Source organism: Eleutherodactylus coqui, chromosome 5 (assembly GCF_035609145.1).
Source record: "Eleutherodactylus coqui strain aEleCoq1 chromosome 5, aEleCoq1.hap1, whole genome shotgun sequence".
Classification (NCBI taxonomy): Eukaryota; Metazoa; Chordata; class Amphibia; order Anura; family Eleutherodactylidae; genus Eleutherodactylus; species Eleutherodactylus coqui.
Genome location: NC_089841.1, coordinates 200,032,612 through 200,104,700, shown reverse-complemented (window position 1 = coordinate 200,104,700; position 72,089 = coordinate 200,032,612). Strand labels below are relative to the sequence as shown.

General features: G+C 45.0%; 2 protein-coding genes across 3 annotated transcripts; both read left to right on the top strand.

Annotated features, from left to right (window-relative positions):
- Positions 1-23,373: 23,373 nt before the first annotated feature.
- CKS2 (CDC28 protein kinase regulatory subunit 2) lies at positions 23,374-30,755 on the top strand. The gene is made up of 3 exons (XM_066604058.1): positions 23,374-23,543; positions 26,619-26,746; positions 30,463-30,755. Exons 1-3 carry the CDS (start codon positions 23,485-23,487, stop codon positions 30,513-30,515), a joined length of 240 nt encoding a protein of 79 aa, XP_066460155.1. The 5' UTR covers positions 23,374-23,484; the 3' UTR covers positions 30,516-30,755.
- A 7,089-nt stretch (positions 30,756-37,844) lies between these two features.
- On the top strand, positions 37,845-65,491 carry SECISBP2 (SECIS binding protein 2). 2 transcript variants are annotated; one of them, XM_066604057.1, is made up of 13 exons: positions 37,845-38,011; positions 42,106-42,266; positions 43,133-43,282; positions 43,582-43,677; positions 46,579-46,677; positions 48,958-49,096; positions 51,584-51,753; positions 53,913-54,069; positions 58,327-58,468; positions 58,658-58,878; positions 60,147-60,301; positions 62,834-63,032; positions 64,511-65,491. In XM_066604057.1, the coding sequence occupies exons 1-13, from the start codon at positions 37,990-37,992 to the stop codon at positions 64,606-64,608; spliced, it is 1,809 nt and encodes a 602-aa protein (XP_066460154.1). In that variant the 5' UTR covers positions 37,845-37,989; the 3' UTR covers positions 64,609-65,491. The 2 variants fall into 2 exon arrangements, with proteins under 2 accessions (XP_066460154.1, XP_066460153.1); XM_066604056.1 differs by having other exon boundaries at positions 58,324-58,468.
- The last annotated feature ends 6,598 nt before the right edge of the window (positions 65,492-72,089 follow it).

The window sequence follows — 72,089 nt, the reverse complement described above, 5'->3', positions numbered from 1 at the left end:
TACTCAAGGGACATTGTGTGTTACTCTGTTTAACAGTATTTAGAGGAAACTGTGTGGCACTTATTAAACGGGTTGTTCAGAGTTAGAAAAACATGGCTGCTTTTTTCCAAACACAGAGCCACCCTTGTCCATAGGATTCTGTGTCATGTTGCAATTCAGCTCCATTGAAGTGAATGGGAACTCAGCTGCAATACCAGACACAACCCATGGACTAAGTTGTTTTTTTTTTTTTGAAGAAAGTAGCCATGTTTTTCTAACCCTGGACAACCCCTTTAAGAGTTTACCTTAATATAGGGATTAAGTATACGAAAAAGCAAAGATCCAAGGACATTTTTGTGGCAACCTTTAAAAAAGGCTGCATTCATGAGAAGTTGCCAAGTTAGTCTGAGCCGGATGGAGAAGAAAAGGGTACCATCTCCAATTAGAGATGACATCACATGAATGTCACAATATCATTGCTTATTCCCACTCCTCAACTATCTCCTCCTGACAGTCCTGACACTTGCCACTGACCTGCATCAGGACATTGCAAGTGGAATTTTGTAATTCAATTAATTTGATTGATCCGCGTATTACCGCAGATCAAATGCTTGCGGAATCCGCGATTCCTATCTGGTCGTGTGAGACCAGCCTTACTGCTACCTATTCTTTACTTGATATGTTTTATGTTGAACATTAATGCAGAGCAAACACCCCCAAAAAACTGAATATTGCATAATCATACCGTAATAATAGGACAACTCATTACCAGCAAAGAGTTTTTTACCTTAAAGTGGTTTTTGTCAGGACAGTGTCCGGGATATGGGGGTCCCTGAGATATCCCGCAACCCCTGTCCCTGCCTACTTGCCCCCCTGGGCTAACCCCCAGGGCGACAACTGGGCGGCGGTCCCTACCCTCACTAGGGAAGCGGGACACGGGAAGACAAACAGACACTGAAGACAAACAACGGTAGAATGGTCAGACAATCCGGGTCGGCAACAGGAGGGTACGCAGTACAGGGGGGTCAGGCAAAACGTAGTCAAGGTCCAAAAGCAGAGGTCAGGAAAGCCGGGGTCACAAACAGGAGTCAAAAGAATACGCGGGTGCAGCTGGAAGACCAAACTAACACTGGCAAGGCCTGAGAGGAAAACACACCTATTTAAATGCTGTCAGCGCTCCCGCCCCAGAAGCTGATTGGGGCGGAGAGCCTGACAGCAGCAGGGCTAATCAGGGCGGTGCTGGGGGCACGCCCCCAGTCTAGCTGCACAGACAGTTACTAGGGAAGCCAGCCTGGTAGTCGAGCGACTAGAAGCACCAGCTGCCTCCCTAGCAACCCGGCGGCGACCAGTCTTACAGCGGCCCGGGGAGATCACCAGAACCGGGGTACCTCTGCGCCGCGCTCCCGTACCCCGGGTGGCCGGACCGGTGGTGCGGGCACGGCGGCCCCGAGAGTTGCCGGTTCTGACAGTACCCCCCCTTCTACGGGGGGACACCGGACCCCCATGGCCAGGTGCGGGCTTAAGCGGGAAAGCCCTGTGGAATGCCTGGACTAGGCGTGGCGCATGAACGTCCCTGGCAGGGACCCACGTCCTATCCTCAGGGCCAAATCCTCTCCAGTGGACCAGGTACTGCAGCACACCTCTAACCCGTCGGGCATCCACCAGCCTTTCTACTTCATACTCCAGTTCCCCCTGTACCAGAGAAGGAGGAGGCGGGTTCTGGGTGGGTAGAACTGGAGTCACATACTTCTTAAGTAAGCTTTTGTGAAAAACCTTGTGGACCTTCCAGGGGTCAGGAAGTGCCAACTTATATGACACCGGGTTGATAACCTGAGAAACAGTAAATGGGCCAATGAACCGAGGAGCAAGTTTCAGGGAGGGAACCTTGAGTCTCAGATTCTTGGATGACAACAAAACTTGCTCCCCGACTACAAAAGGTGCAGAGATGGTACATCTTTTATTTGCGTATTTACGCAGTTTCTCTTGGGAACCCTGAAGGTTCTTACGAACCTGGGCCCAAACTGTGCACAGTTCCTCAGAGGATATGTCGGCGGCCGGATTGTTCGAGACCACAGGAGTGGAAAGCGAGAACCGGGGATGCAACCCATAGTTACAAAAAAAAGGTGACAATTGGGTCGACGAGTTAACATGGTTGTTGATAGCAAATTCGGCGAGAGGTAAGTAGTTGGCCCACTGATACTGGTTATCAGAGACAAACAGTCGCAGATACTGGATAAGTTCTTGGTTCATTCGTTCTGTTTGTCCGTTACTCTCGGGATGGAAAGCGGAGGAGAAGGACAAATTTACGTTTAGATTTTTACAGAAGGCTCGCCAGAAGCGAGCGACGAACTGAACCCCTCTATCTGACACAATGTCCTCGGGGATCCCATGTAACCGAACAATCTCCTTGATGAACATTTCAGACAGAAGTTTGGCGTTAGGCAACTTGCAAAGCGGAACAAAATGTGACATTTTAGAGAAACGGTCTACTATTACCCAGATGACCGTATTCCCCAGCGAGGATGGCAGATCCGTAATAAAATCCATGGACAAATGGGACCATGGCCTGGACGGAATGGGCAAGGGAAGAAGAGGACCCTCAGGACGTCTCCTGAGATTCTTCCCCCTTGCGCAAACCGGGCACGCGGACACAAATACCCGTACCTCCTTGGCCATGTGCGGCCACCAATAGAGTCTGGACACTAACTCCAGCGTACCCCTGATGCCGGGGTGTCCAGCTAGGACTGAAGCATGTGTCTCCTCTAACACTTTCAATCTCAGTGATAACGGGACAAATAATTTGCCTTCCGGAAGGGCTTCAGGAGCAGATTGTTGAGCGGCGTGAATGAGAGGTGAAAGGTCGGAGGAGACAGCAGCGAGGACCACCCCAGGGGAGAGAATGCTCTCAGGCTCCGGCTCGGCAGGTTCCGGAGAACCAAAGCTCCTAGACAGGGCATCAGCCTTGACATTCTTAGAACCGGGTCTATAGGTAACAACAAAATTGAACCGAGAGAAGAACAAGGCCCAGCGGGCTTGCCGAGCATTTAACCTCTTAGCGGAATCTAGATAGGTGAGGTTTTTATGGTCTGTGAGTACCGTGATCTGGTGATGGGCTCCTTCCAAAAAATGCCTCCACTCTTCGAAAGCCCACTTAATCGCCAGCAATTCCCGGTTGCCTATATCATAGTTCCGTTCGGTGGAAGAAAACTTCCTAGAAAAATAGGCACACGGTCTAAGGTTGGTGAGAGTGGAGGGACCTTGGGACAGTACCGCTCCCACACCAAACTCAGAGGCATCTACCTCCACCACAAAAGGGCTGGACAGATCCGGTTGTACTAGGACAGGTGCAGAAGAGAACGCCGCCTTTAGGGTATCGAAGGCCCTCAGAGCCTCAGAAGACCAGGTCCTCACATCTGCCCCCTTTCTGGTGAGGTCCGTTAGAGGTTTAGCCACCACGGAGAAGTCTTTGATGAATTTGCGATAGTAGTTGGCGAAGCCGAGGAAGCGTTGAAGGGCTTTCAACGACCCTGGCTGGGCCCACTCCGTGATGGCTTTCACCTTTTCAGGATCCATCTGGAAGTCGCATGGCGTGATGATATACCCCAAAAATGATATCTTTTGTACCCCGAAAACACATTTCTCGAGTTTAGCAAACAGCTTGTTATGTCTGAGTCGAGCTAGTACAGTCTGAACGTGAGTATGGTGACTCGGCAAGTCGGAGGAAAAAATCAAAATGTCGTCTAGATACACAACCACGAACACCCCCATGATATCCTGAAACACTGAGTTCATGTACCCCTGAAAAATGGCGGGGGCGTTACACAATCCAAAAGGCATAACTAGGTATTCAAAATGCCCGAGGGGCGTATTGAAGGCGGTTTTCCACTCATCCCCCTCCCGAATGCGGATGAGGTTGTATGCTCCCCTGAGATCAAGTTTAGAAAACCATCGGGTACCAGCGACCTGGTTGAGGAGGTCAGGAATGAGTGGAAGAGCATACTGGTTTCGGACTGTGATTTTGTTTAGCTCTCTATAGTCAATACAGGGCCGGAGACCCCCATCCTTCTTCTCAACGAAGAAAAACCCGGCACCCACCGGGGATTCTGAGGGCCGGATGTGCCCCTTGGCCAGGCTGTCCTGGATATAGTCCCTCATGGATTCTCTCTCAGGAACCGTAACGTTATAAATGCGGCCCTTGGGAAGTTTGGCCCCAGGAATCAAGTCTATTTTACAGTCCCATTCCCTATGAGGGGGCAGAGCTTCGGATAATTGTTTGGAGAACACGTCAGAAAACTCGGAGAGGTATTCTGGTAGGGGGGTCCCCTCGCAGGTGGAGATTCCCACCTTCACCGCACAAAGGTGGTTGGCACAGCGGGGACCCCACTTTACCAGTTCCAACGTGTCCCAATTTACTACCGGGTTGTGCTCCCGGAGCCAGGGGAGGCCTAGGACGACGTCCACAGACAAATCTCTCATCACTAGAAAGGTGCAGGTTTCCACGTGTAAGGCTCCTATGGTAAACCTTACTTCAGGGGTAACCAGATTAACCACCCCTGCTTGCAATGGGGTGGAGTCCACTCCTGAAACCAGAATCGGGGTCTCTAACCGTAAAAAAACCCCGGACAGTTGAGCAACGAAATTAAAGTTAACGAAATTCGCCGCAGCCCCAGAATCAACAAAGGCTTGCCCAGTACGGTGGAAAGCATGAAATTCTAGGGTGCAAGGCAATAACATTTTGGACAACACAGGGAGTACCTTGGCTCCTAGACAGTCCTCCGGACAACTGCCTAGGAGCGGACGTTTTCCCTGCCATGGCTTCTTGGCGCAGGTTGCAATGCGGTGACCCGGCTCCCCACAGTAGAAGCAGAGGTTCTTCTTCAGGCGATTTTCCCGTCGTTGCTTGGGGTTCATGGCTCCCAGCTCCATGGCCTCGGTGGTGGGAGGTGGAAAAGTCGGGTCAGTAGAAGAAGTGGGCGTGGGGAGTGGAGTGGTCCGAGCGGCGTGTCTGGCCCTCAAACGTCGGTCAGCCCGAACAGCCAGCGACATGGCTTGCTCCAGGGTTCTTGGCTCCGGGTGGGCCACGAGTAGGTCCTTAAGACCCTCAGACAGACCGGTCAAAAATAGGTCTTTTAGGGCGGCATCATTCCACCCGGATTCTGTACAGTGCTGGCGGAATTGGGAACAGTAGTCCTCCGCCATCTTGCAACCCTGGCGCAGGGCCAGAAGCTTGGAGACTGCGTAGCCGGCACGGTCGGGTTCGTCATAAATTTGACCCAAGGCGGAAAAAAAGGCGTCAAGGGATAGTCGGGCGGGAGAGCCAGCAGGTAATGAGAAAGCCCAATTTTGGGGCTCTCCCCTCAGGCGGGTAATTACAATTCCCACCTTCTGGTATTCAGTACCAGAGGAGTGGGGGCGGAGATCAAAGTAGAGCTTGCAGCTCTCTCTAAATGCGAAAAACTGACTTCTCTCTCCGGAGAAACAATCCGGAAGCGTGGCTCGAGGTTCTGTCATTGTTCCTGGAGCGGAAGGGGGCTGCATGGGACCTGCAGCTGCCGCTTGTTCCTGTCGCTGCAAGCGGGCTGTTAGGTCCTGGGCAAGGTTCGTAAGGAACTGGACCTGGTTCGCTAAAGCTGCCATGGCCTCCATCGAGGGGTTCAGAGTTGCCGGGCGGATGCAAGGGTCTGACCTTCGTTCGGCCAGTGTTACTGTCAGGACAGTGTCCGGGATATGGGGGTCCCTGAGATATCCCGCAACCCCTGTCCCTGCCTACTTGCCCCCCTGGGCTAACCCCCAGGGCGACAACTGGGCGGCGGTCCCTACCCTCACTAGGGAAGCGGGACACGGGAAGACAAACAGACACTGAAGACAAACAACGGTAGAATGGTCAGACAATCCGGGTCGGCAACAGGAGGGTACGCAGTACAGGGGGGTCAGGCAAAACGTAGTCAAGGTCCAAAAGCAGAGGTCAGGAAAGCCGGGGTCACAAACAGGAGTCAAAAGAATACGCGGGTGCAGCTGGAAGACCAAACTAACACTGGCAAGGCCTGAGAGGAAAACACACCTATTTAAATGCTGTCAGCGCTCCCGCCCCAGAAGCTGATTGGGGCGGAGAGCCTGACAGCAGCAGGGCTAATCAGGGCGGTGCTGGGGGCACGCCCCCAGTCTAGCTGCACAGACAGTTACTAGGGAAGCCAGCCTGGTAGTCGAGCGACTAGAAGCACCAGCTGCCTCCCTAGCAACCCGGCGGCGACCAGTCTTACAGCGGCCCGGGGAGATCACCAGAACCGGGGTACCTCTGCGCCGCGCTCCCGTACCCCGGGTGGCCGGACCGGTGGTGCGGGCACGGCGGCCCCGAGAGTTGCCGGTTCTGACAGTTTTGTCATTTAAAAAAAATCTATATTTACCTATTTCTTCCCTGTTAGTCTACTTACTAGATCTTCACCTCACCTTTTGTCTCCTGCAGTTCATAGGGGTCACCCCACCTCCATTTGGCTGATTCCTTTGCTTCATGTGAAGGTTATGTACTTTCACAGGCAGTATTTGCCCGGCAATGTATACTACGTCACAATTCACAGCCCAGCACAGAAAGTGCCAAGCTATTGCAGAGACTGCTCATGCGTGCAGTCTCTGCAATAGATTAGCATTCCATCCTAGCCAGTGAATGCTGCTATGTCACAGGGATGTGACTTTTTACTGAAGAATGTCAGGAATGTCGGCTTTATAACAAGCCGGCCAGCAGGAGAAAACCTGACCTGGGGGACTGCAGAAGCTCAGGGAGGGGAAGATGTGGTCAGGAGTCAGCCTGTAGAGGAATAGGTAAGTATAGAATTTTATTTTTTTTATGACAAAAACCCTTTAATTAACCCCATTTTGATGTTAATATGGCTATGATACTCTCTATGTAGTGGGGCATCATCCTAGCCTAATGCATCCCTTTTAAGACAACAGATACAAAAAGTGGTTGAAAATGATGGAAGTTAGAGGAATCATTGATTGCTGAAAGAAAGCATAAGCATATGATATTTCCAAAGCACAATTGCATTTGAATGCAACCCAGCTGTGTTGGGAGAAGTAGGGAAAGCAATGGCAAACTACTCCACTACCACTGCCAAAATACTTTATGGATCAAAACCAAATGAGTCCAAATATGGTGCTGGAAGGCTGGTCAGGGCCCCCTGGGCTGGAAGGCACCGATCAAGCCACCAGGGAAGCACAGGGACGAAACTCGAATAACTTAGGAATTAATGATGCGGGCAGGACAAAGCCATTTGGACGCCGGTCTGCTGACACAGCTCAAAGCAAAAGGTTTTGTTTGTGTTTCTCAAAGATTCACAACATCGGCACATGGAACGTCCGTGGCATGAACACTGGCAAATTGGAAATCCTAAAAAATGGAATGGCTCAAAGTTAACCTGCTGGGTATCATCGAGCTTCACTGGACAGGCAACGTTTTTTCAATAGCGATGATGCTACTCAGGCAATGACACCAACAGACACAATGGAGTGGCATTCATAGCAAACAAGGCAGTCGCCAAAGCTGTCCATTGTTTCAATGTCATAAACGATAGGATCATATCCATTCACATCAATGGGAATCCTCGCTCGATCACAATTCTGTAAGTTTATGCGCCCACAACCGATGCAACAGATGAGGACATTGAAAAATTCTATGCTGATCTCCAGCAAGCAATCAATTAAATCAGACCCCTGTCAAGAGGATTTCAATGCAAAAATCGGCTCTTGAGAAGAACTACCAGTCGCTGGCAAATTCAGATTGGGTAAGCGGAATAATACAGGCGATCGTATGGTCTAATGTTGCACGGAAAACTGCCAATCGATCATGAACACATGGTTTGAGCAGCCAAAAAGCCATTTGTACACATTGACGGCCCCTAATGGCGTTCACCAAAACCAAATCTACTAGTTACTATGTGAATTGCGTTGGAAAAGCTCAACTCTGGCCGTGAGAACACTACCGGGTGCAGACTGCTCCTGCGCATGTGTTCGGTGTTTTGCCGGCGGTCGCTTGTGCAGAATCCAAGAAGGTTCATGGAGGAGGATCACGTCGGGGTTCAAGTACAAAGGCCTCCGGTAAAAAGTTTCATCTCCTCTCACCGATCGCATCCGTGAGGGGAGATGAAACTTCAATTTTTTAAAAAACTTTTACGTGACTGCCATTATCCATTGGATAATGCCGAACACGTGACCAGGAACCGCTCACAGCGGCCCCCCGTGAAATCTCCAGGCTCTTGGCTACGTTTTGTAGCCAGGAGCAGGGAGAATTTAAATTACCCTGGCAATCCACGGCTTTTGCGCATGCGCCTGCCATTTTGGCGACGGGCGCGTGCACAGAAGCTAGGGTAAGGTTCGTGGATAAATCCAGGGGCCTTAGGTACAACTTTCATCCTCCCTCACGGATATGATCCGTGAGGGGAGTTGAAAAGTAAGCTTTTTAAACTTTTTTAAACTTTTTAAACATTGCGATAATTGTTGAGCAGGAACTGCCAGACGTTCAAGCTGGCTTCCACAAAGGACGTGCCACCAGAGGCCAAATCGTGAACCTGCGCTGGATCAGGGAGAAGACCCGGACGTATCAAAAGGACTTGCACATGTGTTTCATCGACTACTGCAAGGCATTTGATTGTGTCGAACATGACGAGCTTTGGAAGTGTCTGAAGCAAATGGGCGTCCCAGAAAATATTGAACAGCTTACAACATCCAAGAAACAACAGTCAGGACAGCTTATGGAAACACGGATTGGTTTGAAATCGAGAAAGGTGTACAGCAAGGCTGCATTCTATCACCAGTCTTTTTCAATCTGTACGCAGAAACGATCATGAGGCGATGCATTTTGGACAAATTAAAAATCGGAGTCAAAATCGGTGGCAGAAATGTCAACAACCTTCAATACACAGATGACACCACCCTGCTTGCGGACAGTGAGAGAGACCTGGAATACCTTATCCAACGAGTGCAAAAGGAAAGTGAACCTATGGGACTGTACCTCAACAGCAAGAAAATGAAAGTCATGACCATGGTAAGCAACGGTACAGTGAACATAAAAATTACCAACGAAGAAGTAGAGATTTCATCCTTAGATCCTTGCATCCAAAATTGATTGCAACGGGCAATCTGAACTTAAGATCGATAGACGGATTACACTTGGCAGGATTGCAATGCAAGAAATGGAAAAGATCTGGAAAAGCAAGGATATTGGCATTGAAACAAAAACCAGGCTGGTCAATGAAATCGTCTTTCCCATAACGATATATTGTTGTGAACGTTGGACGCTCAGGAAAACAGACAGAAGGAAAATTGATGCGTTTGTACTATGGTGCTGGAGGTGAATGCTACGGACTGCCATGACAATGATAAAGGTAGTGTTAGATCGCGTCAAACCGAAAATATCACTAGAGGGCAAAATCATCAAACAGCGACTCTCTTTTTTTAGCCACGTGACGCTTGCTAACTCACTGGAAACAGTACTAATGCTTGGCAAGGTCAGTGGAAAGAGAAGATCAGGATGACAAAGAACAAGATGGCTAGATACACTCAAGGCCACCACGAACATGTCAATCGCGGAACTGAAAGAAGCCGTGAAAGACAGAAATGCGTGGAGAACATTGATCCATAGAGTGACCGAACGTTGGATACGACTGAACAGATAATTATCATCACATGATGACAACGTAAAGAAATAAAGAAAAATAGACTACTTTCCCAACCTTGATCAGCCATCCTTGAAAAACGACTGTGTTTTAAAGTACAGTGACCTAGCCAGCATGAGAAAAACATGAAAAGTATCATTATATGAGAACATATATACACTACAGCTCCTTGATGTCAGTACACCACAAATAAACATGTTTTGTATTCATACACATTGTTTACTAATGTATTGAGCCTTGATTTTCTTAACTTTTTCTACCATCAAAGTAGCCGCCTATACCAGTGATCGCAATATTAATTTACTTGCCCAGATAAATCCATACCCATGTTTCCCCGAAAATAAGACAGTGTCTTATATTAATTTTTGTTCAAAAAGGTTTAACTTTTTTACATGTATAGCTGCCTGGACACTATTTAAATTGACTGACTTTTTTAATTAATTGTTAGCAGGGCTTAATTTTGGAGTAGGGCTTATATTTCAAGCATCCTCAAAAAGCCTGAAAAATTCTTTTGCATCCTCAAAAATTCTGGAAAATCATGCTATGTCTTATTTTCAGGGTATGTCTTATTTTCAGGGAAACAGGGTATTCATCAGAAACTGGCTTGTTTGTTCATTTCCAAAAAAAACCAAACGATAATTTGGGTGCTGCGCTGAAATTAATAAACTGTAGTATATGTATATAGGGCAGATTAATATTGAAACATGTAAACAGTTAAAGATTATGTTTCAGCTCACCAACTATCTATTAGCGGATCTCCATATTCAAACCAATGGTGCAAGGGGGAAGCCTGGCAAGACCATATGGAATGCTATAAGTGAATCCAGTTCAATTCAAATTCCAGCATGCATCTTCATAAAAAACACTTCTTTATTGAAAACCCATTTGTATAAAATGCATATGTGATGCAAAAAGATGCTTATATATTTTTCGAACCTTTAAGGCTTTTAATTATAGCTTAAATCCTTGTATATTAACATTTCTTATATAGATATTCCCATTCAGTTGACTAACTCCATACATGCCAAACCTTAAGGCTTATTATTAGAGATGAGCGAGCACCAAAATGCTCGGGTGCTCGTTACTAGGGACGAAACTTTCGCAATGCTCGAGGGTTCGTTTCGAGTAACGAACCCCATTGAAGTCAATGGGCGACCCGAGCATTTTTATATATCGCCGATGCTCGCTAAGGTTTTCGTTTGTGAAAATCTGGGCAATTCTACAAAGTGATGGGAACGACACAGCAATGGATAGGGCAGGCGAGGGGCTACATGTTGGGCTGCATCTCAAGTTCACAGGTCCCACTATTAAGCCACAATAGCGGCAAGAGTGCCCCCCCCCGCACTGTCAGCGTAAAGATCGTTCTCCTCTGCCATAGCTGTAACAGCTGTGGCAGAGAAGAACGATGTTTGCCCATTGAATTCAATGGAGCCGGCAATACAGCAGGTTCCACTGAAAGCAATGGGCTGCCGGCGATCGCAGGATGAATTGTCGGGAAGGGGTTAAATATATAACCCCTTCCCTGCAATTCATCCAGAAATGTGTTACAATAAAAATATATACCGGCGTATAAGGCAACGGGGCGTATAAGACGACCCCCCCAACTGTCACCTTATACGCTGGCAATACAGTGGAGCAAAGAATAAAAATCATTACTTACTTCTTCTGACGTTCTGCGGCGCTCCTGCAGGCTGTTGCTCCCTCCTGGTCCACGGCAGAGTATTGCTTTCTGGACGAAGGGCTTGAAATCCCCGCCTCCAGAAACACAGCCAATCACAGCCATTCAATGACATCATTGTCATTGGCTGTGATTGGCTGAAGGCACGTGTGTTTCTGGAGGCGGGGATTTAAAGCCCTCCGTAGAGAAATCAATGCTCTGCCGGGAACAAGGAGGGAGCAACAGCCTGCAGGAGCATCGCAGAACACCAGGAGGGAGTGACAGCCTGCAGGAGCGCCGCAGAACGTCAGAAGAAGTAAGTAATGATTTTTATTCTTTGCTCCACTGTATTGCCGGCGTATAAGGTGACAGTTGGGGGGTCGTCTTATACGCCCCGTCGCCTTATACGCCGGTATATATTTTTATTGTAACACATTTCTGGATGAATTGCAGGGAAGGGGTTATATATTTAACCCCTTCCCGACAATTCATCCTGCGATCGCCGGCAGCCCATTGCTTTCAGTGGAACCTGCTGTATTGCTGGCTCCTCTGAATTCAATGGGCAAACATCGTTCTTCTCTGCCACAGCTGTTACAGCTGTGGCAGAGAAGAAGGATTTGTCTTCTATATGTTCTCAATGGGGTCGGCGCTGCTGCCGCCGGCCGCATTGAGCGCATATAGAGAAGATTTATGGCCTTAAGAAGGACCGTTGGGGTTCTTGAAACCTAAAATACTCCTAACACTCTCCCTATAGCAGCTCCAACACGAGAGCACTTTCCCTGAACTAATGTCAGAATGCATCTGTGGGGAGCCGCGGGAGGGGCCAATTTTTATACTCGGGTGACACCTGATCTCGCCAGCCACTCACTGCAGGGGGGTGGTATAGGGCTTGAACGTTGCAGGGGGAAGTTGTAATGCCTTCCCTGTCTTTCTATTGGCCAGAAAAGCGCGCAAATTTCTCAGGGAAGAAAGTGAAAGTAACTCGAACATCACGTGGTACTCGTTACGAGTAACGAGCATCTCGAACACCCTAATACTCGGACGAGTATGCTCGCTCATCTCTACTTATTATATAATAACTCAATACAAATAAGTTGGATCTATATAATTGAAGCCTCTTGGCGAGCGGCTGTCTAGGTTTAAAATCCAAAAAACCTCACGTTTTATCAACGTGTAATCAAAATCACCAGCACTTATTGGATAACCAAATTCCGCCACTACAATAACCTCAAACGAGTCCCAATGTCCCTGCTGGTGAGCCACAGAATGACGGGAAGCACCAGATAGCATCTGGGTTTCTGAATTACGTATATCAAAAAGGTGTTCCCCCATACGTTTACGTATTGTGCGTGAAGTAAACTCTAGATATTGTCATCTACATTTAATACAACTTATGATACAGATCATGTGCGGATTCACAATTGCTGTATGTTCTAATAGTTTACAATCTACTATAGTGCATAGACTGAAATGTTTTAGTTTTGGGTACAAATTTGCGTAAAGCGCACTTAAAACAAAACAAGTTGTTCTGAGCCAATCATCACTTTGTACATTCCTACCAGGAATCAACAAACTGAGTGAAACAACTCCATTTTCGGATGTTTTCCTGACCGTTGATAGACATACTGGAAATGTAGTGAATAGTGTTTACAGAAAACTCATTACCAGCAATTCCACTCTACAAGCATTGAGTTGTCATCCTCATTATGTCATTAATAGTTTGCTATATGGTGACTTCTTACAGGCTAGAAGAATATGTAGTAATTTTGGAACCTATGAACAGGAGGCAAAACCTATAACGGGTCGCTTAAAATCTAGAGGTTATTCTACCCCCTTACTTAAAGCCTCATGTTCACGGAGAAAATCAGGCCCGCCGCGGATTCTTCATGCAGAATCGCGCAGCGGGTCCCCCCTTTCCCGCGGACATGAGGCCTAAAAAGAAGATTTACTTACCTGTTCGGACGCTGCAAATCTTCCCTCCGTTGCGGCCAGATCTTCTTTCTTCGGCCCGGCTGCGGGTGTGCTGCGGATCCGGACGGCTTCCATAGAAGCCTGTGGGAGCCGTCCCCGCGGGAGCCCCGCACTACAATGAAGCATGCTGCAGGTGTTTTCCCGCACACGCAATCCAAGCCTCAGGGGAAAATGACATGCGCAGGTATTTAATTACCTGCGGATCTGTCCCCGTGGACATGAGGCCTAATACTGCTAAATAAAAAGCAAGTGTAAAACAGCAACACAATTTGATACACAACACTAGTAAGTCCAAACATGTTTCACAATTGTTGATGTTTTCCACACAATATAGTACAGAATATTATCAAATTGTTAAAGTTATTCAGAAATCTCTGCCTTTACTGCTTAGAGATAGAATATTCAAAAATATTTTGCATATGAGCCGCAAGTTTGTTGCTAAAAAGTCCCTTTCATTGTTTCTTCCAGTTCATTCATTTCTGGAGGGGATGTACAAAATGACTGTTGGCTCACAACAATTGGGTCTTGTGCGGTAATGCTGGGTGCACTTTATGCAAATTTGTACACAAAGCTAAAACACCATAGTGGAGTGTATGATATTAGAACATTTAGCAATTGTGAATCCACAAATGTGATTTATATCATAAGTTGGAGTAAATGCAGATGAAAATTTGTAGGGTGTACTTCACACATCTTATGTAAATGTATAGAGGAGCACCTTTTTGATATATATAATCCAGAAACCCCAGAGTTTATCTGGTGCTTCCCATCATTTTGTGGATCACTAGCAGGGGCTTTTGCACTAATTTGAGGTTAGTGCAGTGGAGAAACATAGATGTCCAATAAGGGCTGGTGATTTAGATTACAGGTTGTTAAAATGTGAAGCTGTTTGGATTTTAACCCTAGGCACCTGCTCAACCAAGAGGTTTAAATTCTAGATCTAACTTATTTGTATCGAGGCACTTGAAGGGAGTGTTGGGCTGCCTCTAGTTTGGATACAAGATGTGCTAAGGGCAGGCATGGAGGCTCTAGTACCCTGTTGGGCTGCCTCTAGCTTGGATGCAAGATGTGCCATGGGTAGGCATGGAGGCTCTAGTACTCTGTTGGGCCGCCTCTAACTTGGATACAAGATGTGATATGGGTCAGCATGGAGGCATACAGGTTCTGTATGGTATCCTGCAGCATATCGGTCCACTTTTGCTGTAACTGAGCCTCTAGATCGTGCAAACTCGTAGGCTGTCAAAGCTGGCATCCCAGATGGTGTCACATAGGTTCCATTCACAGTAAATCTGGCGACTGGGCAGGCCACGGATGTAAGTGTGGTAATGTTGTGGAGGCATTCCTGTGACAGCCTTGCATTGTGTGGTCAAGCATTATCCTTCTATAAAATGCTTTATGAAAGCCCGGCCATGAGAGGAACACATGCGGCTGCAGGACGACCTGAACATATTGCTGAGCTGTCATTGTCCCTCATACTACTACTAGGGGTAACCATCATATGCGATGGCTCCCCAGTCTATAACACCAGCAAATGAAGAATTGAGGCATCACCCCAGGTCTCCAGACACAAACCTGGCCATCATCAGTGCCCTAAATTAAACCTGGATTCATCACTGAAGACGACCTGGTTTCACTAAATAGCAGTTGAGTTTCGTCGTTCACGGCACCACTTATAACAGATGGTAGATGTCACAGGCGGCACATATAATGAGTGTCGTGAGACCAAATGTCTTGCAGCCAAGCACCTGGAAATGGTTCAGACGAATGGCGGACAACAAGACAGCTGGAGCTACTTATGCTTGTCGGATGATCAGGTAATCCTCTCTACTGGTGGTCTGTCGAGGGTGTCCTGAGCTTGGTCGCCTTGTGTGCGTGCCCTCACGCATTCACTGGTCCCAAGACCTCCTACTAGTCTGGTTAGAGCTGCCAAGGTGGCAGGCAATTCCTTGATACAACCATCCAGCTACCAAATTCCAATTATGCACCCTCTCTCAAGCTCTGTTAAAGAGGCAAAGTCTCTTCAATTGTGTCATAGAGGTGTCTATTGGCTCAGCCGATCAGAGCCAGCTCTTGATTAACCACTCACAGCCATTCATTGAATCACTGAATGGCTGTGATTGGTTCAATCGGAAGCAGAGCTTCCTTGAGGCGGGGACTTTCAAAGTCTTTACCAGGAAGCTCTGCCGGAGAACTTCAAGCAAGTGCCCGGGAGGGAGTTTCAGTGAGACGCACAGGGAGCTGACAGCGCCTGAGAGGTGATGTATTCATTTTTTTTATGCAGCTAAGGCTTATTTTTGGGGTAGGGCTTATATTTTAAGCCCTCCCGACCTTCCCAAAAAACCTGGTAAAAGAGCGCTACAAAGTCATAGTTGTAGTGACAAAAAATGGCAATGACACAGAACACAGATGTGATATCACTGCATTTTTTATCGCGCCGCCTATGTGGAAGCGGCCTAAAGCTGTGATTGATACGTTACACAAACAACAACAGTGCTCAGTAGACTTTGCTAACTTATAATGGGATCCATTGGGTTCTGGCATGGTGTATGTCATTTATCGAAGAAATAGTACTGCATGCTGTGCTAAGTTTCTTTTTCATCAGATGTGATGAAATATGTGATGCATCCTCTGACTTAAAGGGGGAATGTCGCCTGCCTAAAGCACCGTGAACTAACTTATGGTGCTGTTAGGCAAGGTGACAGGAAGCCGGGTGCTGTTTTTTTTAATACTCACCGGCTTCCGGGTGCCAGTTGCTAAAGTCTGCGTGCTGGATGCATATCTGACTCTCTTCAGAGTTCTGTGCATGCACTCTCTTACACAAGTCTATGAGAGAGCACGCATACAGGACTCAGAAAACAGTCAGATTTTTGTCTGGCACACGAACTTCAGTGGCAGGCAAGACGGGAACCAGGAAACACCTGACTATAAAAAATACAGCACCCGTCTCCCTGTCACCTCACCTAACAGCACCATAAGTTAGTTGATGCTGCTTTAGGCAGGTGACAGGTTCCTTTTAAATGTGCACATAGCCTTCTGTGGAGGTGGAATTTGACTTTGGATTACATAAAACCATTTTGTGCTACTGAACTGCGAAAAGAGATCAGATACTAATTTTACAATTATGCATTAATGCAGCAGCAGCGAACATAATTATCACAGAACAAACACACCCCTGGGGCTCTTAAGAGAAACAAAAAGTAGTGAAACGCCCTAAACCTCCAGGGAGGTAATTATCTACTGATGGATAATCACTGAAATTACCTGATTTTAAGACGCACTTAGAGGAAAAGAAAATTCTACATTCTACCCTTTTATATCTAGGAATTGGTCGATTCAAATTGTGCCTCTCTTATATAACACGAGGGTAAAAAGCCTGCTACTATCTTCTGGTATATTCACACCACAAACTTGTTAGAATTCTATGCAATGATCGGGCTCACAGGAATCCAAGAACTGTTCATGCGCTAAATTCAAATGTATGGAACAAATTTTCATTTGCAGAGATTTCGGCAAGAAATCAGCCATTCTGTATGTAACCTAAAAGTGACCCCCCGGTTTCAGGACAACATTCTGTCCTGGGAGAGAAGTGGGAGGAGGGTATAATGCCTGCAGTAGTTCTCTGCCGTCCGTCCAATTCCAAGCCCCATTTTCAACTGTCCAAGTTGGCTGCAGCATTTGTCTAATTACCTAATCCATACTGTGCGCTGCACTCTAGTTGGCCAGACCAGATCACATGAGTAACTCTAGCCAATCAGAGAGCAGGTATAGTGCATTGGTAATCTAACACTACCAGCACATTGTGGGAGGTTAGGTAGTCTGAAGATTGTGTTAGCCATCTTGAACGGCCAAAAACAGAACCCAGAAGCGGTGGATTAAAGGGAAGGCAGAGATGAACAACTGCGGGCACTATACAACCTCTGGCCATGGGGCAGAATTTTATCCTGAAACTAAAGTATTGCTTTAACCCTTTCATGCCTAGAAGTATTTTATGCCAGAGCAAAATTTGCATTTTTAGTATGTGCCACATTACAATGTTATGGGGCTCAAAAGTCAAGAAACAAAGTGTCTGAGAAGCGGTGTTTTATACTCACCGGGTACCCCGTTCTTGTGCTGTGTCCCCCGAAGTCCGTGCGTGCAGCAGTGTGCCCCTTTTTAGTCTGCTCTCTGTGCTTGCCATGCCAGAGATGAATAGGAGAGCGCACACACTGAGTGGACTGAAAAAGAGTCCCGCTACTGGCCCACACAGACACAGCACAGGAAAGGGGCACCCTTTGAGTATAAACACTGCTTCGTGGGCTACCCGTTCTCTGACCTTTGAGCCCCATAATGTAGTTTATGGGGTTTAAGGTCATAACAGGTTCCTGTTGAATGAAATACAATTCAATCATGTTTGTGATACTAGGAAATAGTGTGAGAAGGATGGTGAATATATCAGATTTCAAGGTTTCAAACTTTGTTATGCATTTTTTGACAACATCTGAATGTGTCTAACTTACTGATCTTTTAAAAATCCCTAGGAAAGCCATACCACCTAAACAAATAGATATCAAGGCTATTATGTATTGTTTCAGAAAATGTACAAAAGCATAAAATAAAAAATGTTAGAAGCTAAAAACACCTTTTCTTCATGAAAAATCGAAACAAAAAAGAATCTACTTGGTATCACTCTGTTTATAAACGAACTATAAAAATATTGTACTATTTATTGTGCACAGTGAACACCATAAAAAGGCACAGAATTAAAGAAACAACAGGTCTTGCAAAAGATGAGGCCTCATGCAGATACATTGATGGAAAAATGAAAAAGTCTTTGGCTCTTGGAAAGCAGGAACAAAAAAACCCTGAAAATTATAAAATGAAACATCTCTGGTCTGGAAGGGGTTAAGCTACCCACACACATAAAATGTGGATCAGATACAATGCAGAGAATCAATTATCCATTGGATTTGCTCTCAAAATTGGCCAACGAGGAACAAAGTTAAAAAACAAATCTGAGTGGGTTTGCTGTACACCTTATTGTCAGCAGACCACAGATGAAAAAAAGCCAACCTTACACGTCATATTTTTGAAGCAGAGAAAACCAGATAAATCATGGCGTACTGGACAGAACCAAGAATCGTCAATGATATGGAGAAGCTTTTATTAGCGACATCGTGTTTCTGTGCTGAATAAGCACCTTCATCTGGCCTTATTACTGATTAATGGAATACTGAAGAGTATTTAGAAGCTGCAGGCAAGGGTGGCGGGTGACATCACAAACACATGATTACTGTCACATGATGTAATGCAGCAAAGACTGACAAAGTGAATATAAGGAAATGTACAAAGTGAGTACCGCTGGGGGGATGCGGGGTGTGTCCTCCTTGTCTCCTTTCTTCAGGGACTGTGTATTGCAACATGATAGTTCAATTACAGTAGAGGGAAGAGCAGTAGACCTGTCCCTTTGGATAGAGAGGCATGACTCAAGCGCTTTCCAAGGGCAATGGGGGATGACCATATGGTCCCTACTAACAGCTGAGCAAGAAGCTGCTTTTTGGAATGCACACCAAGGGGCAAGTGGTGGAGTTTCTCCTGAGTAAGTGTTTTAGGGCAACTGACATCTTTGACATGATTCACTACTACTCCATCTATAACTATAGCTTCTGTGTTCCTGTTAGCTCTCTGCTTCACAACTAACAACCATTGTCCACCTTCAGTGCATTCCACCCACATCAGCCTCTCTCTCCCCCCCTCGCCCATGCACAGTCCACGCACACTCTTCACTTTCTTAAACAGCTTCAACCCATCTGACTCTGCTGTGGAACAGAAAAACTGCTCATGTAAATCTCTGAATCATCTCCTCACTCTCTATCCTCCTCCTACTAGCTGTGGGGCACATCTCTCCTAACCCTGGACCACCTTTTATTTCCACTAGTTATATCTTATCTGCCCCACAAAGAATCCCTCAAATCTGTTACCATTTGCTATACACCATCTTCTGTATTTTTTAGGTGTGTGTTCTGAAATTGTCAGTCAGCTTCAAACAAGCTCACCACCATTCATGATGGCTTCATTACAAAATCTCTAAACCTGCTGGCTCTCACAGAGACATGGATTAAACAGTCTGACACTGCTTCCCTCGCTGCTCTATCTTATGATGGCCTACACTTCTCTCTTACCCCAAGACCTGAGAATAGGCGTGGAGGAGTAGGTGTTCTCTCTCCACAATGCACCTTCCAGGTCATCTCCCAGTACCCTCGCTCTCTGATCGCAACTTATTTTCCTTTACTGTCAAGTATCCTTGTCTTTCTAAGAACACTCCTACCTACTGCACATGCAGAAATCTACAGGCCGATTACACCCACAATTTTCAGACACCTTAGTCATCAATGTCCCCAATCTCTTCCTTCTCTTCTACAATCTGGTTGCTGATCACTACAAGAAAACTGCACTTAAAATTCCACTAGATGAAGTGCCGCCCCCCTATGCTCCTACCCTTCCAAAGCAGACCGCAGCATCCCTGGCTAATCCCTCAAACAAGCCTACTACACCTCTCTCATCTCATCAGTATCCGAAAAACCCAAAAGACTATTAACACTTTTCAAAAAGTGTTTAGCTTTGATCCTCTTCTCTCCTGCAACTCCTCTAGTTCACTCTCAGCATTTGACCCAACAAACAGAAGGGTCCTCTCTTCTTCCCACCCTACTACTTCCATTAGTGACCCTATTCCGTCTTACTAGCTATCATCGGTCACCTCATAACAATATTCAACCTGTCTCTTCTGGTATCTTTCCCTCCTCCTATAGATATACTGTCATATCCCTATTACTAAAGAAACAGTCACTTGACTTGTCTTGCGCTATCATCTACAGACCCATTTATAATCTCCCGTTGGTCTCCAGACTCCTGGAATGTCTGGTCTCTAAATTCTACAGAAATTTTTCCTACTAAAGTGTCAAACGATCTTCTGATGGCTAAATCGAATGGCTACCGCTCTACTGATTCTGGATCTCTTTTCGGCTTTCGACACTGTAGATCACCAATTTCTCTTCAATATGCTCTACTCTATTGGCCTTAAGGATACTGTGCTCTCCTGCTTTTTCTCCTACATCTCTGACTGCTTGTTTAGTGTATCATTTGCTGGTTCTACCTCTTCTCCTTGTTGTTGGAATTCCTCAGGGTTTGGTCCTTGGTCTTCTCCTCTTTTTTAGCTACACGGTCCCTATTGGTCAAACTAACAGTAGATTTGATGAAATCAAGATTGAACTTTTTACCTTAATTCTAAGCATTGTGTCTGGAGGAAACCAGGCACTGCTCATCACCTGCCCAATACCATCCCTACAGTGAAGTGGTATTTTTTAGCGGCTGGGACAGAGAAACTAGTCAGGGTTGATGGAAAGCTGAATGGAGTAAAGTACAGAGACATTCTTAATGAAAATCCGATCCAGAGCGCAAGGGACCTCAACTTTGGCAGAAGGTTCACTTGCAACAAGACAATTACCCTAAGCACACAGGCTTAGGGACAACTATGTGAATGTCCTGGAGTGGCCCAACCAGAGTATTGACTTAAACTCAAATCAAACATCTCTGGAGAGACATGAAAATAGCTGTCCACAGACGGCCCCCATCCAACCTGAAAGAGATTGAGAGGATCTGCAGAGAAGAAAGACAGAAAATCCCCAAATCCAGGTGTGCAAACCTTGTGGCATCATATCCGAGAAAATTGGAGGCTGTAATTGCTGCCAAAGGTATGCCAGCTAAGTACTGAGTGTGAATACTTATGTCAATGCAAAATGGTATATTTCATTAAAAAAATATATGTAAAGATTCCTAACATTCTGTTTTCACTTTGTCATTATGGGGTATTGAGTTAAAACTTGACATTTTTTTTACCCCACCCCTCTAGGCCGTACAGAACAAGCTCTTGTGTCACCCCTACTTCCTTATAGTCTATAGGCACTTGCAAGTACAGCCAGCATCGTATTGTTCAAGCTTTGTATCGGTCTTAGGCCGGGCTCACACAAACGGGTCGGATTCCACATGTGGGAGGCCTGCAATGGATTCTGGCTGTGATCCCAGCCGCTGACCCCGCGTACCTCATTAAACTGTATTGCGGATGATTGCAGAGGCACACAGATGGTCATGCGCAATTTTTTTTGTATTTCCCACGCCGTCACTTAGCAATGACGTGGGTACCTGCAGCCCATACACAATATTAATTGCATATGGGCTGCAGATCGGACACCTCCACTAACTTTAATGGAGGCCGTCTGCGTGGATTCTGCTGTGATTTTTCTTCCGCTTGTGGAATATGCAGTTCGTATCCGTGATTGTGACATTAAAAAAATGAAAATACATGTCTTTCAATGCCCGCGATTTACCGCAGATCGTCTGCACGGAATCCGCGATTCAAATCCGGTCGTGTGAGGCCGGCCTAATACTGCAAATTTTGACTTATTTTGTGTTGGCTTCCCTTGATTTGCAGAGCACTGTGGAATATGTTGGCGTTATATAAAGATTATCTACATCTTCCTACAATATCTCTATCATTAACTCATGGACAGGACTCCAAATTCTAAGCATGTTCTTGGTTCAGGTAGCCGGCCCAAGGTTGACTCAGCCTAACATCCTTCCTAGGTCGGTAAGATGAGTACCCAGCTTGGTGGGGGGGTAAAATATGGTTGGGGAAGGCAATGGCAAACCACCCCGCAAAAACAGTCTGCCTAGAAAACATCACGTTGTGATGTCACCTGAGGAGTTGGTCATGACTCAGTGCTTACACCAGGGGCCTTTACCACAGCCATGACTCGGAGCTTGCACCAGGGGCCTTTACCTCAGCTATGACACGGTGCTTACAATAGAGGCCTTTATCTCAGCCATGACTTGGTGCTTTCACCAGGAGACTTTACCACAGCCATGACTCGGTGCTTGCACCAGGGGCCTTTACCTCAGCCATGACTCGGTGCTTGCACCAGAGGCCTTTATCTCAGCCATGACTTGGTGCTTTCACCAGGAGACTTTACCACAGCCATGACTCGGTGCTTACACCAGAGGCCTTTACCTCAGCCATGACTCGGTGCTTACACCAGAGGTCTTTAGCTCAGCCATGACTTGGTGCTTACACCGGAGGTCTTTAGCTCAGCCATGACTCGGTGCTTGCACCAGGAGCCTTTACCTCAGCCATGACTCGGTGCTTACACTAGAGGCCTTTAGCTCAGCCATGACTTGGTGCTTACACCAGAGGCCTTTAGCTCGGCCATGACTTGGTGCTTACACCAGAGGCCTTTAGCTCGGCCATGACTCGGTGCTTACACCAGAGGCCTTTAGCTCGGCCATGACTCGGTGCTTACACCAGAGGCCTTTAGCTCGGCCATGACTTGGTGCTTACACCAGAGGCCTTTAGCTCATGCTTGTCTACTACTGTTGTGACTCTACACATTATTTTTTTATGACAGTTTTATAATCTCCTCTGTATGATTTTTCATAATTTTGGAACACCTTATCCTTGTAACAAATGCAATTTTTTCAACTTGCAGTTTGTATAGAATAAAATGAATTATTAATTGTAATAAGGCCGGTCGGAGGGACTATTTTCCTATTTTGGGGATATTCCTCAGATATCCAGCGCTGGGTAATATTACCAGCCCCAGTTTCAGGAGGGGGAGCAGATACAGCCGGCCATTATCTAGTCATTCTGTTTCTATCATACATTTTAGTGAGAGAGAGTTTTTCATTGAAGTAATGTCTGCCTGACTGACAAGCAGGAGTTCCGCTTGTGGTTTAGGACCACTAAAAGCCTTCAGCCTCTCCTTCAGTCTACCTTATTCTGCTCGGCTATTCCAGAGTGACTTCACGCCGGGGACACGCCGCCATACACGGCAGCGCCTCCACACATGCGTCACACGGCGGAATGATCTAGAACGAGCTCACTCCAGCCATAGCCGTCGTGTTACGTCACGACTTCCCTCATGACTCCGCCCACCTGCGTCGGCTCTCACTGGCAGAGAAGTCTTAGCAACAGGCTTCTGATTGGTCAACTGGTATTTCCCGGCAGCAACGAGAAGCTCCTACGTAAGCTGTGATTGGCTTTGCGCAACTCCCTAATCGACCAATGGCAGAAGAGCGCAGCGTAATTCAAATCGCGAACTCGGAGAGGGAGTTACGTAGTAAACCGTCTCACTCGGCGGCCGCCATTCTCTGCTTGCTTGTGTGGCATTTGCTGCCGGGACTATGTCATTCAAAAACATCTATTACTCCGACAAGTACACGGATGAGAAGTACGAGTACAGGTAAGACGGTGAGGGGACGGACCGTGCGGCGCCCTGTTGTCCGGCACGCTGAGGTGTCGCCACCATTGTGGTGTGAGCTCGCTGCGGTCACGTGGGCGGGTCGGCCGGCGCTGTGTACACGCCGCCCGCATGGTGGCGGCTGCAATGTGCCGAGGAGTCCCCTATGGCGGCTTGTGGCCGCGGCCCACAGAACCTATTAGGAATGCTGTAGAGTTAATCTATCGTCCGGTGGCAGCGGTGCCCGCTCCTCTGCCAGCTGGTGGTGATGTCACGTGCCCGTTTCTGGTGTCGATCTTACATAGCAGTGTTGGGCTGGGTGCTATATCACCACCTTTTTTTTTCTTTTCTCTAAAAGTGTCGACAAGCGGCGCTCTAACCGAAGGTGGCGACCGGCGGCGCCAAATTGTACGGCAATGTGTTTTATTTTTTTACATCAAAAACATTGATTAATCTGTATTTCTGGAAAAATTTGTAGTTGAACCTTTTGGGTTTTCTTGTTGGGGCCGGGCTCACGCGGCGGTAAGCTTGGAACACTAGGGGGCCCCACAGCCGCTGACAGCGTTTTTACAGCTGTGGAAGCAGTCCTGATCTTGCGTATGGCGGCGAAATAGTAACACATATGCTGTCATGTGCGGTACACTTGTTGTCCCCTGCCGGCGCGAGCATGGTGGCATATGGGTGCGGGCATACATACACTAATAGAGAACAACTGATTCTATTCTGCGTGAATACGCGGCAAAATAGGACATTTTGTGATCACGTGTTGCACAACTCCGGCACACGAATGAGTGGAATAGATGTAATTGATTGCCTGCGAGTTATCATGTATCACACGTGTGTTCGGAGTCCTTGTAATGTGCGGTCAACACACGCCCCTGTGAGTCATCCCCATTGTAAATCAGTGGAAGTAATCCACTGCAGTAACGATCATGCTGTGTATTATATAATCCACTGCATGTTGTTGTTTTTTTTTTTTTTCTCTTCCTCCCATGGGAAACCCTTGCCGATTCTCCGCCACTGTTAGCTGCACTGGGGATCGCTACTTGCCTGAAGTGATGTGAGGCGTTTCACAGTCCGATATCGCACTCGCCCGTGTGAAATCGGCCTAAGAAAAATGCATAAAAGGTTTCCAGATGTGTATAATGCTACAGTTATCACCTTCTATATTCTCATAAGTATACAGTCAGGAGGATGAGCTGTGATCTCCTCTATCATAACTGTGTGACAGGAGCTGTGTGATGATTAGTAACTATGACAAGCAATTCTGTGTCCCCGCTCCCAGGTCCTGTGGTAGGGCATGTAATAGCATCACACAAACTGATACATTTTGACTAATTTGAGAACGCATAAACCTAAGTAAATGTGAGCTGGTCAGGACTGAGATCACATGAGACCGAAAAAGTCAGGTGGGAAGAAAGTCTTTTCTTTCAGAGGTGACACAAGCCCACTTCTCTATACTGGGGGGATAGCTGCACATCTTCTGGTTAGGTCATCAGTGGTTGGACAGGCGTCTGCTCTGTGGGACCCCCATCCATTAGTTGATTGTTCAGCAGGCCAGAGGTTGTCATTAGCGGACTGTGGAGGACACTCCCACTTCCGGTGCTGACCACTAATGACGGCGTACGCCCACTATACTGATAGCTGGCTAGGGGATCAGCTGATGGACGAGGGTCCTGAGCAGCAAACAGACCAGCTACTGACAAGGACAAAAGGGCAGAAAACCCCCTTTTAATCTTCCCATAAATATTAGACTAAAGTTGAGAAAAACAATCATGCCAAGTGAAATGTAATCCTTGTTTTAACCAACCGCTGACAGGCCGTCATGTGACGTGTTCAGCCGATAGTCTAACGAAAGATCTTTCTGTGAAACAATGATGCCAGACAGATGGTCCATGTTGTCCCTGAACACGTCCGGCCACTTTGTATCATGCTATCTGTGACCCAGTCATTTACCAGCTGATCGTTCAGCTACCAACCTACGTCTAGGCGATGTGTACGGCCAGCCATACTGCCTGATGTCACTTCAACCCGCAGTTCACTGCAGAATGTCATTTGGCTCACAAGTCAAAACCAGAGGCACATCTGCATTCACACTGCTGTTATTCAGTGCTGGCATAGGAAAAGGAAAATCACAGCACTGCCAGAAAGTGCCAGACACCAACAGCGCTCGATGGACCCCATTGATTGTTTCCATCGCCTTACTACTGTGGGGTCCCCCCAATTATTTTTTTTCCCCTCTTTGATGCCCTGCTCTGTTATAGAAAGCCGCTTTGTTGAGCTGAATTGAACCGATTGCAATTATGTTGACACTTTGTGGCCATCTGCATGTCTTCTCTGTAGGGCCTTAGCACACAGATTGACTGCCATGTGCGGAAGTGCCCGCAGTCGTCCCTGTGATTATTGCTCCTGTGCGTTCATGCAAGAGCGATGATTGCTCAGTGAAGAGAGACAGAGCATGCCAGAGATCCCTTCCGCCCGCCCGCCTCCATTCACAGCAAACAGTCGTTCCTGGATGAATGACTGCCTTCCTGGGCCGATTGTGGTTCAGTTTTTATGCCTGCTTAAGTAAACAAATCATATCGTTCAGATGTTGGCAGCATTTAGACTAATCGACTATCGTTGTGATTCTTGCGATCCAGCGAGAATCTGAAAAATGATTGTTCCGTAAAGAGGAGCCCTTAGGCCGATCTCACACAGGACGCTTTTTACCGCAACTGGAATCGTGTCCCAAGCCCCGCGCTAAATACGATACAACGCTACTATTGATTTCAATGGGGCCTTACAGACCAGATTGAAACACAGTGTTTCTAATACCGGGATTGAGTGCAGCCTGCTCTATTTCTGTGTGTTTTGCATTTTTTTTATTTTTTTTTAACACTCATCACCCATCACTGTAAAATGCGTTTGAAAACGCTGCACAAAAACACTGTAAAACTCCATGGTTTCGTGCAGCGTTTTTTGGACGCCTACGTGGGCAGCGGCCTAAACTAAGGCCATGGGGTTTCTATGTACTCTCACTAGAGCTACAAATGATTTTCCAGTTCATAAGATGACTTTTACTTTCATGTTTGTTAGGCATGTCATGCTGCCAAAGGAGTTGGCAAAACAAGTGCCAAAAACACACTTGATGTCTGAAGAAGAGTGGAGAAGACTTGGTGTTCAGCAAAGCCTTGGCTGGGTTCACTATATGATCCATGAACCAGGTAAGCAGTAGATGACACTTGCCATGTAAATAATACAACTGCAGTGTTTCCCTGAAAATAAGCCCTATCCTGATCTATCGTGATTTTCAGGGAGGCTTGAAAAACAAGCCCTAGCTAGACTACATAAAAAAAATTATATATAGATATATAATTTAGCGCTTGCTAAACTAATCAATGCAGTGCTCGCTGAACCAGCACGACAGATTGGTTCTTTGACCGCTGCATTGATTGGCTGAGCACAAGTTGAAGAACAAATCACACCTGTCGTATTGTGGGGCAGCATTTATGAATTGGTCAATCAATGCCGTTGCTCAGCCAATTCAGAATTGCCACCACCACAATGCTATGGAGAGCAGTGGGAGGGACCTGGAGTCATATGACAGGTTCTTATTTTTGGGTGAACACTGTAGTATAGCCTTTAACACTCTCTAATCTGGGCAGCGCAGGTGTTGAAGCCATGGGGGGTCATCATAGTATGTGTAAGGGCTCATTCCCACAGCTGTGTGTATAAAACGCTGCGTGGATCACGCAGTATTTTACTGCTGTGGGAAGCGGCTATCGCATCGTATCGCTGTGACTGCATGAAGGCTGTCTCACACACACACACAGGTCATGCTCAGTGCGACTTGTGTTTTTGTCTTTTTTTGTTTTTATTCCTCACTCTACCTCATAGTGGCGTTGTGTATTGCATATGGACAGCGTTTAAAACGCAACCCATAGATAATGCTTGTACAGGTAATATGCGGTAAAAGAGAAGATGCTGCGTTCTTTCACACGTGTATTACACACAATGTATATACGCCATTGGCTTGAAAAATGTATCCAACGCAGTGGCTTAAAGGGGTGGTCTCGCGAAAGCAAGTGGGTCTATACACTTCTGTATGGCCATATTAATGCACTTTGTAATATACATCGTGCATTAAATATGAGCCATACAGAAGTTATTCACTTACCTGCTCCGTTGCTAGCGTCCCCGTTGCCATGGTTCCGTCTAACTTCGGTGTCTTCTTGCTTTTTTAGACGCGCTTGCGCAGATGCATCTTCTCCCTTCGGCTGGTCTTGGAAGCATCGGAGTTTTGGCTCCGCCCCCTTTTCGCGTCATCGCATAGCTCCGCCCCCGTCATGTGCCGATTCCAGCCAATCAGGAGGCTGGAACCGGCACACGTCATGGGGCGGAGCTACGCGATGATGCGTACAAGGGGGCGGAGCCAAAATGCCGATGCTGCCGAGCGGAGCCGAAGGGAGAAGAAGGGAGAAGACGGATCTGCGCAAGCGCGTCTAAAAAGGCAAGAAGACACCGAAATTAGACGGAACCATGGCGACGGGGACGCTAGCAACGGAGCAGGTAAGTGAATAACTTCTGTATGGCTCATATTTAATGCACGATGTATATTACAAAGTGCATTAATATGGCCATACAGAAGTGTATAGACCCACTTGCTTTCGCGAGACCACCCCTTTAATATATAAATAAGGGAAAAAACCACTTCCTTAGGCCTTGTTCACACGAGCGCACAACGCATGCCGAAGTTAGCCGCACACAGAAAGCCCGGCTATTGGGACCAATGCTTTCCTATAGAAGCGTTAAGACGAAAGAATTTTAAGCACGTAAAAGAAACGCAGCTAAAAAGATAGGACATGCGCAATTGAAATTTCCAGCTGCGTAAAAAGTAAGGACCCGACCTATCTCTGGTGCACTAAGCACAGGCGTTTCCATAGGCTCTTATGGGAGCTGGATAATGGGGCAGGTTGATTAGGTAAACTTTTCCGATTGTTTAGTGTAAACGTCTAAACAATGGGAGATGGAGGGAGTGCTGCAATACTGCTAAAGAGAGGCACATTTTCAGTGTCCCACTGTAAAGTCCCATTTACAAACTATTGTCAGTCAAGGTTCCTTCAAACAATGGCATATGAGCGATTATCATTGCGTGTAAACGCTGCCATAGTTTACTCTTCAGCTGAACAATGATTTTAAGGTGAGTTTATAATCCATTGTTCCGTTGGAGAGAAGATAATGGTGACCACTGGATGTGTTCTCCACAGGAGTCTGAGATTATATTGTATTTTTCCAACAGCCCATGTGAGGGCAAAGGAGCTGTGTGCAGAGCTCAGACCACATGCTGTGCTCTGCAAACGGCTCTCAGAGGCCCTTTTACATGCAAATGAAGTGTTAATGGACATTAGTGCCATTAACACTTCATGCAAAATGATTGCTAAGACTGTCAATCTTTCAATCCTTGGAAAGATTCTTTGCATATAAATGGGCCTTAAGCTCCTGTTACCCCCCCCCCCCCTCTCATCCCTGTGGGGACTTACAAGAGTTTAGAGCTAGACATTTAAAGTGTGCTGTTCAGCTGTCCCGGACAGAAGGAGTTCCTTTGTAGGGGAACCTCTCTCTGTAGCGGTAGAGGTATGAAGGAAATCCCTGGGGAACCCCCTTCCCTGCAGAGCTTTTCTTCATCTCTCTCTTCCCCCGTCTCGGAGCAGTGCCCATTTTCTGTGTTGTGCGTTGCTATTGCTTTTAGCCGTGCTAATTCCTTTGTGTGACTAGATACATTTTACGCGAAGCAAATTGGCAGAAAGATGTCCGATCACGCTAGATTTGCGCAGTTACTAGTGTTTGTGGTTTGTTTTTTTTTTTTCTTTTGTGCACTTGTGTGAACAAGGCTTAGGTTGAATTTAGCATCAGTATCTGCTCAATTCCTGGTTTTGGCTAACTGCTGATGCAAAATACTGTCCAGGATGCTGCTGTGTGACCTCTTAAAGGGTCTTTACCATGACTTGGCTGCTCCGCCCCTCTGTCCTTCCTGTCTCCTGCTGACCAGGACATGTGACTGCTGCAGCCAATCACTGGCAGTAGAAGGTCACTTTTGTTGATATAATCTCTACATTGAGTAACATGTAACGTAATTTGCTCTAATCTTGAATTGAAGACTATACAATAGTCCAGAGCTGCCAGCTGTATAGAAAAAGGTCAGTTGTTTTGTACCCGAGCATCCTGTGCAGACTGTACAGTGTGGTATTCATGGTTTATATATTCCCGTCGACCACCTCCTAGTTGCCTATAGGTGATCTATGCCCATATAAAGGTATATATGTTGGGAAGTCCCCTAGTTTATAGCACAATGGGAGAAATAACTTAACTCTGACAGTTCCCAGACTGTAAGTCACTAGAGAGATAAAGCCTTGCACTTTAACATATTTTTATCATTTTTTTTTTTTTTTATATGAAACTGTAAAATGATGTGCTTATATGCATTAAAGGGGTATTCTGGTTTTAAGCAATTATCAGCTAACTGCTAAATCGGTGAGGCTGAGCGTGTGAGCTGCCAGTCTATGCAAAGTGGTTGGGGCTGACCAATAATTTGATTTGCCGTATGTTTATTGGCACCTTCAGTAATGGTTAGGATCGGTCAGTCTGACCTCTACTTTGGGTTTTCTATACCGTTCTTCACTAGAAAATGAAACTAATGGTTCACTAACCGCCAACTGGTAGTGGCTTATTCTGAAATGCTTGGGGGTCCTAATGGCCAGACCCCCACCAAGCTAATCTCCTGTGTTCTCATTAAAGTGACTTTTTTTTTAATCTTTCAGCAACTACTTAAATCATTGTTAAACTAAAGAGGGTAAATTGCTATGAATGTTGTAACACATAATAGTAGATAATGTCTCAGCAATGACATCGGTGTGATGAACTATTTTTTTCTCTTTGACAGAGCCCCACATACTGCTTTTCAGAAGACCCCTTCCAAAAGACCAACAGAAATGAATTTTTCTTCACTTCTACCTTTTGGGACAATCTGTATATATTGTAGTATTCAATGAATACAAGGACTATGGCCATCGCAACCACAGCTGTGCAAGAGCTGTATTCTTAACAGCGCAAGAGCTCAGTTCGTACGTCTACATGATGGAGCTGCTATTACTTTCCTCTCCTCTGTCTGCTGTCACGTCCCGTCAACCTTGTTCCTTTCACACGACTGTTTAATAAAGTTTCAATGTTCCTCTGTGCGAGTGTGATCTTAGACTGTGGCTTAAGGTTTTGTGGGAGAAAAACATTTTACACTTGGAATGGCATTTTATGTAGAGATTAAAGGACCCTGCCACTAACTATGAGCCCCCATTCCTACAGTGTTGCCTGGCGACATCTGCACAGGCACAACCTTCTGAAAAGGGCCCCCAGCTAAACTATTAGCACCGTAACTTAGTTTATGGTGCTTCATAGTTGATGGGCTCCCTGTTGAGCGCGGTAGTTTCTAAGACTTGCTGTGCAATGTCACAAGACGCACATTTGTGTATTAAGGAGCCTGTGCTGCCATGTGTGTTCAGGTCTAAACAAGAGCTGTTCTTTCAGATGGGGATTACCTGTGAGATCTGTAAGTCGGGATGTTTTATTGCTGCCTTCATAATACAAGTGTTTGCTGAATTCTAAGTGGAGCTGACCTGGCTTCAAAAGCTAAAGACTACTGAACCTGCTAAGAAGGCTTTTTACACCAACTACTTTGAATGTATGACTTTTTAGTGTTGCATTTCAATAAAACTGCAAGCCCTGTTTTTGTGTCTATAAAGGGGAAAACGATAGTCATGATTAATTTACTACATATGTGCAGAGACTGTGTAGTTAAAGCTCGCGCACGGTGGATTTGCAGTGCAACTCGAGTGGATGGGGTTTGCAAAACCTCATCCTTGCGTAGTGGGGAAAAAGCTGCACAAAGCTAATTTGTGGCATGCTCATTCTTGTGTGGGAAAAGCTGCATGTTTCATGATTGGCAATTAATCCACTGCAAAATCTACACGTAGCCTGCAGGCGGATTCATGGCTAAATATATGGTGGAAACTATTTGCCACTTGGGCCTCATGTCCAGGGGCACGGATTCTGAGTGGAATCCTGTAGCGGATTCCGGCCGTGCCCGCAGACATGAGGCAAAAAATACATTTTACTCACCTGTCTGGATGCGGGTCTCTGTTGCAGCCGGATCTTCTTTCTTCTGCACAGCAGATGTGCTCACGAACCGCCGGCCGGTGGGCCGTGGCTCTTCTTTTTTTTTTTTTTTTAATTTCCTGCTCTCCCGCGGCACGTCCGGTGTCAGTTGCAGGTGGACCAGAGGGCTTCATTTACTCCGATGGAAGCCGTCCCTATGGGATCTCCAGAAAAATTGAGCATTTTCCCCCTTTTCAAATACTTGTGATTGCCCAATGATGGACTATGGGCATATTGAACTGTGGATAATCCGTGCCAGTGACCCACATGGATTCCGCAATTCAATTATGCCCGTGGACATGAGGCCTTAGGAAATTGCCCGTAGGCCAGTATCACAAGAGAGTACGTGCATATGAACGTTTTACAGATGAAACTGTGTACGTATTTCACCAATATTTGATTCTGTAGGTTTTATTTTCTACTGGGCAGAAACTGATGTCTTGAGCAAAAAACAAATGCAGGTGACACTGATGCGATAACAATTGGGGTGCAGGTGTATCACTTTCCATAGACTAACTGGTGTAGTGTTCATCACAAAAACTGACCAAGTAGTGCATGTTGTATATTTTAAATGCAGCCAAGATAAACTATGTGAATTGACCCATAGACTTTCATTACTTCAGTATTTAGGACCATAAAACGCAGATCACAAGATTTGAAATGCGCTTGTCTAAAATCAACCTTGGGTTACTTTCACATGGTCAGTTGGTAAGCCAAAAGCTGGAATAGAACACAAAATATGATTTGGGGAACTATTCTGTGTTAAGCCGCATGCGGGATTCCCGCAGCAGAGTTCGACTCGGTGCCCCGAGCTTACCTGTCCGGCGGCTGCTCCTCTGCTGTGATTGGGCTGGCACAGTACAGAGGATGTTAACGATGACGCGGCCTTCTCTGCTGCAAATGTGCCAGCCAGCACATACGCAGTTGAGAGGATGCCGCACTGTCCCTATGCCGATGAAGCGGCTCTTGCTGCCTTTCTGCAATGACTGCAGAATGGCCGTGGGATGAACGGCTTCCATTGACTTCGCTGGAAGCCGGACGTGTGTAGCCCGCACAAAATCGCAGCATGCTGCGATTTTCTCCCGCAAGCAGAAAATTGCAATCTATTTCCGCTCGTGGGCAGGAAGTCGGGTTTTCTCATAGAATGCCATAGGCTGGATTTGCTGCAGAATCTGGAGGCGAAATTCTGCTCCGGATTTCGCAATGCAAATCTGCCGGAGGCCTTAGGCCTAACCTTGGTTTTGGCTTACAAATATTATTGCAAACTACTGCCAGGTGCCCTTGGGGTGACTTCACTCATGGTAGGTTTGTTGCAGAAACTTCAACAGCTGCCCTAGTCATCCAAACGTCTGCAACAAATCTCCTGCATGTGGACTCTCCATTGGATTCCTATAGGGTTAGACTGCTATTACATGCGTGCTAGCATATTGCCCAACAATTGTAATGATACTTGCACAGGCATTACCTGGCAATTACCACTATTACAACTTGTTTATTTTGCAAACTGCGTGGGTGACACCTGGGCTTACAGGTGTCGTCCTGAAATTGTTGGGAAAACTTGAGCAGTAGTAGCTAGTGCTTCATTTGCCTGACAATTGCCGGGTAGCACTTGTAAGCACAGATGCTGCCTGGCAATTGGCAGTATTACAGCTTTTTAATAGTGTTAATTGCCAGGCGGCAATTGGCAGTACGACATGAGCAGTAGCGAATAGCGCTTGTGTAAGAGGACTTTTCCCCGGCGTCATCCTGACGGCAGACATGGAGGTTGCACCTTGACCTTGTAGGGACAGAAAGCAAGAGACTTCAAAAGGCTCCTCCCGCCTCCCATTCATCAGTGCTTCCTGTCCCTACAGGGACATGCAAGAGGAGCTCCCTCCAGGGAGCCACAAGATGACAGCCGGGATTGACGATCCACGGGGCCGCTTCCCCTCTCACCTTCCTTCCACTAGGAATCTGGCTGACAGCGGGGCTGACGGTCCGGTCCACAGGGCTGCTTCCCCTCTCACCTCCCCTCTGGAGAGTCAGCGCGGTCCGGGGGCACGGCGGGCCACAGGTCTGACCGCCCGGGAGATCACCACCGCAAGTGCATCGGAGCGGCGGACCAGAGGCCCTGAGTCCCCTCCTGCTTCTTCCACGGGTCCCTGAATCAAGAGGAGTTTCGTCTTATTACAGAAACCTGGGGCAGTCCACAGGTGGACCTGTTCGCGAGCAGCAAAAATGCCCCGCCTACTTTTCCCTAGATCCAAGGGATAGGGCCGAGGGGTTAGACGCCTTTTCCCAGAGTTGGGACTTCAGTCTGGCATACGCCTTTCCCCCCATACCCCTGATCCCGAGAGTTCTTCAGAAGGTCCAGCAGAGCAACATCACGCTGATCCTAATCGCTCCACACTGGGAAAAAAGGGCATGGTTTCTGGTACTCCTAAAACTCGCCATCACGGAGCCAATCCGCCTTCCATCCAGGAAGGATCTTCTAGCGCAGGGCCCAGTTCTGTGCCCCAACTTAGAGAGGCTGAACCTCGCGGTCTGGATATTGAGGAACAGACGCTACTAAGACAAGGTCTGTCCTTCAGAGTTATCGCGACGCTACGCCAGTCCCGAAAACCCGTGACCTCAGCTATTTATAATAAAATCTGGAAAAGATTCTCCTGGAGGGGGCTGGAAGTCTCCAATCTCGACACTTCGGTGGCGGAGATTTTGGATTTCCTCCAGGAGGGTCTAGACAAAAACCTGAGACCGGGAACCCTGAAAGTGCAGGTATCAGTACTCTCGGCCATTCTAGACCAACCCTTAGCGGATCATAGACTGATCCGCAGGTTTATGAAAGCGGCAGAAAGAATGAGGCCAGTTAGCCGTAGTATGGTCCCCCCATGGGACCTAAACTTAGTCCTCCAAAATCTGTGCAAAGATCCCTTTGAGCCTATCGATCAGATACCAATTAGGTTCCTCATGTTTAAAACTGTGTTCCTGGTAGCTATCACAACAGCGAGGCGTGTAAGCGAGCTCCAGGCCCTATCTTGTAAGACACCTTACCTATTAGTCCAGGATGATAAGGTCATACTAAAAACAGACCCCTTCTTTCTCCCAAAGGTAGCCTCAAAATTCCATAGACAGCAAGAAATTATTCTCCCATCCTTCTGTCAAAATCCCCAAAACGATAGGGAAAGAGACTACCATAGCCTGGATGTAAGGAGGGCCATTCTATGCTACTTAGAACAAACATCATCCTTCAGGAAGGCTGACTGTCTTTTTGTCCAATTCCAGGGGCCGGACAGAGGAAGAGCGGCTTCTAGGAGATCCATTAGCCGCTGGATAAAATCCACCATCCAGCAGGCCTACTCTTCCTGCAACAGCGCTATCCCGGAAGGACTCAAGGCCCATTCAACCAGGGCAGTATCCTGCTCCTGGGCAGAGAGGGCTATGGCGACGCCGGACCAAATTTGTAAGGCAGCCACATGGTCCAACCTGCACACTTTCGCAAAACACTACAGGCTGAATACGGACCTCTCCTCCGATCTCTCATTCGGGAGAAAGGTCCTGCAGGCAGTGGTCCCTCCCTAAAGAGTTAATCTGGTATACTCCATGTCTGCCGTCAGGATGACGCCGGGGAAAAGGAGTGAATTTCTTACCGAAAATTCCTTTTTTCCGAGTCATCCTGACGGCACGTATTTACCTCCCAAAATTCACACGATTATATCTACGTCTATGCGGGCACGAACCAGTAGCCCAGAGGCTCCTATGTTGGACATTCCTGTTTATGCGGTAAATTTGTGCATATTTCCTTTGTTTAATCCGGGTAAGCTACCCTCTTATTGTTTATGCTCAAATAGAACTAACCATGTTAATTTTGTCTCGGAGCAATAAATATCTTCCTTGGTTAACCACGACATGTCCATGTAAGTAATTTAGAAGTCACTGGTGAATGGGAGGCAGGAGGAGCCTTTTGAAGTCTCTTGCTTCCTGTCCCTACGAGGTCAAGGTGCAACCTCCTTGTCTGCCGTCAGGATGACTCGGAAAAAAGGAATTTTCGGTAAGAAATTCACTCCTTTTAGGCTACTCTTGTCCCGAGCGCTGCACTAACTGCAGACCGCCACCATTGATTTCAATGGGACCTTGCATACCAGCGCTCGAATGTGGCATTTCTAAGGCCTCTTTTACACGATGCGTCTGGGGCCATTGAAGTTATCACTACTACTGGGGCCACTAAGGAGGTTACAATCGCTTCTGGAGCCGCTATCCTTAATGGCACCATTAGTTATAGTGGCTCCAGTAGTAGTAGCCACCTCCTTAATGGCCCCAGTAGTTTGGTTACTATTGGGGCCACTAAGGAGGTTACTACTACTACTGGGCCTATTAACGAGGTTGCTACTACTGCGGCCTCTAGAACTGCTGGGGCCATTAAGGAGGTTACTACTACTGGCCCCATTAAGGGAGTTACTGCTACTACTGCAGCCATTTTAACATTTGGGACAATTAAGGTTACTACTACTATTGGGGCCATTAAGGAGGTTACTACCAACACAATAACTATTGGAGCTGCTATTCTTAATGGGCCCATTAGTTATAGTGTCTCCAGTAGTAGTAACGTCCTTAATGGCCCCAGTAGTTAGAGTGGCCTCAATAGTAGTAATCATCTCCTTAACGGCTCCAGTAAATATAATGGCCCAGCAGTTCTAATGGCCCCAACAGGAGTAGTAACTTCAATGGCCCTAGTAGTTATAGTGGCCTTAACAGTAGTTGAGTAACTACTACTAGGGCCATTGAGGTTACTACCACCACCACCATTGGGGACATTAACGAGGTTACTACTACTATTGAGGCCACTATAACTACTGGGGCCATTGAAGTTATTACTACTATTGGGGCCACTACGGAGGTTACTACTACTCATAATAATAATTATTGAGGTTACTACTACTGTGGCCACTAAGGAGGTTACTACCACTACTATTATTATTGAGGTTACTACTACTGTAGCCACTAAGGAGGTTACCACCACCACCACTATTGAGGTTACTACTACTAGTAATAATAATAATGGGGCCACTGAGGAGGTTATTACTACTACCACCACCACCACCATTATTGAGGTTAGTACTATTATTATTGAGACGACTACTACTACCACCACTACTACTATTGAGGTTAGTATTATTATTGAGGTTACTACTATTATTATTGAGATTACTACTACTACTGTGGCCACTAAGGAGGTTGTTTCTACTACCACCACTACTATTATTGAGGTTACTGCTGCTGCTGCTACTACTACTATTATTATTATTGAGTTTACTACTGGGGCCACTAAGGTTACTACTACTACTACTGAGGTTACTACTACTACTACCACCACTATTATTGAGGTTACTACTATTATTGAAGTCACTACTACTGTGACCACTAAGGAGGTTACTACTACCACCACCAGCACTATTATTATTGTGGTTACTACTATTATTGGTGCCATCATAACTTATGGGGTCGTCGAGGTTACTACTCCTGGGGCAATTAAGGCGGTTACTACTACTATTGAGGGCCACTATAATTACTGGGGCCACTAAGGTGGTTACTACTACTACTACTGTGGGCCACTAAGGCGGTTACTACTACTATTGGGGGCCACTATAATTACTGGGGCCAGTACGGAGGTTACTACTACTAATGGGGCCACTAAGGTGGTTACTACTACTATTGGGGGCCACTATAATTACTGGGGCCACTAAGGTGGTTACTACTACTATTGGGGGCCATCAAGGTGGTCACTACTACTATTGCGGTCACTATAACTCTTTCACTTCAGACTAGTTCCAATTCTTTAATATGCTCTGGGTGTGTCTTGGCCTCGGGCAGCACAGAGGCTTGGGGCCCCTCTCCCATGACGAGTGGACGGTTCTCCATCAGTCTTTGGGCTCTTCCGTATTAGGTTCGGTCTGTCAGCAGTCGCAGCACTATGACACGATAAGGAGAAACCGCAGAGCCTGATAACACCGCAGCTCCCACGGAGCAGCCATATTTCCTGAGCTACAATCCCACAGAGTAAGCCAGGGGCTCCGCCAAAATGTCCGCCGGTGTGGAGACAGCGCGGCCTCCTGCGTCAGCGCCTCCAGCCGGTGACGTCACGGCAGTCCCTGGAAGGGGAGGCACCATGCCTGCTCGTCCGCTCCTCACAGTCCTCCAGCCTGGACTTCTCAGATGACGTCAGAAGAGAGCCGCCGCTTGTCTCCCAGCACAACTACTAGTAGCTCTAGCGGCTCCTGTGTTAGACATGTCTGCCGTGCAGCCCGGGGGTAGGTACAGGGGCTCTGCAGGAGCTGGGTGCTTCCTCTGCTCCGGGACATGCTGGAAGCTTGACTCTCTCTGGGGGTGATCAAAGCTCCTAACACCAGGGGGCGCTGTCACGCGGAAGAAATAGCTCCTGCGCGCTATCACTTCAGTAGTGAAAGTTCAGGGGGTCTTGGCGCCACCCAGATGTCACAATCCTGCTGCTAGGGACTTTGTGGTTTGTGTGCTTTCGGGTATTTGCGAATTGGGACCATATAAATTGGACCAATTTCGCAACCTCCATTCCTGTGATTTCCACGCGTACTTGCGATTTCACGCGATGTTTTTCTTTGGTATGTGTATTTTTTCACACGTGTAGAAAAGCAAATCGCCTTTTAGGTTTTTGTTTTCTCCCTATTTTAATATAATTTTTTTCTACTATGGTTTCCATGGTTACCTGTGTTAAAGTCGGATTGAACTTGCAACATGCAAGTGCAATCCGATTTAAAATTATTCTTTTTAAATGCAGCCACAGACTTGCATGAGCGATCCTTGCCCGCAATTTGCACTAAAATAGGACATGCAGCGAATTTTCTACTCTGACTTTTTCGTCCAAGTAAGAATAAGCCGGTGTGTATAAACCCATTCAAAGAAATGGGATCTGCTTACATCCGGCTTCAGATGGAAACATTGCTTGTGTTAACCCTCTGCAATCCAATTTTGGATTCCGGGTTTCCTAGGGGGGCTTTCTTTTTATGCCATTATACAATGGCGCCATCTGCTGGCTAGAGCCAGTACTGCGGTATGGGACATGCTGGAGAGGCCCCCGACAACAGAGCGGCCAGTAATATACTGTAAGAATACCCTGCCGGACGTCCTCCGACATTGGAGTTGTACAGCCTTCAATCAGAATGTCTTTAGACGTCACAGTGGATTGGAAAGGGTTAATAGACCCTTAAAAAAAAAAATCCAAAACGCGTGAAAAATGACCTGCATTTTATATCAGTGAGAACAATTAAAATGAATTAATGACAAAATAAAAAAAAGCGCTGCTGTGTGATCGCGCCCTGAAATTGCATTAACCCCTTTTTTATGACACTACCATGCGATTCAGAGTCCCATACCATGTACCATTTTGGGGTACATATGTCTTTTTTGATCATTTTTATTGCATTATTTTGGGAGTCGAAATGAACAAAAGAAAAAAGCATTTTGACTCCTCAGGTTTACTGATTTTTCTCTTTTTATAGCATTCGTCATTCAGAACCCCTCCATGGGGGGTGCGTGCGCAGAAAGAGCCAAACGGCTGGTGAGGGCTGACTTTGCTGGGGGACAAGGGACCAGGCTCTCTGGACTCCGCGTCACCTAAACTATAGGCACCAGAACTTAGTTACTTAGTTTACAGTGCCTATAGTTTGACAGGTTCCCCTTAATTCTTTACCGTTTTGAAGATCTGCTTTTGTTGTCAGTGAATAGATACATTCTTGTTTACATCCGGGACTGAAATGTTTCTGCAGAAGTGATACATTGTATCGTTTTCTCTAATTGTATCCAGTCTAGGCAGTTCTCTGGGAGTGAAATAAATCAGGAGGCCAGACCTTTATCTGTAGCAATGTATTCATTGCTGAACGTAAGGCCGCCTGCAGACGAGCGGAAATCCCGCCGCGGGATTTCCCGCGGGATTTCCGCCGCTGAAAGTCTGCATAGGAGTGCATTACAATACGCACTCCTATGCAGACGGCCGCGGTTTGGCCGCGCGAAATCTCGCGCGGCAAACAAACCGCGGCATGTTCTAATTTTGTGCGGCGCACGCACTCACCTGGCCGCCGGCTCCGGTCTGCGCATGCGCCGGCTGCGCGGCAGCCGGCACATCAAAGAGCCGGGGCCGCCAGGCGCGGGTGAGTACGCGCTCGCCCCTGCAGGCTCTGGGGTCGGATCGCGCGGCGAGATTTCTCGCTGCCGGATCCGACCCGCTCGTCTGCAGGCGGCCTATAGAAGGAAGCCTTTTACTAAAAGAGTAGTAGATACTTGGAATCAATGTCCAGCAGTTATGGTGGCAAAAATCAATAATATTGAATTTTTACATGTCTGATATAAACATATATCTATCCTAAGAAAGAAATAGAAAATATATAAGGACAGGAGGTCTAAAAGGCGGGCCATGTGGGCCTTTTCTATCCTCGGTCTTCTATGTTTCTAAGCCATGTGCCACTGTGTGAAATCTGTTCAGTGTTAGGCTTTAGTAATACTGGCGTTTTTTTCGCGCGATTTGCAGATGCGTTTGCGATCCACATCTATATAGACCCAATGCTTTGCAATGGGAGCGGTCACATGTCCGTTTTTTAATCAGATGGGTGGAAAATTATAGGACACAACGATTCGCAGAACGCATGTAACTGCGTTCTGCGCAAATCATTGTTGTATATGTGCTCAATGGGGCCGGCAGCAGCAGCACCCACCCCATTGAGAACATATACTAAAGATCGTTCTCCTCTGCCACAGCTGTCACAACTGTGGCAGAGGAGAACGATGTTCTCCCATTGAATTCAATGGACTGCCGGCAAGCGCTGTAGTGGAAGGGTTTCAAATAAAAGCCCTTCCCTGAAAACCATACTAAAAAAAACAAAAAACAATACTCACTTCTCTGCAGCCGCTGGGGCTCAGCCACTTCCAGCCGGCTCTTCTCCTGAACTGCTTTCAGTAGTATTCAGCAGGCGGGGATTTAAAATCACCGACTGCTGAATAGGCTGCCTCTGCTTGGTCACAGCGCTCAGCCAATCAGAGGCAGCACTCACTCACCCATTCATGAATTCATTACACAGCTGTGGCAGAGGAAAGTGGGCAGCGCTCTTTTTGAGCGTACAAACGCCCGTGTGATTGAGCCCTTTGGGCTGATAAACACTGCTAATGCCGGCCTCAGTCACGTGATTTTTTGGGGGCGCACCCGTTATGCACACAGCAAATCGCCCGTGTGACTAAGCCCTAATTGTGAGGCCTCTTGGTTAGTTCACTATAGTCACTGGCTGCCTCTTTTAGTGATCAACAGGGGTTTTATAAGTTGGGCCCCAACCTACTGGACATTGATAGTATATCCAAGGTGCATACAACCAATGCTTATGCTGAGGCAACCTTTATAAATTTGATATAGTTTCAATCTTTTAAAAAATTGATCCGTCGGAAACTGAAGTCTTTACACAAATGTGAACAGAGTGTAACAAAAAGTAAATATTTTCTGAGGAAGACCCCAGTCACACACACTAGTCCAAATGTGGATGAAAAATGGTGCTGAATACAATGCTCAGTACAATTATGTTCTGGTTATATTTGCTCCTGTATTCATAGTTATTATGCAAATGTGAAGATGGAACAATACCTCTGCAGCGCCACCTATTGGAAGGCAGCAATCCTGCAAGTCAGTGTCAGACTTTTTTTTTAAACAAGGCTTGTAACAAAGACTGGGAATTATGAGCCAAAGCTAGAATCTTCTTCAGAAGGAAAGGATAAGCAATAACCATACACAGACAGCTGTTTCAGGGTGCATCAGTGTGCAGCAGGTTTCTGGCTTGGCTAGGTGAGAGGTCTATAGATATGAGTCAGGAAGGGTATCATTCTCCTTAGGGAGAACACCTAAAAGTGTGAGGAGACTTAAAAGGCTGTGCATGCTCAACTGGGAAATATGCAAATGGTAAGATGGAACAGCTGTCTGTGCATGGTTATCTTTTCCTTCTGGAGAAGATTCTGGCTTTGTCTCTCATTGTTACAAGGCTTGTTAAAAAGTCTGATATAGAAGGGAGCATTCCTACAAGTCAAATAGGTGGCTCTGCAGAGGTATTGTTCCATTTTCACTTTTGCATATTTTCTAGAAAAGCATGGATGGCCTTATAAGACTCCTTATAGGTGCTCTCCTTAAGGAAAAACGATACCCTTTCTGACCCATAGTTATCATGTCACAAACAGCCATGTATTGCTACATTGACTTATAGACCCCATGTTCAGGACCTCATAGAGCAGAGCATATGCTCATGGGAATGTCATCTTTTACTGCTTCTTTTAGCAGATAAGAAAGAAAATAACGTGACTGGTTGTCCAATTTATTTTTATTCGTTTTTGCCTTCTTTAGCTGTAGCTCACATTTCTTCTGAACGACCACTTCAGACCGCATTATGGGCTAGGAAAGTAAAGCAACCACCAAAAAATGTGACCACTTCACCTACCTCAGTAAAGGCTACCTTCTCCGGACCTTACAACACCAAGGATCCAAAATTACAGGGTTACAATAAGGTAAGGCTCGGTATGTGCTACATGAACATGTGGTTACGTCTTAATCATTGTGGAAAAATGGCAGTTCTTCCTTATTAGATAATTAAGAACAGCCAATATTAACACGGTTTGAAGACGCAGGCCCCTTCTTCAGAAATCGCTATGAAAAGTGAGGGCTTTAAACGAAGATTTCTTACTTGCCGCATTTTAAGTCAGTAGATCATTTCTTACTTGTTGCACTATAATCTAGGAGAACAGGCTGTCCTCCTGATTTAGGCCCAGTGTCCACGGGCAAAATGGAATTATTAAATCCACGCGGGTGTCCTGCACGTGTGATCCGCACCCACAGGGAATCACTGGACACAGGCAGGTAATTAAATACCTGCGGGTGTCATTTTTCCCTGGCGCGTGGATTGCACGTGCGGGAAAACACCCGCAGCACGCTCCATTTTGCGCGGGTCTCCCGTGGCTTCCATTGAAGCCTATGGGAGCCATCCAATCCAGGAGTTCAAAAAAAGAAGAAAAATGATCCAGCCGCTACGGAGGGGGAATCCACAGCGTCCGGAGAGGTAAGTATAATAGATTTTCTGGCCTCATGTCTGCGCGGCAGGAGGAATCTGCTGCCGGATTTTGCATAGAGAATCCATGCGGGCCTAAATTTTCCCGTGGACATGAGGCCTTATAGTGCGGCCAGTAAGAAATTTTCTTTTAAAGCCCTCACTTTTCTCAGCTGTTTCTGAAGAAGGGTCTGCGTCCCTGAAATGCGTCGACAATGGTGAGCACGCATCTTGAGTAAATTTGGCTACAGGAAAGGAGATTATTAGAAAAAGGCTACCTTCTCTTATTTACCTTTTATAGTTGATTCACTATTGGTGTACCTCTTGCAGATACCACTAACACCTAACAGAATTACAGAAGCAGAAACCGGAAAAGTGGTAACAAGGAAAAAGAAAAAAAAGAAAAATAGCAATGAAGTGCCAGAAGCTGCGAGGTCCACAAATGAGAACATCGTCTATCAAAAGCCCCCAAAATTTGAGGTATGACTGCTGACTATGTGCAAATAGAGAAATCACTTGGAAAGACCGCCACAGATCTACGCCAAATTTTTCTGTGACTGATTTTTGAGAGGACAAGTCTGTTTATACACCTGATTGTGGAGTTTAAATAGCGAGACTTCTCCATATTTAACTCTTGATATATTCAACTAAGTTCTGTGGAACTCCCATAGAAGTGCAAGGGAGAGATATATTATATGGTAGGCAGAGAAATAATTGCTATATATCTCCATAAAAGAAATAACATTGTATTATTGACGAACAATACTTCTTCCATGCAGGATGATGAAGAATTCCCTCACTTGATCTCTTCTACAGCTGTTAAGCCTGAAAATAAAACCAGCTCTGGCAGCAGCTGGGGGCCTAGAGGGTCTGCGGTAAGGAGTCATTGACTAGGATTTTATTAGCTTATTGTCCAAATGTAATAAAAAAAAAGTTAATTAAAGGAGATGTCCCGCGCCGAAACGGGTTTTTTTTTTTTTAACCCCCCCCCCCGTTCGGCGCGAGACAACCCCGATGCAGGGGTTAAAAAAACCACCCGCACAGCGCTTACCTGAATCCCGGCGGTCCGGTGACTTCAATACTTACCGCTGAAGATGGCCGCCGGGATCTTCTACCTTCGTGGACCGCAGCTCTTCTGTGCGGTCCACTGCCGATTCCAGCCTCCTGATTGGCTGGAATCGGCACGTGACGGGGCGGAGCTACACGGAGCCCCTCTCTGGCACGAGCGGCTCCATAGAAGAAAGCTGAAGACCCGGACTGCGCAAGCGCGGCTAATTTGGCCATCGGAGGCCAAAAATTAGTCGGCTCCATGGAGACGAGGACGCCAGCAACGGAGCAGGTAAGTATAAAACTTTTTATAACTTCTGTATGGCTCATAATTAATGCACAATGTACATTACAAAGTGCATTATTATGGCCATACAGAAGTGTATAGACCCACTTGCTGCCTCGGGACATCTCCTTTAAGGATTTCACTGTGCTTCATGTGAGTTCCTATACATGCAATGGGCCTATGTTGTTTGTTAGCTTTAGGTATCATACACATAGCATGCTAAAGGCAGTGAGTATTTACAGCAGCGCAGCTCCATGGTTCAGTATTATTGAGCCATCGTAGGTATATCTAGGAAAGAAAACCGCTGCTATTCAACATTCGATGGGAAATGCCACTTTTTCTTTCTCCTAGCTTCTGCATGAAATTTATGGCGCACAGAAGTACCGGATTTCCCTTCACATATCTGCTACAATTTACCTTACAATACACTTGGATAGGGTTTTTAAACCGCCCCACCATCCATAGTAGCTAAAAGAATTGGCATGAAATTAAGAACCTGCTATGGATTTTAAAATCCATAGAATACGCCTTATGTTGCATAAATGCTGCTTATTTTCCTCACAATGATGGAATGTGCAGTAAATCCATAGCAGAATCTGCTGGTAAAACCTGAGAATTTTGCCATTATTTTACTGCGGATGTGCCACAGTGGAAAGTATCTTCCATCTTTGACTGTGACTGTAGTGCATTGAGTATGCCAGTATAGCATATTGGCTGTAATTGTAGTGGTAGTATTAATGTCATTTGCCAATTAGCATAATGTGTATCGCTTCACAAATGTGTAAGAATGCCAGTTGGACACAAGACCCAACTGGACTTCGCCTGTAGCAGTCACCTTTCCTGTGTACTAACGGTTTTTCCCATTACTTAGATGCTCCCAGAACTTACAGTAGGACTGATGTATGTAACTAATAGATAGTCAAATGAGCAATAATATGAAGTACGTATCAAAACTAGTAGGTACTAACAATTCGAGAATGGGATCTTGCTAGTAGAAGACAGGAGCAGAATAATAATCAGATGAAGGCACAAAAGGATGATAGTGATGGTAATTAGACAGTAGAGCATATGAGTGATGAAGAGATAATAAACTGACTATCTGACCCTAAATCTAACTTTCCTTAAGTCTTCCCTGATCTATCTCTGAAGTTGACCCTAATACCAGGCACCACTGTCCCTGAGACAGCAACTTTAAATATTGTGAACCAGCTCACCCTGCTAATCCACTATTCACTGAGTGCGCAGAGATACATAACTCTGCATCTGGTCACAGTACTCAACAATAGATAAAAGGTAGATCCTGGCACCTCAAATATAAAGTGAAAGAAAAAAAGTTATTAAAAACTGCAAGAGCACAAGCTAAACTCCTTCTGGCCAAGCAGCCGTTAATCATAGCATGGCCCACAGAGAGACAAGCAATCCGTTATAGAGGAGAGTGCAATATGCAAATAAGTATATTTGTATATAACAAATCTAAGTACTAAGTGCTGCTTTTATAATACAAAGTAACTTAAGATTCCTCTTATAGCTTTAAACAGGTGGCTTTACATGGGACGAATGTTGGGTGCACAAACGTCCTACAGTCGTCCCAAGACTTATCGCTCTTGTGCTTTTACTCAGGACCGATTTGTCATTCAGTGAATGGAGCCAGAGCGTGCTGGAGGACTCATCTGGCCGTTTGCCTCCATTCTCTGTGAACAGGCAGTTCATAGATGAATGACAGCCTGTTTACACTAAGTGAGAACTCGCTAAATAGTCGCTTCATAAAAGTAAGCTGAAACAAAGCTACTAGCGACTACTGAGCAATTTCTCACTCCGAATGCTATCAGGTCCAGCGTTTAACGCAGCGATAGTTGTCCCATGTAAAGGACCCTATTAGAGATGAGTGAGCGTACTTGCTTAGGGCAAATACTCGGGCCAGTATTGCCTTTTGCGAGCACCTGCCCGCTCCTCTCAAAAGATTTGGGTGCCGGTGGAGCTGAGCGATGAGTTGCGGGAGTGAGCAGGGGGGAGCGGGGACGGGGGGAAGAAAAATTTGCCCCGCCGGCACCCGAATCTTTTGAGACGAGTGGGCAGGTACTCGCAAAAGGCACTACTCGCTCGAGTATTTGCCCTTAGTGAGTACGCTCACTCATCTCTAGACCCTATGTCTCGGGTCTGTTATGTATAAATGCTGAGTTTTAATCCTACTACAGCCTCATGAAGGCGCATTAAACACCCTTGAAAGCTTTCATATATCATTTTTCTGGTTAGCCAATCGGGGTATCAGCTCTGTAATACTTTTTTTTATCCTTAATAAAGTATTTCCTTTATTCTTTTGCATGCATTTATTTGTTGCTTTAATGCAGCACCTGCATAGAATGTATATGGTAGACAGATAAATAATTACTATATATCTCCATGAAAGAAATAACATAGTATTAACAATACTTCTTCCATGCAGGATGATGAAGAATTCACTGACCTGATCTCCTCTTCTACAGGTGTTAAGCCTGAAAATAAGCCCAGCCCTGGCAGCAGCTGGGGGCCTAGAGGGTCTGCGGTAAGGAGTCATTGACAAGGAATTTATTAGGCTATGTCCAAAGTGTACTGAAGATTGTACCGCAGATATTTGCAGTGATTTCAGGGCAAAGTTCACGTGTTGCATGTGAATTTCATGCCCATACTTTTAAGGCCTGATCTCCACGGGCAGGTCGAATTCTGCATGAGGGAGCCTGCAGCGGAATCCGAACCTGCCTGCGGCCGGCGACCTCACGTACCTGTCCAGGCCTTCGTTTTTCTGTACTGCGGATGTGTACGGAAGCGCCGGCTTGTGCGCATGCGCAATATGTTTTGTTGTTTAAACACTAGCTTTCCTGCGGAATCGGTAGCCCATCCTCAATTCAATTGCGGACGGCCCACGGATCAGGTGGCTTTCATTGACTTCAATCGAAGCCATCCATGCAGGAACCGCACTGAAATGGAGCGTGCTACGATTTGTCTTCCGCACCCAAAGGTCTGCCAAACACATCTGCATGCTTTAATTCAGGTGCGGATGCCCATGATTCCCTATGGGCGGGTTGAATTGCGGATCCCGCAAACCAAATCCGCCCGTGGACATTGGGCCTAAAGGATGAAAGCGGTTTTGAAAATCTGCTGCGTTTTTGTAATATAACTATGGTGTTTGCCTTATAGAAATTTTAAACTACATTGGGATTAGTTTTTTTAAAACCGTCTTTATGTATTGTTCTGTAATTTATTGCAGATTTCCAATTGAACTCGCATTTAGTCTTTTTTGGTAATCTGTTCTTACACATTTGTAATTGGGCCTGTGTTACCTCTAAGCCTCATGCACAAGCCATGTACAGTGAGCCTCTACAGCAGCGTAGCCCCATCATTCCATAGTACTGAGCCATCGTATGTACTTATATATATTTGTGCTCACTGTTTCTGCATGCAATTTATGGCACACAGAGCTGCCAATCTGCTACAAATTACTGTAAAATATATGCAGACAACTCCCCCACCATCTGTAAGTAGCTAAAAGAATCCGCACAAAATGAAGAATATGCTACTGATTTGCAAATCCACAGTAGGCTCATTATATTTTGTACTGTTTATTTTCTGTATGGATTTACCTTTTGCAATGCAAAAGATAAAATTTGTGGTAAATTTACACCAAAACCTGCAGGTAAAACATAAGAATTTTGCCGCTGAAGGCGGATTGTTCACAATGTAAAGTATCTACTATTAACCATGCCTGTAGTGCAGTTAGTATGCCAGTGTATTATCTTGGCTATATTTGTAACGTCGCTTGACAATCGGCATTGTGTATATGGCTTCACAATGTGTATGTACAACGGCCCAACTGGGCATCATCTTTCTTGGGTACTAAGACACCCCCAGAACTTACAGTAGGGCCGAATTATGTAACAGCCAGATAGTCGAATGAGCAATAATATGAAACTCTTATCAACTCCATTAGGTAACAGAAATGCAAAAATAGAAACTCGCCAATAAATGACATGCACAGAATAGTGATGGTAATCAGATGATTGCACAAATGCATGGGGATGATTGTAGTTAGAAAATGGAATAGATGAGTGATGGTAAACAAATAATAAACTGACAATAACTGACTCACATCTGGTTCTTCATAAGTCTTCCTTAATCTCTTTCACGCTGACCCTAATACCAGACACCACTGTCCCCGAGTATCCCTAATGGAAACCCTATCTGAAACACTGACCCTGACTAACAATGAAAGGATACTATAACCCAGAGACAAGAAAACCAAACTTACCAGAGCTGAACTGAGAAGCAAGACAATACAGATACACGCAGGAAAAAGGCAAAATACAAGGCTAACTCTAGCAAGGACTGGACTAGAAATAACCATAAGAACAAAACTACACTGGCAAGAAACAAAGCTTAGTCCAGCAATAACATACTAGAAATATTATATTTTAAGGCACATAGTTTGTAACAGAAATGAATTGCTGAAGACAGGAATATTTCAAGAGAGGTTAGACTCCAAAGCAAACCCCGTTAATCAATGTGGTAGTAGACAGGAAACGATGAAACCGTTGGACCACTCCTGCTAATTGTAACAGCATGAAGACAACCAAGTCAGATTTAGAAGGCATTTTAGCATTGAATGTCTATTAATTACCATGAATTAATGTTGCATACTCATTGAGTTTTAGAGGGGGCCAGCAAGTGCCATTACAGCAATTGAAATTATATATCTATAGATTACCTTGAAATAAACACCTTTTACGACAGACCTTCAAAAAAAGAATGAATGAAAAATAAGTTATTACTGTACGGTTTCACTTTTTAGGCGTCGACAAACAAAACAAGTAAAGGCAAAAAGAGCAAAGAACGAGTGCAGCTGGATTTAGGAGGCATGCTGGCTGCATTGGAACAGAGGCAAACTACAGAGAAAAACAAGCAGATTACCAAACCATTAGTCTTATCGGGTAAGTGGAGCCACCCACAGTTACTACCTTCTACTCATCACGCCCAACTATATTTATATTCAGTATGACATGTACAGTTGCTATACTTATAGCAGAAGTTGTTCATTAACTATTCCCCCAACTGTTCATTGGCATTCAAGTACATACGAGTAGAGTGGTCTCTAGCCTATCATAGGAGTACTAACGGTCCTCAATGAACGTTTTCCATCTAAAGTTCAAGTAATTTTCTGGAACTATCCTCAGGATAGTCGGAACTTCGCACGGAACTTCCGCTGATCAGCTGATTGAAGAAGCCATGGTGCTTAGGTGGGCACCATAGCCTCTTCAGAGGCACTTGACGTCATGTTCATTAATCACGTGTCCTGAAAGGGCTTGGCCCCATTCAAGCGATTGGGATTATGCAGCTATACCTGGCAAAGCGATTGGTGCTGTGCCAGTTAGACTGAAGCAGCCACAGTACTCATCCAAGTGTTGCTGTCACTTCAATTGGCGGAGATCCTGAGCAGCGAACCCCTGCCGATCAACTGTTGCTGACCTATCCTGAGTATAGGTCATCAATGGCATAGTCCTGCAAAACCTTTGGTATGAAAGATCTGATGACAGATGCCAACTGAGTTAGCGTGTAACATGACCTAAATGTTGTCAAGCTCTTACTCCGGAAGGGCCAATCTCACTAAATCTGTCCATACATCAGAGATTTAAAATGAGGTGTTGGTCTGTGAAGGTTGCCTATCTAGATGACAGTCCCGTAAGTTGAAACTATGAATTGCCAATAATTGGCGGATAGACCTCTTGTTTGGCACTTATGATTTTTTTTTTACAAATGACTGCACCCAACAACAATATAGATTGACTTCTCCACTGCTGTCTGCCTTTGTTCGGTGAAAGTAAAGTTTCTGTAAGCGGACAATCCCCTAACCGGCCTGTTAGAACATGTAAAATCTCCAGTATATCGCCAGCTTCAGTCACAGCTTACAACAACTAAGTCCATTATTCTCTTCCACTTGCGCTTGGATCACTGTGTATGACCTCCACAGGTTTGTATACCTGTGCAGCTTCTTCTGTCCCTCTGCACTTTGTAATAGACACCCTTATTTAACTCCATTGGTGCCATGGAGTGAGCACGCTCCCTCTTAGTACAGAGAAAGTAGAGCAGGAAATTTGAAGGCCTACATCTGGAACACGTGGGAAATGTGACAGAAGAGGGCATCTGACTGAGTATATTTCAGAAGAGGGGAAGAAATCAGAAATACTTCGGTAAAGTAAAATGCAGGGTACATAGAAAACTATTCATTTCATTCATCAGTCTTCAAGAAATTCCTACTTTTGTTGTAATAGTCCTCTTTTCAGAAGGGTCCTTAGTTTTGGTAAAGTTAAACACCCTGTGAATAATAAGCTGCTAGGTCTTGTGCTGTATTGACACAAGACCGTTATTTGTTGGAAGAAGCCATAAATCTCCCCAACACACTTACTACAGTTTGACAGAGGCATCCTGGGGGAAAAGCTGCACACACACAAACAGCTTAACCCTTTCCAATCCAATTTGTATTGTGGTTTTCCTAGGGGGCTTACTCTTTTTCTGCCGTTATACAACGGCGCTGCATGCTGGCTAAAGCCAGTACTGCATGAGGTGACATGTTGGATAGGCTCCGACAGCAGAGAGGCTTGCAATATACAGTAAGAGAACCCTGACGGATGCCTTAAATCATAATGTCTTCAGAGGTCAGACAGTGGATTCGAAAGGGTTAATCCTCTCCAAGATGCATCTAATGCCATAGGAAGGAATGTGGGGCAGTTTTATAACTTCTCATACATGCAGTAGAACCGTGAATACAGCTATGAGCTTCCATACAGGCAGTAACACGTGACCTGTATATTAAAAGTAATGTAATGTATCTACTTAGTTACTCTAACTTATATGTAGACTAGTAATTATTAGAAAATTTCTAGTACCAGTGTTTGTAGTAGCACAATGTGCCGCTTCCTAATATAATATAGTGAAAAGGATTGGAGTTCTAAGCACACGGCTGCTGTTTTAGGACCTGTGATTACGTCACTGTCCTTGCGTCTCTAGGGTGTTTGATAGATAATAGAGAGCTCTTCTGCATGCACGCACACACAGCTCTGCTGCATGCACACCACGTGCGCGCACACAGAGCTGTACTGCATGCACGTCGACCAGGGGTGGAGGTCAGAGCCCAGGTGACTGATCACATGATGATAACATCATCACAGGTCCCGGCTGCTCTCCGGCTCTGCATGTTTTAGATCCTGTGGTGACGTCACAGTCACGTGATCGGGGGCGGGGCATGTAACTCACTCACGGACCAATGGTTCTTAGTTTATATAAACAATTAATCAAAATACTGTGTCCAGAGATTAACTTACACTAGAAATACAAGTATACCCTGAAATGTTCTACTACATGGATGGACCGTGTTAGAATAAACTTTACATCCTGATTTTTTTTTTTTTTTTTCATTTCAGTTGGAAGTGGTGTTCCTGTAAAACCCAGACAGCCAGCAGCTGTAGGAAAGAGCTTACAATCAAAACAGAGTTTGGCGCCTCACAACCCCCTTGACTCCAGCTCGCCACTCGTCAAGAAAGGAAAGCAAAGAGAGGTGCCCAAAGCAAAAAAACCAACTTCACTTAAAAAGGTATTTTGTTGTTTATGACTCTAAAAATGTCATTGACTCGTGTGATTTTACTTGTAGCTGCTATTGTAAGTGATGTAAACTGGAAGTGCAGCCATATTGGTTGCCATTATTGAATTAGCAACTGATGGTAACATATCATTGTTATTATTACGAGGTGCCTTCAAGTTCTGAAGTCTGTTAATTTTTAAGAAACAATTACTTACACCAGAAAGCTGAAATCACCTATAGTGTCACTTCTCAACATAATCTCCTTCTTAACATTATGATCACATGGCCGGGGAGAACATTTCTTTAGGGGTCTGCTTTACCCAATGGAAAATCACTGATGGAAGAGTGGCACAACTGGAAAACATGCGACCGTGGAAAGCATCCTTCATCGTTGGAAAAAGCCTAAGATTGCTAGGTGCGAGGTCAGGTGAGGAGGGAGCATAAGGAACCACTTCAAAGTTTTTGTAATGAAGAAATCCCTGCATAAGGGCTGCCCGATGAGCAGGAGCGTTGTCTCAATGGAAGACCACTTGCAGTTTTTTTTCTAGCAGTTTTTTTTTTTCAATGTGCGAAGGAACTTCTTTTTCAGAACAACTTCATAGCATTTAGCCATCACCATAGTGTCCTTCGGAACGAAATGAGTGTGGATTATGTTTTTGCTGTCCCAAAACATGGCCACCATCATATTCTCAGCACTGGCAGTAACCTGCAATCTCATTGGTGGCGGTGAGTCGGTGTGCTTCCATTGCCATTATGGTTTAAGGATTAAAAAACTGCATCCACATCTTATCTATTGAAAACACCATTCATGCCATCATCACATGTCTGGATCGCCTGACACATAGCCACATGTGCAGTCTTGGTCAACATTCGTGGCACCCAGCTAGAGGAAACTTTCTGCATCTCCAGGTCTTCATGCAGGATGGTGTGCACAGATCCTACGGAACTGGTAACTTTGCGGGCATTTCCAGTCAATTGGCGGTCCTCCATAACTACTTGCTTCAGTTGTACAATCATGTTGTCAGACCGGCCAGTGCATGGTGCAGATGTCTTTGGTTTGTTCTTGCACGACGTTTGGCCTTCTTGCACCCAAATGCACATTTTTTAGATTTTTTTTTTTTTAATTTCACTTCCACCTTTCACCGCACGTCTGTCTGAACCGACAGTAAATCTCGATGGTATCCTTCCACGCAACAGGAAAGTGGCTGTTCTTGGAACGTGAACGTCGTCCTCCAGCCGCTGTCACGTGGCTCCTGTGCTCTGGAGGATGCTTCCATCTATCACACTCATCCTTGAAGAATGCCATCGTCTTTTACAATGTGTCCCATGTTTCAATATGCTCCTATTCCCGAGAATTAGAAGACCTTAGAACTTGAATGCACCTCGTATATTTGTGTGGCAACATTACATCTGGTCATATTTCTGAAAAATGAAATCAAAAGTGCCAATCGCTGTGTGTTCACACATGGTTCAGACCTGCACCAAAATCAGCAGCACTTTATTCACTGTGGATTTTGATGCAGATCCACAGCATAATAGACTTTTTCGGGTGAAGGTGAGAAGTTTGTTGTAGATCTCTATGAAAATCCACACTATGGTACAGATTTTAAGGCGGAATTCGGTGCGGATTTTCTGCTACAGCAAATCTGCAGCAATCCGTTACGTGTGAAGACACCCTAACTCTCTAACTCGTATGGGGTAACTTAAACTTTTTTCTATTTATTTTTCTTAAATCCTGTGTTACTGATAGTTATGGGAAGATGAAAGACAGAAGTGTCCGGATCGGTGCAGGGTTAAGTTAAAGCTGTCTGTTTATGTGTAGTCAGAAGAGTCTCCATATAAGAGGGCTTTCATAATGTGCAAGAAACTGTTTAAAAGGTATTGTCATGTTTCATTCCCATAGACTAAGAATGGTACAGCAGGAGGTTCTGTTAAGAGTTGCAGGTTTTATGCACTTAGCAAATTGGTTGAAAAACAGTAAAAATAGTGGGGGAATTTATCAAAACGGCTGCAAAAATGACAGCTGAACTATTCTGGATGTCTGCTGCTGACGGATTAAGTCCATGAATGTAATTGTCTGCACTTTGTTGCATGTTCACCGGAGGCTGACTTCCTTTTTATGGTCTAATCTCGCATGGCTAAACAGTATACATGTATACGTTGTATCACAGATTATTTTGAAAGAACGAGAACAACGCAAACAGCTCCATTTGTTGCACTCCCAAGATGCACCTCAGCAAGAGATGTGTCCTCCTAGTACAGACTCACCAGAAGAAAGCCAAGCTCTAACTGAAATGTCTCCACCTTCTCCAGATCAGCAGGATATTGGTAATTATGATCAAGTCCAAGGGCCACCCAAGTAGAAATAATGGGTTGAGCATTTCCAGTTGGATCAGTTAGAATTGGACTGGCTACTGCCAGTCCAATTTATATTGGCCTGTTGTATAGCAGAACACATTTGCCTCCTTTCCTGCAGTTACTTTTTCAAAATATACTACCATGTTTCCCCAAAAATAAGACCCTGTTTCATAATTTTTGGCCCAAAAGAGGTACAAGGTCTTATTTTCGTGGGATGTCTTATCATACTTACCTAGTTGTGGCCGTGTGAATGGTTCATTGAGCATCGCAGTGATCAGCTGAGCCACGGCGCTCGAGAACCAGTCAGAGCAATCGCTTGCCGTAGGTGGGGTTTACAAACCCCCATTACCAGCAAGCGATCTTCTGTTGGCAGCTGAGAACTGCAAGGAAGTTCCATCCTCCAATCCCCCTCCATACAAACCACAAACTCCCGTGATGTAAATGTATGTTCTAAGGAGTTAAGATAGAAAATAAAATCTAAACTTGCTATGAGCTGTCATAGCTTTGCACTAGATTCTGGCTTAGAGCTTGATAAGTAGGTGAGAACAATGCCAGCCATGCCACCTCTGGTTAACACACATACACCATAATTTACAACTTTTCTACTCCAGAATAGTGGCACCGACATAAGTATTCACTTTGTCCCTTTTGTCAGGCTATAAGCTGCATGCACAATGTATCTGGAGTTCTATGACTGGAAATGTTTGTAACTAATCGTAACTGTGTTGTATTTTGTGTTGTAGTAAAGGTGCTTTTTGTATATTTGCAAAGGTTGTATTTTATTCCAGCTCATATTAAAGGTTTGTAGGTTTCATATATGCACAGATATGTCCACAAACTAACAAACTAGGAAGTTTAAAAGCTAATATGAACTATTCTCACCATATGTATCATTAACTAAATAGAGGATTATTCAAAAAGAAGGAGCAGATTTGGCGATTTAATTACAAACTACAAAAGACAGGTACACAATCTGCACATCACTGAAAAGAGGAAGGTCCAAAAGCTTATGACATACTAGTAAGTTCCATTCTCGGCCACGTTGGCGTTCTGGTTGTCTCTTTTACAGTTTCACAGAAGACCTTGGGTAAAGCTCCTGCTGCTAGGAGGCGGAAACTAAAGTAAAGTTATATTCCTCTTATTGGCACTGAGATAAATCAGTTTTAACTTCGGTCTGCCTTCTACAGACACTATCTGCTTTTCTTATTTTTGTTTATTATTTTTTCCTTTTCCCCTCTAGGTGGGAATCGGGGTTGAGCTAACTTCTATGATTAAGTAATATATGAGACATATTGTTACTCCCTCCTCCAAGAAGACAAAGTAGGACAGAGCGGCACTAACCACTCTGCTTCCTCTAGCCATAGGGTTACCCACTGGTCCTGACTGGTCCTCCCAATTCAGCATATTCTCCATATGGGGCGTAACAGGCTGAAGGGGTAAACCTGCTGGTACTTAGGGGGAGCCAAAGCGAAGAGGAGCAAGATGAGGTGAGTAAACAGGATTAGGTAAGTATGTTGCTATATGCCCCTTCCCTCCACCAACGAATATTATATACATATTCTTTACTTGGGTCCCTCTATCCTCCTTGCTGCTAGGGCCTACTCTTCTTTATTTGGGACTCCCTCGGTATTAAAACTTGAGTAGCCTCACTAGGGTGCTCAGACCACCTCACGTCTCCTGGAAGGAATAAGAGTAGTTAGAACAGTGTGACGCTTTCTCCCCCCACCCCATCTCCTCCCCCATCCAAGACACAGCACCTCTCCTCTCGCTCTTCTTGGCCTGCTCATAAAACCCCCTGCTAAGGCACCGGGAAAGCCTTCCTTCCTCACCAGCGATCGGGAGGGCACCTCTGCAGAAGGTCCACTACGCAAGCTCATGTAAGAATCTCACCAGCCTCTCTAACGCTTCATTGTTGCCCCGCCTGTATCTCTAATGTAGGTCCCAAATTCAGGCCTGTACAAGCTGCAAGTCTCAGAGGTGGGATTTCTGGTACATGTGCTCAAGGAAGGGTCCTCTGCTTCCTCCTTCCCAGTGCGACCTGCATTCTCCCCTTCCTGCAAAGCCCCACTAGCACCTAATACGCCTCCCTGATGCTCCAATTCGTCCCTCGGCTGTATCTGTAATCTAGGCCCTGGCTTAAGGCCTGCACTATTGTCCCTCTAAGGAGATCCCAGTAATTCCTTTTGATCATTCCAGGACATGCCATGAGAATCCTACTTTGAGATCATCATCTACGTTCTTCTTGGTACCCTTTTGTTCTTCAGACACCAGACTTGCATAGTTCTTTACTCTAGGCCACTCGAAGCAGACTACACCAAAGGCCTACCTAGCCAACCAGGCGCACACACAAAAAAACTCATTGCTTCAGCTGTGTCAGCAACATCAAGCGTACTGTGGTGAACTTAGTCCCATGTTACAGCGCTATTGGCCTTCTACATCCAAAGGCAGGCAGCAGGAGGGCTAGCAGCAACTGTCGAGCACAGAGTAGCGCAGATCGTGGGTCAGCTAAGCTGGAGAAGGCCAAGATGTAATCTCCTTTTCATCAATGCTCGTAGTTTGCCTTTTTGGTCAGTCGCAAACTAGAGATTACACAGTACTTTCCTCTCTTGACTTTCTAGCTTGTTCTTTAGCCTTTTTGCAGATTGAGTATGTCTTTTTACCCATCTACTACACAAATCAGTTGTCTTTGGCAAGCATGGCTCTGACTATACCTACCGCCATCCAATCTGTCCATCTGTTTTCAGCAGAACAAGGGCAGCACCCTATTAAATTTGCATATGCTTTCTTGACAATCGGCAATTTCTTCTGCCTTCCTAGTGATGGGAACAGTTGCCAACCTTCATAGTCTTTTCGTCCTATTGAAAGCATTACTTGACAGCTGCCGGCAAACCGGACGCTTACTAATGCTCACTGGAAACGGGTCTTCTGTGCCTCCAATGACATGGACGAGAAAACAGGATTTTTGTTATTTGCTGTAAAATCCCTTTCTCATTACATTCATTGGGAAACATGGCTCCTGCCCAGTTGTTTATTTTTTGCTAACACTGGTGGTGTTTTCTCAAAGTTTTCTTCAATCTGGCCCGGTTTTTACCTAGCACTGTTGTTTTCTGGTTATGGTCTGTATTGCTTAACTTAAGGGGTTTAATTTTCTCTCTCCTACTGCTTACATACAAACCGATTTAGTTCAGTCCCTGTAGGAGGGACTAACTTTCTTTACTTAGTGCCCGCCTCCTTGTGGCAGCAGCTATACCTAAGGTCTGTGTCCCCCAATGAACGTGACGAGAAATGGATTTTACAGTAAGTAACCATGTTTTTTTATGGTCCCCGAGGTGAGTATGCAACCAAGTTCAACAAATTTTATGTGCCACCTGTAAATCTTCTTGTGACAAGCCGTCTGTTTTTGGAAATGACGCCGGAATTCACGTTGCACTTGTACAATGGATTCACATTTAGCAAACTCAAGCATACACACTTTCTCCTGTGGTGTCGCTATTTTCCATTGAACTGTAAACAACAGGAAACCTTGCTGCAATGTGGCAGAAATTCAAACGTACTAGTAGGTCATAAAATTTGAACCTTCCTCTTTTCAGTGATGTGTGGATTGTGTACCTGTCTTTTGTAGTTTGTACTTAAATCCCCAAATCCCTTTTTTGAATAAGCCTGTATACTCTTCTATTTCACGTACCTAACCTATGCATAAATCATGCATGTGAATATTTGAAAATTCTGAAAAGTATCCTGAAGAAGGCTTTCTATCATAGTAAATGCTGCATATCACTAGGATATGCTCTTGCTTACTGATGTGTAGGGGTTCAGCTGCCCTGACCTCCACTAATCCTTAGGGGGCGTGCAGAAGAGGGAGACATCTGATTAGATGAGAGTGCACAACACAAAGCTTACATCACCAGGAAGCGTGAAGAGAGAGAATGTACAGAAACCATCAGAGAAGGCAGAGAGGGACATAATGTGGGCAAAAGTTTTTATTTTTTTTTGTCTGGTATTGATTGTTTTTGTTGTTGTGTTTTTTTTTTTTGTTTTTTTTTTACATTTATATATAAAGTTAATTTCCATATGGACTGCGTACAGTAGTAATTTGGCCCCTAAGAGCGTATGTCCTGTACATATTTTTTATTTTTAAAAAGCCAATATCTATTAAAATAACGCAGAAGTATCTAACTATAATACAGTTTTTGGACTGAGTAGTACCTGTCATCTTTATAACAGCAGAAGAGAAGGCAGGAGCGGCTGATTCCTGTGCATTTCCTCCTGATGAACCGTCTCAGGATGTTCCCGATACCACAGAAGTTTCTGCACCTGCCCCACAGCCAAGTTCCAACCTCCCCAAAATTCATAGCAGAAGGTTTCGTGAGTGAGTAACTTCAGAATCTCATTCATTTTCTGTACATAGATCTTGTCTTGGATGAATCAAATTATTTCATATGCAAGTAGGAAGCCTCATTTGAACAGCAGTGCTCCAGATTGTGGTGGAGAGCACCGAGATGGCACTGATCAGATCCTTCTTTGTCATGTTGGGTTACTTCTTGCTGTGTTTATCCAGGTACTGTAGCCAGGTTCTCAGCAAAGAAGTGGATAGTTGTGTGACCGAACTGCTTAAGGAGCTCGTACGTTTCCAGGATCGTTTGTACCTTAAAGATCCAGTGAAAGCTAAAACCAAAAGGCGCCTGGTGATGGGTCTACGGGAGGTGCTGAAACATCTGAAACTGAAGAAACTGAAATGTATTATCATATCTCCTAACTGTGAAAAGATACAGTCTAAAGGTAAACTGGGAATGCTTGTCTGATAATTCCTAATTCTTTGTATAGTAATACGGTATGGCTTAAAAAAAGACACATGTCCATCAGGTTTAACCAAGAGATGGGGAGAAACACAGTTCACCCATGTTCATTCCCAACTGATTCGGAGGAAGTCGCAAAAAACAAAGTGTTGAAACAATCTGCCTTGAGAGGGAAAGATTTGCCTCTTGATCCTAAGTGGTGGCCAGACAGAATCGACAACCAAACGTGCATTACGTACATCTACATGGAAGTGATGTATCAGCAATCAGGTTAGGGGATAACTGGCTGATCGTTGGGGGTTTCACCACTGTGACCCCTGCCGATCTCAAGAAAGGAGATTCCGTGTCCCCCATACTCCTCACCGGGGTTACTGCACTTCCTGCTGTGAGGAGCAGACTGAATGGAGCGCTGATTGTGCAAGCGCTCCACTCATTTTCAATGGGACGGTCATGTACCTGAGTGACACCCCCTGAGGTATTTCTGTCACTCCCATCTAAGTGAATGGAGCGCTGACCACGCATGCTTGGCCAGCGCTCCAATCAGAGTGACGTCATTGCAAGGGGAGAAGCGACCCCCGTAGTGACAGGAGAGCAGGACACGGGAGTTCCATTCTCCAGATCGGCGGGGGTCTCAAAAGTGAGACCCACACTAATCTGCAATTTATTCCCTATACTGTGCAGAGGGGATGATTTAATAATCTGGTACAATCCCTTTAATCTTATTTTTGTCTAAGCCTTTTTTAAAGCTATTAGTTGTCACGGCGGTAGAGCATTTCAAAGATTCACAGGTCTTATCCTACAGAAGACTTGTTGGCCTCTAGGGGTTAACCCTTTCCTGACCACCATATGGCTATATACATCCTAACTGCCTATGCCCCGTGCTGTTAGGACGTGTATAAATGTTGGTGTATATACTGGGTATGGAGCAGGTGCAATTGGGGATAACTCCGACTGCTGTTAACACTTTAAATGGACCCCCACCGATCAACAATTGATTACCTATCCTGAGGACAGGTCATCAATGGAAACAGCCCGGAAAACCGCTTTAAAAGTTTACCCTTTTAACCGTTTGAGGACCAGGAGATATATTTGTCCCATAGTTTTAAACTGCTAATTGTGATTGAATCATTTACAGTCCTGAAAGGGTTAAGGGAATAACGAGATGAATAGGTAGTATTGTAGTCAGTGTGGGTATATCTCAGACTAATGCTGAAGTACGGATTATCTTCTCACTTCTGTCTCTTTCTCCAGGGGGGTTGGATGACACTCTGCAAACAATCATTAACTGTGCCTGTGAACAGAATGTCCCCTTTGTATTTGCTCTTAATCGCAAAGCCCTGGGTCATTGTGTGAACAAAGCTGTACCTGTTAGCGTGGTTGGCGTGTTCAGCTATGATGGAGCTCAGGTGAGGCACAGAGGATGAAACCTCATGGCAGCTCAGTAACTTCCATGCATGGTACACTGGGGTACCTTCATACGCAGCGGCGGCCATTGCTACACCGCAAAGAACAAATGTGGTTTGGAATATTAAAAACTGCTATTGTAATCAGGAAAACAAACTTCTTGTTTGCTGCGTCTCCTAATGGCGCACTTTTTTTGTTGCTCTTCTCGCATGCACATGTACCCTAAGGCCTGTGTCACACAGGCGGAGGCGGATTTACATGTGGATTTGCACTGCGTATTTGTGCAATGGGCAGTGCGTATACTACTGTACTTCTTGCACGTGCAATTTGTGCATATTTGCGTGTGCAAAAAAACAAAACACGCAACCATGCTGCTATTCATTGAATTGACAATGTAATTAGTTCAATATGTTCTCTTTCCCTGCACAAATATGCAGGAAAGTAGAGAATTCTGCATTATTTTTTGTGAACAAAATGTGTGCGCAAAAGACGCTTATGTTTACGAACCCATTGACATTCAATGGATTCTATGCAATGCATATTGTACATACTGCGCTGCACTAAACAGTTTGTGTGAATCCGGCCTCATGTCCACAAGTGGGTGAGATTCTGCATGCGGGAGCCTGCAGCAGAACCTGACCCTGCCCGCGGCCCAGGACCTTGCATACATGTCCGGGTCTTCTTTTTTCTGTACTCCGGAAGTGACAACCGGCGCAGTACATTTATTTATTTTCTTTCAAACTCCTGCTTTCCCGCTGAATCCGTGACCCATCCGCGCATCGGATGGCTTCTATTGACTTCAGGGATCCACACTGAAACGGAGCATGCTGTGATTTATTTTCCGTAAGTGGAATCCAGAAAACAAGTCTGCAGGTGTAATGTGAAGTGCGGACGCCCATGATGTGATTAATAGGTTGTGAGCCTGCATGGTGGTCTGACACCCTGCATTGACTTTCTTGTGCAGGCATAAACACTAAGCAACCCCACCCCGATTATAAAAATAAAATAAAAGGGGGGTTGTCAGTGGTTGATGCATCAGTGTCCTCACACGTCTGTTTTTCGCTTCTCAGTATAGCAGATTTGCATGTTTGAGGGACATGTGGTTTATATGCCTGCCCTCTTGTAATAAGTATGGCCGCTTCCTGTGACTTTTGCTTATTTTCTCCTAGAAGCATTGTTTCTAGGGGTGAATAGCTCCATAATATATAACTGTGAAACAACGCATGTGGCGCTGTACTCTGCCCTGTACAAGGGGCCGCAGTAATACAAACTATCATGGAACCTCTCACAGCATTGTTCTCTGGAGCAAGAATCCAGCAAAATTCTGCATGTACTTCAACCCCTTCCCGCTATATGGCGTACATTTACATCATACAGATGCCGGTATGTATAAAGAGAGACCACGGGGCGTTAGCTGTTTATTATAGCTGATACCTGCAATCGGCCCCGCGGGAAAGCACGTCTATTAATCCTTTAAATGCCACTGTCAATTCTGACACCAGCATTTAAATCACAAACGCCACCCCCCCCCCTCTTTCTTACCGCGTGAGATCGCAGGGAGCCGTACAGGTGTCATGGCAGCCAGGGTCCTTCGGAAAGGCCCCAGGGCTGCCTTAGCAGACTGCCTATCAAGCCGTCCCCATGGGGTGGCTTGCAAGACTGGCTGTCAAATCGCAGTATGATGTAATGCTATGGCATTACATAATACTGCAGGAGCGATCGAAGCATTGCAAGTTCTGGTCCCCCAGGGGAGGGCTAAAAAAAGTAAAAATAAGAGCAATAAAGTTTTATTAATTGTATAAAAAAAGTAATAAAGTTTAAATCGCCCCCTTTTTGCCATATCTATAATAATAAAAAATCTAAATCATAAAACCAAAATACATATTTGGTATCCGTCAAAGTAGTGCATTATTTACCCCACGCGGTGAACGTCGACCGAAAAAAAAAAATGAAAATAAAGACCGCCAGAAATTCCATTTTTCAGTCACCTAGTCTCCCAGAAAAAATACAATAAAAAGCGATCAAAAAGTTATATGTATTCCGAAATGGTACCAACATAAACTACAGGACATCTTGGGGAAAAAAAAAGAGCCCTCGCTCAACTACGTCGATGGAAACATAGAAATGTTATTGCGCGCAAAAGATGCAGCAGAAAATACTTTTCATGTCATTTGTGTTGCAATTTGTGCGCCGTAGAAACAAAACGCACTGAAACATGGCGAAATGTCATTTTTTTTTTCATTTTACTCCACTTAGAATTTTGTAAAAGTTTTTCAGTACATTATATGGTGCATTAAATAGCACCATTGAAAAATACAACTCGTCCCGCAAAAAACAACAAGCCCTCATGCAGCGTCGTCGATGGATAAATAAAGGAGTTACGATTTTTTTAAAAAGGGGGGAGGAAAAACAAAATGGGGGAAAAAAAGGGGCCGCGTCACGATGGGGTTATTGCATCAACAAAATATTTAGCATTTGCTTTTCTAAGGATGTTTTGCAATCATGTTTAATATTGTGTCTGATATGTGCTGCAGGATCATTTTCACAAATTGTATGATCTCACAATGAAGGCTAGACAAGACTATACGGAAATGATTAACTCCTTACAAAGGCAACCAGCAGACGATGAGGGTGAAGAAAATGATGTGGAAGCCGTCTCTGAGGACCGCCAACAAGAATCTCCGGAGGTCACTACAGGATCTTCCATAGAAGAAACGGATGAGCCAAACTACAGTGAGTTACTCCGACCTCTTTATTTTCACAGTCGCGTTCATCACTTCACATTGTTCTGCGTTTACCTTCCACATATCTGCACATAATCTAATCTGTCCCATATGAGAAATGGTTAAATGGGTTTTCTAGTGTCGGTCCTTTTTGCAAGAACAATGACAGAATTCACTTGTGCAGCCTATTTTTACAGGCAGAAAGAACATTCACTCGCAAATTGTTCAGTCATTCACATTCGCTCTACCAGTGATTGAGAACGACTGAAGGAGCGGTATTTAAACTGAACGATTAGCGAACAAACCAACGATTATTTTCTACTAGCAAACATCTGAATGTGTGGCGTAGAGTGTTAAGGTAGCAGGAAATGCAGTCCTAAGCTCTCGCTCATGGCCTGAAGGTTGCAAGTTCAATCCCACCATGGTTCAGGTAGCCGGCTCAAGGTTGACTCAGCCTTCCATCCTTCCAAGGTTAGTAAAATGAGTACCCAGCTTGGTGGGGGTAATAAAAGAATTAGCTGGTAAGTTGGTGCTATACAAATAACAAGATTTTTTTTTAAATGTCAGCATGAACCGCGAATGCTAAGCAAACAAACCTGTTGTTCAATCATTGGTCATGTTTACACGATCCACTGACTTTTTGAACAATAATCATTCCATGTTAAAGGGCCTTTAAAGAAATTGATCTCTTATAGAGATGAGCGAGTATACTCGCTAAAGGCAATTGCTCGAGCGAGCATTGCCTTTAGCGAGTACCTGCCCGCTTGAGATTGAAGGTTCGGGTGCCGGCGCGGGGGAGCGGTGAGTAGCGGCAGTCAGCAGGAGGGAGCGGGGGGGGGGGGGGGGGGGAGAGGGAGAGAGAGATCTCCCCCCCGTTCTTCCCCGCTCGCTCTTCCCTGCAGCTCCCTGCCCGCCGCTGGCACCAGAACCTTCAGTCTCGAGCGGGCAGGTACTCGCTCATCTCTAATCTCTTATGCTCACTGAAATGGAATGGTCAGCTGATCATTGGTCCTTTTACACGGCCCAGCTGTCAGGTGAACAAGCGTTTGGCCCATGCAAAAGTACCATTAGTTTCATACATGGTCTCCATTGCTCTGTGTTATTTCCTGACGATCCCGTGGCTTTGTGTTCTTTTCTGATGATTCCTTCCTTCCAATCATGGTGCTTTCACCATATCTGGTTAATCTGTGGCCGGTATGTCCTATTGTAATTTCCAGCTGCACCAAAGATTTTATGACTCCTGTTTACACTTTTTTGTCTGCAACAACTGAGCGACTTCTCAGTGCCCTGTCGGGGGCCGTGTGTCCCTGAGCCAACAGTCGCCACTCATTTGAGCGATTATTAGGGCTCAGTAAATAGTCTTGGTGGTCTAGGGTACTGAGGGGTTAATACATAATATCCCTAGGCTTGCTGTAAGTAGAGGGACACTTTTTACACAGTGTGTAACGACTGTACGGTCTTATAAGTGTAACTTTCTTCTTTTTTCAGTTAAAGTATGGAGACGGATGCTAGAAGAGAAGTACACTCCATATGCCATGAGCCTTGAAGAATCTGTTACGGATGATATGTTTAATTTTCATCTTTGATTACGGTTTCAATTATTAACTGAAGCAATTTCCTTCTGAGAGCTGAAGAGAACGGAGATTGGTCCTATTGAAGTCTATGGACCAGTTCAATGAAGGCAAGTGCTGGTTGTAGCACTCTGTGGTCTTCCTGGGACAATAGCTAGATGTATCGCAGCTCTTGCTAAGTGGGGGACCCCAACTCTAGTAAACCTGACCTAACCAGGTATATAGTCTACGCCCCTCCACTTATCTATAAAGCTGAAGATGCTTTCCGAGCATTATAATTTCATTGATTTACTTTACTGCATTTCACACCACTAATTCAGGAATGTACCTGTTCCTATGTGCCTCCAAATCATCCAATCTAAAGGAAGTAGCGGCTACTACTAATCACAGGGAGTGGAGCTGTAGATCTCATCAGTCAATCACGTTGCTTGAGGAAATGGGACAAGTACATACATGCTCCCGGAAGGAATAACCACTGTGTACACCGCTGGCTGCCAGAGACATTATAAGGCACAACATTGATTTATCCATAAAGGAAACTTCGGCTAATCCAGCTAATCCGCTTTGGGTTGATCGAACGTATTACCTTTTTCACATACTAAGGTTTTCTGTAAATATCGTTGCTCCTGAACTGTTTTTCCTGCTAAATCTGGCATTAGGAGTATTTTTGTTAAGCAGTTGTATTTCAGATTCATGGAATGTTTCTTTTCTACAAATGATTAAAAAGGAAATATTAAATTAAAAGTAAAGGGAATACAGTGACAACTACATGAAACTACATAAAATTGGAAAAACCCTCCCGAAAATGTAGATTTTAAACTTGTTTCATGTAAATGTATTTGATGCAGAACTCTGTTGCCTTAAAGGGGTTCTGTCAGTAAAATCACTTTTTAGGTTGGGCCCTGTATTCCTGTACAATCTAACCACTTGAAAGAAAAAAGCTAAAGAAAGGAAACTGGCCTAATCTATTGTATTTCTTCACTCCCTTGTTTACCTGTCGCGTGAGGGGTCATCACCCACCGACTCCTGCGGGCTGACGCCGACCTGGCCGCGGCTAACCTCTGACGTCCTCGGAGAGTCGAGTGCGTAAGCGCGCTGGGACTGGGGCCGCATGTGCGCTTGCCGTCGACTCTCCGAGAACGTCAGAGGTTAGACGCGGCCAGGTCAATCAGTGGGCAACGCGTCACTTGTGACACGACGACCACTGACCTGGGCGGCAGTACTTGCCATCCGGCAGTAGCTGAAGCAATGGCAGAAGCTGGCACTTTGTCAGCTTCTGCACTGCAATAGATTGCCTCCAGGAGGGACATCGGAAGAGCAGCAGGTTCCTAGTGAACTGCCCGTTAAGGCACAGGTGAGTATAATGGGTTTTTTTTTATTTTGTTGACAGAACCCCTTTATGTGCATTTTTAACCCCTTAGTGACATAATTCAGTTTAGTCTTAAGAGCCAGTAAGGCTGAGTCCACACGGAAGCTGATTTGCAGTGGACAGTCTGCTGCAGATCAGTAATGGAAAGCCTGTCTCCAAATCCGCTGCAGTTTTTTTTTGTGTGTGTATTTTTGTGTGAAATTCACCTCCTCATTGAATAGACCCTTCACAGAAGGGAACTCCCTATAAAGTTTAAAACAAGGGCTACACTTCGAACAAAACTTTTTTTAAAAAGTAGAGGCACCCTATATTTATATCACTCAGTTTCTTGATATAAAGAAAATGATAGACCCCGTACCCGGCTGACAGTACTAACTCCAAAGATGGATATCGGGTCTCTTCCAAAACTGGATTAATCTTAGGAATGCGTCAGAAAAGGAATCAAAATCAGAGTACACATGCTTAATAATTAGGAAATGCCTTAGCCAGAAGTATAGTCTCATGAAACTTGAGTGAAAAATTATTTTTTTGTACAGTGTAATAAAAAGAAAGCATCAGAACTGGGACTACAGCGTAATGATGTACCAGATTAAGGCCTCATGTCCACGGGGAAAATCAGATCCGCTGCAGATTCTCCATGGAGAATCTGCAGCGGGTCCCTCCTGCCCCGCGGACATGAGCGCTGAAAATAAGAATTTAAAAGCATTTACCTATCCGGAGCGGGCGGGGAAAGCTTTCTCTTCCTCACGGCCGGATCTTCTTTTCCGGCCGGCGGATGAATTCGTCGCGACATGCCGCGCGCATGCGCCGGGCACATCCGCCGAGCCGAAGCAAGAAAGATCCGCCCGTGAGGAAGAGAAGGCTTTCCCCGCCCGCTCCGGTTGAGTAATTCTTTTAAATTCCTATTTTAGGTCTCCCGCTGATCCAGACGGCTTCCATAGGCTTCAATAGAAGCCCGCGGGAGACCCGCACGAAAATGGAGCATGGTCCGGATTTTTTCATGCTCCATTTTTTTTAAAATCCCTTTTATTGACCATCCGCGGGTATTTATCTACCCCGCGGGTAGATAAACTTTTTATAGCCTACCTAAAAAACACAAGGGAACTAACCCCCTCAAAGGACGACCTATAGTTTTGGAGATTGATAACATGTCAGAATTCACGTATTTATAGTGATGGAATTCTGCGCTCCTCTGTGGTGTCCCTTCCGTCTTACACAAGGGACACTGTGGATGTCCTTCGCCATCTGGAAGGAATAACTGTTGAGGCTAACGTGAAACTAGCTAGTCTAGATATTGAGGCTTTATATATTTTTATCCCACATGAGGGCAGTTTGAAGGCAGTTAAATTCCTCATTGGACTGAGGGGTGCAGATTTTTGCCGGCATAAATCGGTTTGTAATGGATCTTTTGGAATACATTCTTACCCATAATTATTTTCTGTTTAATGGACACTTCTTCCACCAACTGCCATGGGGAGCCCATGGGCCCCCTCGTATTTAAAACTATACCTGGGCTGGTGGGAGAAGTTCATTTTCTCTGACATGTCAGTTGCCTGGACTGACAAAATCCTCCTTTTGCTACATTACATCGATGATGTGTTTATCTTGTGGGCAGATACTATATCCTTTCATAAATTTGTTGACCACCTGAATGTCAATGATTTGGGATTACAAATCACCTCTGAGATGCATGAAACATCCATCTTTTTTTGGATATCATTCAGAAAACCAATGGTGGCTCCCTTTCGTCTACGATTTCCTGGAAACCTACAGCGACTAATAGTCTTTTAGCATGGAGGAGTTCTCATCCGGTGCCCTTAAAAAGAGGGATTCAAAAAGGGTCAGAAGGAACTGCCCCGAGGAATCTGAATTTACCTCTGAGTCATCCAAATTACGAGAGCAGTTCCTACAATGAGACTACCACTGAGACATAGTTGACAAGGCCTTTTTGCATGCATCAAAACGGAAAAGAGGGGAATTACTTATACCCTGAATATGGGAAACATCAGGTGACAAAATTAGTCATTGGCACCCTTGACACCAGGTCTGTCCAGGTTTGCTCAATTTTAGAACGTTACTGGGTCATTTTGCAGGACGCCGCTGATGTCAAATATCTGTTACCAAATACACCTTTGATCACCTACCACCGGAGTAGGAATATCAGGGACAGATTGATCAAGTCACCTTGCACCTCAGGTCACAAATGGCATGTGGTTGGGGAACAGTAGATTTGTGGGCACTTACTCCTGTTCTAATTATTTAGCAAGTCAGTACATTAACAAAAGTCACACCTTTCCTCAGTGCTTGTACTAAAAAGGTTTATCATAATAGGGAATTAGTTAATTGTTGCACGAATATTGTGTACTTGGCTAAATGTTCTTGCTCCCGCGATTACATGGGTAAGACATCCCAGCAATTGGCCCACATTGGCAACATCAGACGCGGTGAAGAAATGCCACTTGCCCTACAGATGCGTCAACATCGTGGCAATGATCTGACCCAGCTGAGCTTCCAGGGGATGGAACTAAATCACACTAACTGAAGGAGAGGAAATATTGATGAAAAAAACTTGTGTAAAGGGGCTGCGTGGATCTTTAGAATGAACTCTGTAGCACCAGCAGGACTAAATGAAAGGTTCAATTTAGAGATGAGCGAGCACCCAAATGCTCGGGTCCACGTTATTCGAATCGAGCTTTTCGTAAAATTTGAGAGCTCTACTCGAGTAGCGAACCCCATTGACTACAATGGGAGACTCGAGCATTTTTGTATGTGGGATGCCGGGTGCCGAGCTTTTTTTTTTCCCCCCTAGGTTCGTGTTCTCTCTCGTTCTCGTTCTCGTTCTCTCTCTCTCTCTCTGTCTCTGTGTCTCTCTCTCTCTCTCTCTCTCTCTCTCTCTCATCGAGTACGCTACTGCTCGAACGAGCATCAAGCTCGGCAGAGTATGTTCGCTCAACTCTATTCACCTTCAATTGTTTCATTTAGCAGTATGGATACCTGGATTGTTCCTAGCCTTCTCAGTGGCTTTTCTCTGTGCTGCTTCTCTTTCTGTTAGGTACCAGGGTTGCTTATGACTGCGACCTAGCCATTTGTAACATATTTAATAACTTAATAGTCAGTGGCTATTCCTTGTCTTTACTTGATGTGATGCCCCTTTTGAGGTTACCACATGAGTATTTGGACAATCCTGGTAGTATTTGGTTCCTTAGCTAATCCATCTATCTCTGATCTGGCTAGGAAACTTTGGGTGCAATATACTCTGTGAAGTGTTTTATTTAGATACACTAGGCTCCTGATGAATTAGGAGTATCCTAAAGAAACTCGTCCAGCCCTTTAAACCATCTATGAGCCTTCAAAAAAAACCATCTCTACAGATTTATTCTGTTAAATATTGAGCTACATATATGGTTTGAGCTATTGTTGTGTGACTAGTTCGCTCTTCGGACATAATAGACAGTGAGCCTTACGATTTCTTTAGACTTTTGAGCCAAAGCATGGATCAAAATATTTCAACATGTTCTGAGCCAAAATATAATCATGAGTTGGAATGTAGATGCCTTATTTGAACCGGCCCATTTCCAATATTTGTGGTATCACGTTTACTCATTGTGTGTGATTTACCTCACTGGGAACTGATCGTCTCGACTTGGAATCTCATCGCTCGTATTTAGGTCTTGCACTCCAATATGTGGCCTGGTTATAGTCACGAGACTATACTTCTAGCGAAGGCATTTCCTAATAATTGAGTATGTGTTCTCTGAGTTTGAGTCCTTTTCTTTTTTTTTCAATATTAAATCTTTATTTGGGATATAGACATGTAATATACACACAGTTTATAAGACATGTAATAGTTGCAGACATGTTAACATTACTATGTTGTTGTTTTCTATTTAAATCATGCAATTGTCAAATCCCATTTTTTCCTTATATCAATAATATTAGAACGGATAAACATTTTCAGAAATTGTATATAAAAGAAATACTTCGATACAACATGTATCGTATTGAATGAACTTGGCATTTTTGTGCAGCTTTAACTTTTTCTAATAAGGTTACCTCCATAGCTCCCATGCCTCTTTGTGTTTTTTTAAAGAGTTGTTTCTTAGTGCTATCCACTTTTCGAATAATTGTTGTTCTGCCATACGGTCCCTAAATTCCCCAAAGGATGGAGGTGTGGGCTCTCTCCATCTTCTCGCAATGAGAGATTTTGCTGTCATAAGGGCATGACCCAGCAAATAACTAATTTTTGTAGGGTATTTATTTAAGCCAACCAATAATAAGGTTAGTTTTGCGGATCTTGTGATACGGGTTTTTAGAATTTCGTCTAGATGATTAAGAATAAGATCCCAGTATCTCTCAAGAGCAGGGCATGCCCAAAATATGTGCGTTAGAGTACCCTTTTGGTCACAGTTCCTCCAACATTTGTCATTGGTGTTTTGGAATCTTGTGGCCAACAAGCACGGTGTGTAGTACCATCTCAGATTTACTTTAATTTGTGTTTCCAGTATCCCCAGACCTTTGGTTGAGCCACATGCTGTTTTATACGCCTTTTCCCATGATTCCGTTGAAATAACTGTACCCAGTTCGTTTTCCCAACTAAGCATATGTGTTTTTTTGGATAATTTGTTGTCGCCTGTCAGAATATCATAGAAATATCTGGTTTCGGACTTTCTCAGGAGGGGTTCTGATGTGATCTTTCTTTGGACTTCCATCGGGATTTCTATCTTATATATAGGAGACTTTTTAAGGAAATTTTTTATTCTGGTATAATTGAAGAGGTCTTTTTGGAGAAGGTTACATTGTTCCTGTAGGATTTCAAAAGGTTTTAGTTCCTCTCCTGTCATTATGTCCTCTAAGTTTTCCACACCCCTTACTCTCCAGGTGTCAATTCTTAAATCAGATATAAACAAGTTTAGTATTTCAATTGGCAGTTTTGGTTTTTTGTGGGTATCGTAGGTGGCTACTTTTTTTGTGTATTCTTCCCAAATTTTTAGGGAGGATGCCACTGTAGGAGGCAAATTTTTGGGAGGGATGTTTAGGGCAAGGTTGGTTGACATGGCCGCGAGTGATGCGCCAAGTAGCAGTAGGTGTCCTTTGGGTGTTTTTGTGAGGCAAGTTTCCATGCCTACCCAGGCCATTGTGTTGTCTCTTTTTGTCCAGCATCTGGTTTGGTTCAGGATAGTAGCTTTAAAATATTTTTCTAGGTTAGGTATATCTGCGCCTCCTTTTCTCCGGTTTGAGGCTAAGATTGAAAGGGCTAATCGTGGTTTATTTCCCTTCCAAATGAATGCAGATAGTTGTGCTTGTAGTTTTTTGATTGTGCTTTTTGATATGGGGATCGGCAGGACCCTGAAAAGGTATAAGATTTTTGGCAATATTTTCATTTTATAGGTCATGATCCTGCCTAGCCAAGATAAATTTATTCTTGATAGATGGTCGATTTCTTTTTGGATTGTTTCTAAGAGTGGAGTATAGTTAATTCCCTCTAGTTTATTTATGTCCGCAGAAAGTAATATGCCCAGATACGGGATGTTGTCAGCCCCCCATTTGAAAGAGAATTCTGATTGGATTGCGTGCTGTAGGCTTTGTGGGATGTTTATGCCTAGTATTTTTGATTTGTCAACATTAAGCTTGTAGTAGGATACTTTGCTAAAATGTTCGAGGATCTGGCAGGCAGCTCTCAAAGACTCCAGGGGGTGTGTTAATGTGAGGATAATATCATCGGCGAATAGGCCAATTTTGTGTTGGCGGGAGTTTAGAGGAATTCCTCTTGTTTCTATAGAGGATCTTATGATTTCGGCCAGGGGTTCCACCATGAGGACATATAGTATAGGGGAAAGTGGGCATCCCTGGCGTGTACCATTGGAAATGGTAAATTTATCTGAAATGTCGCCATCTATTAACACTCGAGCTGTGGGGTAGGAGTACAGGGCCCGGACGGCGCGAATCACACCCCCCCCGAGGCCAAATTTATTTAGCGTTTGAAACGCATATCCCCAGTGAACCCTATCAAAAGCTTTTTCTGCATCCAAAGCTATCATAGTTGTTGGGGATCTAGAGATTTGTGAGGAATATAAAAGGTTGAGAACCCTCCTCGCGCCGTCCGAGGCCTGCCGCCCCTTTACAAAAC

Excerpts from the sequence above, each read along its gene's own strand:
- CKS2 (XM_066604058.1), top strand. The coding sequence starts at position 23,485 with ATGTCATTCAAAAACATCTATTACTCCGACAAGTACACGGATGAGAAG. Across the intron at positions 23,544-26,618 it reads GATGAGAAGTACGAGTACAG|GCATGTCATGCTGCCAAAGG; the intron begins GTAAGACGGTGA and ends CATGTTTGTTAG. Across the intron at positions 26,747-30,462 it reads CTATATGATCCATGAACCAG|AGCCCCACATACTGCTTTTC; the intron begins GTAAGCAGTAGA and ends TCTCTTTGACAG.
- SECISBP2 (XM_066604056.1), top strand. The coding sequence starts at position 37,990 with ATGTCTGCCGTGCAGCCCGGGG. Across the intron at positions 58,469-58,657 it reads CATAGCAGAAGGTTTCGTGA|GTACTGTAGCCAGGTTCTCA; the intron begins GTGAGTAACTTC and ends GTGTTTATCCAG. Across the intron at positions 63,033-64,510 it reads AACGGATGAGCCAAACTACA|TTAAAGTATGGAGACGGATG; the intron begins GTGAGTTACTCC and ends TTCTTTTTTCAG.